This window comes from Pinus tabuliformis, chromosome 3_2, assembly GCF_031772625.1.
Source record: "Pinus tabuliformis cultivar Carrire ecotype Pingquan chromosome 3_2, CPIR1, whole genome shotgun sequence".
NCBI classification, from domain to species: Eukaryota; Viridiplantae; Streptophyta; class Pinopsida; order Pinales; family Pinaceae; genus Pinus; species Pinus tabuliformis.
The window spans coordinates 602,920,787-602,992,875 of NC_142302.1; the positions used below are offsets into that span (position 1 = coordinate 602,920,787).

At 33.4% G+C, this 72,089-nt stretch overlaps 2 protein-coding genes across 2 annotated transcripts; both read right to left on the reverse strand.

Moving 5' to 3' along the window:
• Positions 1-27,486: 27,486 nt before the first annotated feature.
• On the reverse strand, positions 27,487-34,165 carry LOC149182044 (uncharacterized). Its single transcript, XM_089414438.1, has 2 exons — positions 33,885-34,165; positions 27,487-27,856 (listed from the first exon to the last, which is right to left on the reverse strand). The coding sequence occupies exons 1-2, from the start codon at positions 34,163-34,165 to the stop codon at positions 27,487-27,489; spliced, it is 651 nt and encodes a 216-aa protein (XP_089270564.1).
• A 5,625-nt stretch (positions 34,166-39,790) lies between these two features.
• On the reverse strand, positions 39,791-40,829 carry LOC149182045 (uncharacterized). Its single transcript, XM_089416725.1, has one exon. The coding sequence runs from the start codon at positions 40,762-40,764 to the stop codon at positions 40,090-40,092; it is 675 nt and encodes a 224-aa protein (XP_089272851.1). The 5' UTR covers positions 40,765-40,829; the 3' UTR covers positions 39,791-40,089.
• Positions 40,830-72,089: the final 31,260 nt, after the last annotated feature.

Below are 72,089 nucleotides of genomic sequence, written 5' to 3' on the forward strand. Positions count from 1 at the left end.
GACGACGACCGAACCCCAACTACTAGATCTGATCTAGAAAAGAAGATAATGGGCAACCTTTAGAGAGACAAAGGAAATATGGTCTCAAGGAGTGTCAGGTGCTACAGATCGCAATATACATAAGGGTCTATCAGTAGTACTTGGCCCAATCTTTCAGGGCACTAACTAAGGAGGATCAATCGTACCCTTAGCCGTACTACCCGACCACCCTATCGTGCGTGCGATTAATCTACCTAAGTGTTGTTCTCAGTGTACTGAAGCAGCAAGAAGACCGACGTTTTATCTACGATGAGGTTTTAGGTGAACCTATGGGGCTTCCTATATACCCAGAGGGTACGTGGAAGACAGTCCGTGTGTGATTCTGTCTAATGCGCTACTACTCGAAGGGGTACCCACAAGGGTTACAAGGGAGTCCAAAAAGCATGACCACCTCTTGTATTTCCTATGTACATGTCTCCCCAAATCCGCAAGTTTATGTGCTCAGTGACAGATCCCGTGGTTTAAAGACGATGGAACAAGTCTCTAGCCAAAAAGAAAATCTGCTAAAAATGGAGATACCAACGGCCCTGGAAAGTGCTCTGATACCACTTGTTATGCTCTTGACCTGCGAGAATATGCTAGAATACCAAATATATGAAGAAATACAACCCAGAACACAGAACAAAATGAGAAATAACAACATGTATTTTATTATTCAGAGATGAAAGCAATGTTTACTTGCCTCTTTGAGGGGTAAACCTCCAATAGAGCAGGGCTCGATTATAAAATAAGACACAACGCTCCTCAATGGGGAGTCTCTATCCTTTATATAGGATTCATACATGCAATACCATGGGTCATTACCGTGGTTCTCTTAATACCATCTATCTGATACCATGGCCCGTTTGTAACTAACTGTGGTCCCTTTCTTTAAATGCGGGTCAACCACTTACAATTATTAATACGGGTTGTATTGACTCTTTAACTAAATATAACTATGACTCGACCCTATTACATAAATAAGAGGGTTAGGGTTGGGCTCTAACATCGAAGCTATATTGGGCTTCAATGTGAATACAAGAGAAGGATAAGTAAGGTACTAACGATTTGGATTTTTCTTATGATCCTTCCATAGAGTCGAGAAACTCAAATTCAGCGAAATTAATCAAAATCTTTGATCTTAATTGCACATATTATTTGTAAGTAAAAAACCACAGATCACCTCAAATTCATGATTTCATTGAGATGAGAGGCTCATTCTACAACCCAGTATAAGGGGATGTGTAAGTTTGTCCGTAAAGTTGACACTTTCTCTAAATAGAAAAATAATGTCGGCTATAATTTAAAAAAATCAATATGTTGTAAAGTAATTAGAAGCTAAAATAAATGTGTGAGTAAGATGTTTAAAACTTATACTTTTAAAAAATATTTCAGTAGAAGATTTAAATAAACTATTTAAAATCTATGTTTACTAATTTGATAAAATGTCTCTTGGTACATGTTATGTAGAATATTTTAATGTCAATTATGTATATATTGTATATAATTTTAAAAACGATTATGTAGATATTATGAAAAAATAAGTTTTATGGTTAAAATGTTTATTTGGTTACATATATACTCTATATAGCATTTAAAAATATAATTTAAACAATGAAAAATTACACATTCTATTTTTCACTATCAAGAAGTTTGCACGTGAAGAAATTTGGTCTCTCTCTACTCATATTAGATGTGTATTTAAGATGGATCTATGTTGGTTATAACATAATCAAATTGTCGGCATGAAAAGTGTTTGTATTGTTGTCCTGAAGATGGATCATAGTTTATTACGCACACAATAGAAGCATGTCACAGTTGATATTTTATCAATCGAAGCAAATATTTGTTACTGACTTCTCTATTGTAACCCAAGTTCATATTTTATCAATTGAAGCATAGATTTTTTATTGACTTCTCTATTGTAACCCAACTTATATTTCAATAGTGCGGGTTCTCGCAAAAATTGAGGGATGAGGAGAGAGAGATTGTGCACACAATAAATCACATACTATGTTTTATTTATCACATAAAGAAGTTACATATATAAGAATTAGGTCACCAACTTCTAGATGACAAGATACGAAGAAGGTAGATCTATGACTCATAAAAAACTCACACACATAGGGAAATAACAACTTCTAGATTGAATCCTTGGGACTCACAATTACAACTCATGATAACACAAGGAAGCATTACTTCCAACACCCTCCCTTAATGCTTACATGGAAAACATTGAAAACACATATTAAACCAACAAGGATAATTTAAGTCTAACTAGTCTTCATCAACACTCACATCCATTTTGGAATCTTGCAAACATCACTCTTTCACCACCACATCTTCGAGCTATCACTTGACCTCCAATTAAAACGTACCCACCTCTGAACATCGTTAATGAACTTTGCAAGATCAATAATATTGACAAGTTGGCTCGTTTGGGCTTATGTGATAAGAGTTGTCAAGTAATGAACAATCCTATGGACCAACCACCATATGTCGAATATTTCTCTCTCTGTTATCTGTTAGTTTATAGGATGGAGGTCTAGATACTTAATGTGTTCAAAAGTTGATCAAACAACATGACCTTACAAGAATTGATGTTTCAGGCACCGAAGCTTCTAGTTTAAGAACCACCAATCCTTTTTTATAATGAATAAAAACACACATGAATTGGTGTTTTGGTCACCGGGGCTTCCAGTTTAAGAACCACCAACACTATTTTATAACTAGATTTGAAAAAATAGAAAACTACTACAACTCACACCACAAACATACAAACTAGATAAAAAAATATTTTATGACTTTAGATCTAGAATGTGAACAAAAGCCTTCCAATTTCCTATAGTAGCTCACATCCTTATTCATGGGTAGCATTTATGTGTGATATGAAACTCTTTTGGAATAAATTTAATAGTAATTGGCTCCCCCACAGAATTTTGAAAAAGAACTACCATTGCAGAAAAACAGTCCTCTCACTTTCCAGCTCTCAGCCTTCCAGTCTACGTCACCAAACTCTTCAACTTTGAGCATTTTCAGCTGGTTTCATTACTGTGGACACCTCATTCCACAAATAACGATGCACTGTGTTGTAGCATCCATTTTTATTCAAGTTTTATTTTTAGTTTTATCACAAAATGAAAGAAAAATAAAAAAATGAAAAAAATCAAACCATTGTCTAAATCTCATGCAGGTTCAATAGGCACGATCAAGCGACAGCTTGATTAGTATGTTGAGGTGTGCTGCAAGGAAGCAATGAGAACGGAGATTAATTAAAGCTCAACCCCCGCAGTTGACCTTGACATTAGCATGGTTGACCACAATGTGTGCCCTGAAATTACTGCGGGGTTTCAACCTTGTTGAAGCTCTCGTACATTCTTTACCCCCGCAAAGTTTAAAATAAATAACTTATTTTATTTGATTGACAACTTTTGAATGTGAGAAACTCGCGGGGAGATTTGTGTCTTCCGATCAACAGGCCACATATCTGACGGTAATCGCACGGTTAACTAGAAGAAGGTTTATTTCAAAGATCGGACGTGATGTTGTATGAAATACAGTTTAATTTGCTGAAGTCCGAGCCAATTGCAGCTGTCCTTCGAAAGAGACAGGATCCGACGGATATTGGGTGGAAAAGTAATCAGGTTTTATCTTTAAAATGGGACCCGATAAATAATTAATGAGCAGTTTTTATTTTCTATCGGGTTCGTATGGGAATCAAATGTGAGTTGAAAAAGCGGACACGATAAGGTTTAGTTCAAACAGGTTTAAAATTTCATGAGTTCCGAAGGATCGGACTGTTTATTGAATGTGTGATCAGATAGTGATCGCGCACATCTCAGGCAGACGCTACAGGTTTATGATCTAGAATCTAAATCCTTTTCAGTTCCGTGGTAAACTATGTTCCGTGTAAATTAGCCAATTCCACTGTTTAAGCAAAATAACCAAAGTTAGAGGGAGATGATGAAAACTTCAAAGGGATGGTGATTGGTCAGGTTTCCTTGTGTTTTAGCTAATCACAACACTTCCGATATGCACATGGGCCCATAACCCCCAAGTCCACGCACAGGGTTTTGTCAAATACATTTTTTTGTGTTAAAACAATTTAACCATTATCAAAGCATATATAGAGAAACTTTATTAGCAGCCAAGCAACAGATCTAAAAAGTGAACAACCATCATCATTTTTCTAAATTCTGTCACTTCTTCTTATTTTATTTTCTTGAGAACAAGGTGTCTTTTACCCTCTATGTAATATTTTGTAATAACATTTACTTTAGATAGTTAGGAGAATAGTTAAGTAATTTGACAGTTTTGGTGATTACCAACTATCTCGTAATGTATAAAAAGAGGAAAATTTACAGAGAAGAGGTTCGAACTTTGGAGAACCTGAAGACTAGGCCATTGTATTCCTGATACAACTGTTGATTAATGAAAGAATCAGAAGTTTTCCGTACATTGTTGGGTATGATTTTGTGACTTCTCCATTATGTGTCATCAAATTTTTTCTTCCTTTAAGTGTGGTAGTGAAGCTGCGGATATTTATTTTGTTATGTAAATGAAGTTAAAATCCCTTAAAAGAGTGCTCCTATACTTGAAGTTCCCACCTCTGCAATTCTTCTAACTTATAGATAGTAGTTTCTATGTAAGACAACATATTATCTTTAACTTCTCCAAGTGTCACAGATAGTAGATTCTGTGTAAAACAGTATATTGTCTATGAATTTTTCAAGCTTTCTTCATTCATCATTTATATTCGGCAATCAAATGACATTCTAAGATTTTCATGTCACCTAAATATTGAGGGTTTAAAACCAAGTCTTTCGGGTCCTTCATTTAAGAATACAACATCAATTAAGTGACAAGCAAGTGACAGTAATTATAAACATTAATGTCTTAATCACAATTTCTACACAGCCAGGAAATTGGTTTCTTAAGGTACAACACTCTAGATGCTCTTCAACTTTCCACAACTGCGAGATCTCAGATACAACAACCAATTATCAAATCTAAATCAATGTTTTCACACTGCGCAAGTCAATTTCACCTCAAGTTTGATCTATCGACCTTTCACTCAAAAGAAAAAAGTGATGGGCTCAATCCCTTGACAAGAAGCATCCCTATCAGCGATGGCCAGAAATTGAAGTCCGAACTGTGTGGACACCTGACTTCTCAGTGATCTCTTTTCATGGAGATCCCATTCACAAGGGAGATTTGGAGATTTGCACTGCCACTTACCCTCAAGGATAGAATATGACACGAGACGAAGATTCAACCATTCTGCGAAAGAAAATATCTTGTTCTCCCATCAACCGTCGTCCAGAATGATGTTGGATTTTGCACTTGCACTCCATGGCTTTCCCTTGATGCAAAGTTCGGGCACAATGACCCGAGGAATAAAATGAAATAGAGAACGATATTGTGATATAAATTTTTAAGCTGCTAGAACTAAAAGACCTCTTCTTTGGGTTCTGATGATTTTCTTCCATAACATGGTCCTTGTACACATTCGTTACAGGTGAATTAATTCATCGATGAGAACTTCATGTTGCAACGCTTGTATAGATAACGTCTGTCTCCTTCATATCTCACAATCAAAACCAACAATTTTTCTTGGATTCCAGATCTACACAACAAACTCATAGAGATTCCAGATCCTACACAAATCTACATGCATAAACGCAAACAAAAATACTAAACTAATCTATGTACAAAACATTAGCTCTCACGGTTCTTACATCTTCCTGTCCTTCCCATGAGTGTGTTAGCCCAACACAGGGTCTGATACCACTTGTTAGAATCAAGATTATCATTACAGCAAAACTCGTAGGTAGTAGTAAATAAATGCATCACCATAGTTAATGGATCCATGAGAGGAGGTTAAGCACATGTCACAAAACACACAGGGAGCGCTGGTTTATCTAATTTCCAACAATCTTACCCCCAACATGAGTTGGGTGTGATTCAAACTCAAGACCTTTGGCTCTCATACCATGACAGAAATTGAGAGATGAGGAGAGAGAGTTTGTGCATACAACAAATCACACACTCTGTTTTATTGATCAGATAACGCAGTTACATATATAAGAATTAGATCACCGACTTCTAGATTATAAGATCCGAAGATGGTAGATCTATGACTCATAGACAACTCACATACATGGGGAAATAACAACTTCTAGATTGACACCTTTGGATTCACAATTACAACTCATGATAACATATAGAGGCATTACTTCCAATATGTTCTAGGTTCCAATAGTTATAGAAGTTGCAAATAAAATTAGATGTTGAGATTAGTAGAAAAAAATCTTAAAATGAAAGAAATGGAATGAGGAAAACAAATCAAATATTTAAAGTTCTTAATTGGTCAACCAATAGATAGTAATAAAATTGTTTTTAAGATTGAAATTGTTTGTTTTTAGTTAGTAAACCAATAAATAGTAATGAAATAATTTTTAAAATTAAAATTGTTTTGAGATTATTTTTTAATAATACTATGAGTAATTTCCTAATAACAAATTAAATAAAAAATAAATTAAAAACCATATAATCTATTTCCCAACCTCTAAAAACTATACAATTTATTTTTCCAACAAAATTCTAAAAAACATAAAAAAAAATTCCAACCAATCTTATTACAAATAAATTTAAGCAAATCTTATTCAAAATAAACAATTAAATATCATTTATGGTGCTCCCACTTAATAATGTCGTCTAAAAGAAGAATATTAAAGATATATAAAAGAAGGATATCAATACTTAAAAAGTGGGCAAAAACTACGTCAATTCATAAAATTATATCAATACAATTGGCCAAGATATGAGAATGACTTTTTAAATATTTCACTGCTACTTTGTTTAATTTTTAGATTTTTTTTTTTCAATTTGTTTTAATAAAATACTTCTTAAACCTTTTTTATTTCATTTCACTTCCTTATCCCCTTTTCTTCATTTTTACGTTCTCTTTTTTCCCAATATGTTTTTAATAAAATACTCCTTGAACCCATTTTATTTCATTTCACTTCACTTCATTGTCTTTTTTTTCATAATTTTTATATTATGTTTTTTAATAATTTTTACATATCATTTTTTAGTAAAAAATAACTTGATTTTCAATTAGTTTTGAAATTTTTATATAAATTTTATAAAGTTAATTAAAGTTCTAAAAAAATTAAATATTTTAAAAATCAAAAATAAATTTTGAAATTTGAAATTCTATTTTCTGATTGGCTCATTTACATGAAATGACTAATTTCATGGTATTTAAAATCGAATTTTCAGAAGAAAAATAATTTATTTAAAAATAAAAATAAGAAATATCTTATATCCAACTAAGTGTCATACCATTTAATTAAAAGTACACCTACCAAATCTAAATATTTATGAAAATGAATTGTCATTTTATGAAGTACGAAACCAAGTGTCATAACAATTAATAAAGAATACACCAATCAAATCCATTTTAATATTTATTTTTACTATATAGTTTTATTAATAAAAATACGAAAGACAATAAATGTAATCATTAATATATATTATATATTATATTTTTTAATCTTTTAACTAATAATTGGATGATGAATTTAATATAAAATAAAATAAAAACTACATATTTTTTAATTGCAATAGTTATTTAAATTAATTTATTTGGATAGTATTTGCATAAATTATTTAGATTTATTTTTAAATATAATTTATTTATAATTAATATATTTTGACAAATCTTTAATTTATTTAGTTTTTATGTTTTTAATATGAATGATGTTGTATTTCAAAATTTATATATTTATAATTGTTAATACATTTTTTACATAAGAATAAGGATAACAATAATTTATTTTCAAGAGATATAAATATAATATTGTTATTATAATTTAATTTTAAGAGATATAGATATAATATTATATATACATGTAAGGTTATTTTAAATTGAGGTTTATGATTACTATATAACATAATTTCTATATACATGATTTTGGAGGTTTTTAACTCTATAGATATTTAAATTAATTTAAAGTGGCTATCAATTTATTTTTGCATAATAAGAAGGTATTAGGCAACAACGTTGTATATTACACTTATTTAATTTCACTTCCTTGTCTCTTTTTCTTCAATATTGAGCAGTAGTATAAAATTATGTTTCGATTATTAAATGTTCTTAAACACCTACTTAAAAAAATAAATCAAAGGCCACACTGACACTATCTTTCTATTATATTTTTCTCTCTTAACACGCCTCGAGGCAAAGTCTGACAGATCATCAGGACTTGCAGTTTTTAAATAGTCAGACATTGGACAAAATTGACTCTGAGAAAATGGAGGATGACGTACCCTGTAAATAACAACCTACAAAAAAATTTAACCAATTGATTCTGAGATCATAGTGCGTAACAAATCGAATTTTAATGTATTATGGATTGAATTGAACAATTTTTTTTTGAATCTACAGCTCGATTTGGCCAAATTTGGTAACTATGGTTAGAAGTAGCACAATCACATTTACCAATGTGGTTGATGTATGCCGATAGGCGCATATCAACAACATTAATAGTTATTATATGTACTTTTTTAAAGACCAACTATTTATAGTTATTATATTAATATTATATTATATATTAAAATAATATTAAATTACTGTATAATATTTTACTTAATATTATTTAATTTTAAATTATCTAATATAATTTAAATATTTAATAATAATATTAACTGGCAATAATAGCAATAATATTAATCAACAATAATAATCTTAATAAATATAATTATTTAGTAATAACAATAATTATTTTAGTAAATGTGGTTGATATACGCATAAGGCTCCATTTGTATCTATGACACAAACCATTGAATAATAATAATAATAATAGCTAATTAATTAATTATTATTAAACAATAATAATATTTTTTAATAAAAATTGTTAAATAATAACAATTATTATTAATTAAATAATAATAATTAATTCTTTGTCACAATGTAACGTTGGACCATGGATGATCATGGTTGATTTTCATATTGAGACAATATTTGTCACAAAGTGACATTTGAGCATGGTTGACCATTATTGGCTATGATTCACTATGTTTGACCCAAATGAATAACAAATCATTGGGATTAATACTAAAAACCCAAGAACTATAAACCTAAGGGAATAATATTAAACCCTAGGAATGTGAACCCTTAGATAAAAAACCCTAAGGCACTGTATTATTAATGAAAGAGAATAATAAACAGAGGGGATAAAAATCACAAACTCAATGCATATAAACCCTAACATAAGTATTATAAACCCTAAAATAAACATGGTTGACCATGGTTGATTTCCATATAGAGACAATCCTTGTCACAATGCAACGTTGGACTATGGTTAACCATGGTTGATTGTAATTGATTTTCATATCGAGACAATCTTTGTCAAAACGCGACGTTGGACCATAATTGACCATGGTTGATTTCCATATCCATATGGTTTGACCATGGTTGATTTCCATATCCATATGGTTTGACCATGGGTGAACATGGTTGGCTATGATCGACCATAGGTGACCATGATTAATATTATAAACCCAAGGGAATTATCAACCGAATGGACTAATATTATAAACCCAACATATATAAACCTTAAGATAAATATTATAAACACTAAAATAAGCATGGTTGACCATGGCTCATTTTCATATTGAGACAATCCTTATCACAATTCCATGTTTAACCATGGTTGATTTTCATATTGAGAAAATATTTATCACAATCCGACATTGGACCATGGCTAATTTTCATATCGAGACAATATTTATCACATTGCGACGCTTGACCATGGTTGACAATGATTGACCATGGTTGACCATGTTTGATTCTATAAAACATGGTTGACCATTATCAACCATGGCTAACCATGGTTGACCATGATTGTCCATGATTTTTATATTGAGACAATTTTTGTCACAATGTGACATTTGACCACAATTGACCATGGTTGACCATGGTTGGTTATGGTTTACCATGATTGATATTATAAACCCAAGGGATTGATATTATGAACCTAAGGGGAAAATAAACCCAAGGGATTAATACTAAAGCCCCATTATTTACCATGGTTGACAATGGGTGACCATGATTGATATTATAAACCTAAGGGAATAATAAACCCAAGGGATTGATATTATAAACTGATCTGAAATGGGGGTTTGACATCTTGTCATAATTACAAGAACCTCCCACTCCAAAGCTTAACAAATAATGATCTAGCTTAGGTTGACAAATGTAGAATTAAGTACTTGAAATAGGTGTATGTCTTTGTTTTAACTATTTAAGTGCTTATTTTCTCATGCTGATATTAAACACATATAACAGTTAATGCAACAAATAGGCAATCACACAACAATATAATCTAGTAGTTCACCCTGATATCATGGGCTACGTCCCGTTGAGATCTTGTCAACTTGACTTGGCTCTTTGGGATTATGGTAAAAATTCTTTTACAAGTTCTATACTCAACTCCAAAGGTTTCTGAACTGAACCAATGGGTTTAGAATACCATCTTATCCCTGGCTGTCCTTACTCTGCAAACAGATTTGAGCTTCCTTGGACTTGATTCCTTCAATTAGTACACTGAGCTGACTTGAGCTTCTGGATGGCACTAACTCCCTTAGAATTCTTCAACTATCTATGGAACTCCTTCTTCTGTCTTCAGCACACATCAGACACCAACAACAGACTTGATCATCTGATCATTTTCTTCCTAAAACTTCATTCATGGCTTATTGGCCCTTAAAGGTCTTCATATGCTTTTGAAAATCCCTGCAATGGATTCAGAAGGTCCTTCACAGTTAGAATTGATTGTTGGTTCACTGAAAATGAGCTTTGGCAGCTCCTGCAACTGCCTCCAACCTCTGGTGGCTTCTGAACTCCAGAATCAATCTTCTTGGATGGAATTATCGATGAAGATGACTTCTTCAGCTTCTATGGACTATTCCATCAACTTCAGAATTCTCTAATTAGTCTAGCAAGCCTCTTGGCTCATTCTCGGGCTCTACCTCTGTTTCTCTGGAAAACTCTGTCTCCTCTGGACTCTACCTTTAAAACTACTCTGTTAGTGCTTTTATATGATGTCTCCACCAAAATTAGCAACTGCACCTGACTTCCACTCAACTTAGCACTTCCACTAAACATTAGCCACTCCGCCAGGCTAACCGTCAGAGGTAGCCATTTAACATTACTGCAACTATTGGGTGCACATATGTCTGATATAACCCTGGCGGTTAGGGACATTCAACCATAAAGCTTTTGTGATCGGGTTAATCCCGAACCGTCAATCTATCTTGACAATCCAAGGGCTATCGTTTCGTCCGCTGGTCAACTTGCCCAAATGATCTCTATCGTAGATGTGACCCCGCTCAATCCAATAGACATCGCTCAATCTCGTGCAGATTTCCTGCACGAATGATATCTGACCAAGGGCACGCAAGAAAAGCAGTTTTTCTCTGCTACGTGTCGCCTGCTGAATGGAATCATGTGCTTTGGGTTCATTACCACTTCCAGCCTTTCACCCGCGCGATATACCATTTACTACTTGGTCGATACTACCCACGTGCTTTATTCGGAATTAATGAAAAAGGCACTTTATAAAGGTTTAGCGCTTTAACAAAGGTTTCTGCACTTAACAAAGGTTTTTGCGCTTTAGGCCAAATTTAACCTTTTAACCTCTTAACCTTTATTCTTTACCTTTGGTTCTTGACTGCGGTTAAAGTCCTGGATCATTTTCTGGTCACTCCTCCCCATTGAGAATCTTTTGGACCCCAAAAGACTGATATACTAATCTGAACAGTAGATGAGAGTACGACACCCTCTTCTTTCAGTCTCCATACACTTGTCTTACATGGCAAGTGCCTCTGAACCAAAACTCTGAAGGTAGTCAACACTTTCCTTCCTAAATGCGCTTGTCCTCCTGTTAAAATGTCTTCCTTGAATTCATGCAGAACTTCTGCTTAGAAGGTTACAGAAGGTAGTTGAACCTATTTTCCTTGATCTTTAATCCAAGGTGGCTCAACAAATGTGAAATTACATCTTCTTCAGAAAAATTTACATTTGTTCCAATTACAGTATGTTTTTCTGACATATTGTCAAAAACAACATAATACAAGAAGACAACTGGATGGCCTAAACTCTTGCTTCATCAAAAGAAACAGATTTCACATCCTGTGAATCATCATCATGTCTTTACATCTTGTGTACAAATGATTGACTAGATACCAAGCCAACAAAAACATGCCTTTACAAACAATTGACCCTTCAAGTCAAGCATGTACAAAAAGAACTTTAAGGATTCTTTTTCAAAGATGAAACACTTCATCATTATCTCCCTTTTACAATCTTGGAGACCAAATCAACTTTTCCCAAGTCAAGAAGACAATACATGCATGTTTAAAACAAGCAATCAACCATCAAGTTAATTACACATACATGTTTAATTACAAAGACAACATCAACATCCGTGTGTTCATGCATATCATGCTCATGCATGTATTCCATCCTTCAACTTTCTCTTAAGCACACCGTGCTTACAAAGATGAAATGAATATAATTTGGCTGCAATAAAGTGAGTCTGTCACTGAACTTTTCCATTCACGTTATTGGTAAAACCCTGCAACTTGCATCTAATTAGAAAAGAAATGCATCAAATCAAAAGACACATGCAACCTTAATTGGATAAGAACTCTAACCATTTCTTACCAATCCATTTCAAAGGTGCTTCCTTTGTCTACACATTGATATCAACCTGTGAATCATCCTGCAGCACATCAATTATGGAAACTTCCTTTCCATTCTTGCCATTCTCTCTTTCCACCTTCTTCAAATTTCATGGAAGCATTGTTGGATTCAGAGTCCAACACTTTTCAGCAATATGTCCTTGCTTATGGCAATAAGTGCAATGCATGTGCATCTTCTTAACAACATGATTTTCCTTGTCCAATGGACCTTTGGCTTCCTGTCTCCTTTCCTTCAATAGTTTCCTATATGTGGCCATTCTCTTCCAACATCTAGAAACACTATGGTTATCCAAACCACAAAAGGAACATGCAATTCTTTTCCCATGCTTATGTGGAAATTTATCATGCTTTACATAATCAAAAGGAATATGATTGAAATCAGATCTATACCTTTCTCTGTCACCTTTGTTACCTTCATGAGGAGGTGAATCGAATGAAGAAGTGGCTCCCTTTGGAACACCATCAATCTCTTCAATGCTTTCAGAGCTTTTACAACTCTCTGGTTCAAGTACCTGCTTATGAACACCTTCTTCCTGCAAAGTATGTTTCAAACTATTGCATTTCCCAAGAATACAATCTTTACACTCTTGAGGTAGAAGACTTGACATGAAACTCCTTTTAGGAACTGTTTCATTTGTCTTCATGGTTGTTTTGGAACTTTCTCCTTCAGCTTGTCCATAGCCAAGACCCAAATACTTAGGCCTTTCCTCAATCATTATTGGCTCAACAATTCCCTGTGCATGTTTTCCCAATCCTTTTCCTTCACAGCCCATCCTTGACATCAACTTGGACCCTATGCCTCTTGTATGCTTTTCAAAAGAACCAAAATAATCATTTGTAGACGAAATTGAAGAAAAACTAGAATTGTTTACCTCTTCTTCAAGCTGATATTTGACTAAGACTTCTTTGGAAATAAAGAGATGTGTCTCCAACTCACGCATCCTTTCCAGGTTCATATTTGCAATATGAAGTTGGCTTTCCATTTCCTGCAATTTTTCAGAAAGCAATTGCTTCTCTTCCTTCATTGAATTCAATTGCTCTAGAAATTTGTTGCTCTTCCTTTCATCCTCATACATTTCTCTCACCATATCCATCATGATGAACATGTATTGCTTGAAGTCTTCATCAAAGGATCTTGTGAAGGAGGAGGATTTTGAGAACTCACTTGTAGAAGTTGTCATTATAACAATGAACAAAAATAACTTCAAAAAAATTCACAAAGAGCTTATTCAAGCAGCTTTTTACACACAAACCTCTTGTGCTTCAAGGATTGCCTTGAGGTCCTTGGGGTAAGGAGAATGCCTTCAGCCCTTCTTTCTTCTTGTCCTCTCCTAGACTTAGCTATCAGTAGCTTTCCCTTCACCTTTGCAAACTCAAACAATAGTCAGTTTACAACAATCAAACAGCCAAATCCCTTGTATTGTTTAAACACCTTTCAAGTCAAACAAGCAATCTATTTCTCTGTCAATCAAGCAACTATGCTTTGTCAATTAAGCAGCTAGCTCTGATACCACCTGATCTGAAATGGGGGTTTGACATCTTGTCATACTTACAAGAACCTCCCACTCCAAAGCTTAACAAATAATGATCTAGCTTAGGTTGACAAATGCAAAATTAAGTACTTGAAATAGGTGTATGTCTTTGTTTTAACTGTTTAAGTGCTTATTTGTTCATGCTGATATTAAACACATATAACAGTAAATGCAACAAATAGACAATCACATATAACAATAATATAATCTAGGAGTTCACCTTGATATCATGGGCTACGTCTCCTTGAGCTCTTGTCAACTTGACTTGGCTCTTTGGGATTATGGTAAAACTTCTTTTACAAGTTCTATAATCAACTGAAAAGGTTTCTGAACTGAACCAATGGGTTTAGAATACCGTCTTATCCCTCATTGTCCTTACTCTGTAGACAGACCTGAGCTTCCTTGTAATTTATTCCTTCAATTAGTACACTGAGTTGACTTGAGCTTCTGGATGGCACTAACTCCCTCAGAATTCTTCAACTGTCTCTGGAACTCCTTCTTCTGTCTTCAACACACATCAGACACCAACAACAGACTTGATCATTTGATCATTTGCTGCCTAAAACTTCCTTCATGGCTTCTTGGCCCTTATAAGTCTTCAGATGCTTATGAAAATCCCTGCAATGGATTTAGAAGGTCCTTTATAGTCAGAATTGACTGTTGGTTCACTAAAAATGAGCTCTGGTAGCTCCTGCAATTGCCTCCAACCTCTGGTGGCTTCTGAACTCCAGAATCAATCTTCTTGGATGGAATTATCCATGAAGATGACTTCTTCAGCTTCTATGGACTATTCCATCAGCTTCAGAATTCTCTAATTAGTCTAGCGAGCCTCTTGGCTCACTCTCGGGCTCTGCCTCTGTTTCTCTGGAAAACTCTCCTTTGGAATCTGCGTTTAAAACTACTTTGTTAGTTCTTTTATATGATGTCTCCACCAAAATTAGCAACTTCACCTGACTTCCACTAAACTTATCACTTCCACTAAACTTTAGCCAGTTTGCTAGGCTGACTGTTGGAGGTAGCCATTTAGCATTACCGCAACTGTTGGGCGCACATATGTACGATATAACCACGAAAGTTAGTGACATTCAGACATAGGTCTTTTGTGAGCAGGTTAATCCTAAACCATCGATCTATCCCGACCATCCAATGACTGTCATGTCATCCACTAGCCAAATTGCTTGGACAATCTCCATCGTAGATGTGACCCTGCTCAATCCAATGGACATCGCTCAATCTCACACAGATTTCCTCCACGAATGATATATGAATGAAGACACGTGAGAAGAGAAATTTTGCTCTGCTACGTGTCGCCTGCTAAATGGAATCACGTGCTTTGCGTTCATTACTGCTTCCAGCCTTTCACCTGTGCGATATACCATTTACTACTTGGCCAATACTTCCCATGTGCTTTATTCGGATTTAATAAAAAAGGCACTTTAGCGCTTTAACAAATGTTTCTGTGCTTTAACAAATGTTTCCGCGTTTAACAAAGGTTTTGCGCTTAACGAAGGTTTTTGTGCTTTAGGCCAAATTTAACCTTTTAACCTCTTAATCTTTATTTTTACCTTTGGTTCTTGACTGCAGTTAAAGTCCTGGATCATTTTCTGATCATAAACCCAAAGGAATAATAAACCCTAGGGATTAGTACTAAAACCCCAAGGGATTATGAACCCAAGTGAATAATATTATACCAAAGGGACTAATACTATCAACCCAAGGTATAAAAACCCTAAGATAAATATTAAAAATACTAAAATAAATATGGTTTGGTGTGGTTGATTTTCATATTGAGGCAATCCTTTTCACAATGCAACATTGGACCATGGTTGACCATGGTTGAACATGGATGATTATGGTTGACCATTGTTGAATAATATTAAACCCTAGGAATATGAACCCTTAGATCAATAAACCCAAGGGACTGATATTATAAACCCAAGGAAATAATAAACCTAAGGGATAAAAGTTATAAAGCCAAGGTATATAAACCCTAACATGAATATTATAAACCCTAAAATAAACATGGTTGACCATGTTTGACCATGATTGATTTCCATATATAGACAATCTTTGTCAGAACGTGACATTGGACCATTGTTGACCATGGTTGATTTCCATATCCATATGGTTTGACCATGGTTGAACTTGGTTGACTATGATTAACCATGGTTGACCATGATTAATATTATAAAGCCAATGGATTGACATTATAAACCTAAGGGATTAATACTAAAACCCCAAGGGATTATGGATCCAAGGGAATAATGTTAAAACCAAGGGACTAATATTATAAACCCAACGTATATAAACCCTAAGATAAATATTATAAACAATAAAATAAACATGGTTGACCATGGTTGATTTTCATATTGAGACAATCCTTATCACAATGCCATGTTAGACCATGGTTGATTTTCATATCGAGACAATCTTTGTCACAATGCGACGTTGGACCATGGTTTTTGACCATGGTTAATTTTCCTATCGATACAATCTTTGTCACAATGTGTCGTTTGACCATGTTTGACCATGTTTGATTCTATAAAACATGGTTGACCATGAGTGTTCATGATTTTCCATGATTTTTATATAGAGACAATTTTTGTCTTAATGCGACATCTGACCATGATTGACCATGGTTGACCATGGTTGGTTATATTTGACCATGCTTAATATTATAAACCCAAGGGATTAATATTAAAACCCCAAGGGATTATCAACCCAATGGAATAATATTAAACATAACAAACTAATATTATAAACCCAAGGTATAAAAACTCTAGATAAATATTAAAAATACTAAAATAAACATGGTTGAGCACGGTTTATTTTCATATTGAGACAATTCTTGTCACAATGTGATGTTGGACCATGGTTCCATTGTTGAATAATATTAAACCCTAGGAATATGAACCCTTAGATCAATAAACCCAAGGGATTGATATTATAAACCCGAGGGAATAATAAACCTAAGGGATAAAAATTATAAACCGAAGGTATATAAACCATAGCATGACTATTATAAACCCTAAAATAAACATGGGTTACCATGGTTAATTTCCATATTAGATTAATCTATTGTGATATTGATATAGTCATAAATAATTGGACTAATATTTAACCTTTAATATTGGGGTTTTATAAAACCAAGGGATTAGTAATATTATAAATACAAGAGATCATTAAACCCAAGGCATTATTAATATTACAAACCCAAGGTATTAATATTATAAAAACAAATTATTAATAAACCCAAGGAATTAATAAACCCAACAAATTAATATTAAAAACACAAACGATTAATAAACCTTAGGAATTAACATTTTAAACTCAAGGGATTAATAAACCCAACGAATTAAATAATAAACCAAAGGAATTATTGACATTATAGACTTAAAGAACGAAAAAACTCAAGCATGTAATGTTATAAACCCAAGCAATCAAAAAACGCAAGGGATCAATATTAAAAACAAAAGGGATTGATAAAGCTTAGAAATTAATATTTTAAACCCAAAGGATTGATAAACCCAGATGACTATGAATATTATAAACCCAAGGGATCAATAAACCCTAGGCATTTTTAATATTATAAACCCAACATGTTAATAAACCAAAGGGATAAACATTGTAAACCTAAGGGATTAATATTAAACCTTAGAACTATTATTTAACCCTTAATATTGAGGATTAATGAACCCAAGGGATTAAATGATAAACCCAAGGAATTATTAATATTATAAACTTAAAGAAAAAAATAAACGCAAGCGTTTAATATTATAAACCAAAGGAAATAGTAAACCCAAGTGATTAATATTATAAATACAAAGGATTAATAAATCCAAGCGATTAATAAACCCGATGAATCAATAAACCCAAAAAACTAATATAAAAGCCCCAAGAGATTAATAAACCACGAGAATTAATATTTTAAACTCAAGGGATTAATAAACCCAAGGAATTTTTAATATTATAAACCCAAGGAACTAATAAACTCAGTGATTTAATATTATAAACCCAAGGAATTAGTGAACCCAAGGGATAAATAATAAAAACCTAAATGATCAATATTAAAAACACAAGAGATTAATAAATCCTGTGAATTAATATTCTAAACATAAAGGATTGATAAACTCGCATGATTATTAATATTATAAACCCAAGCGATCAATAAACCTTAGAGATTATTAGTATTATAAACCCAATGAATAAATAAACTAAAGGGATAAACATTATAAACCTAACAGATTAATATTAAACCCTAGAACTAATATTTAGCCCTTAATATTAGAGTCTAATATACCCAACCAATTATTAATATTAAAAATCTAAGGGATTAATATTACCAACCCAAATAATTAAAAAACAAAGGATTAATATTAAACCATAGGACTAATATTTAACCCTTAATATTGGGGTTTAATATTTAACCATTAATATGGAGGTTCTATAAAACCAAGGGGTTCTTAATATTATAAATACAAGAGATCAATAAACCCAAGGAATTATTAATATTATAAACCCAAGGCATTAGTATTATTAAAACAAATGATTAATAAACCCAAGGAATCAACAAACCCAACAAACTAATATTAAAAATCCAAACGATTAATAAACCTTATGAATTAATATTTTAAACTCAAGGGATTAATAAACCCAAGTGATTAAATGATAAAGCGCAAGGGATTAATATTAAAAACAAAAGGGATTAATAAAGCCTAGGAATTAATATTTTAAACTTAAAAGATTCATAAACCCACATGACTATAAATATTATAAACCAAAGGGATCAATAAACCCTAGGGATTGGTAATATTATAAACTCAACAGGTTAATAATTCGAAGGGATAGACATTATAACTTAATGGATTAATATTAAACCTTAGGACTAATATTTAACCCTTAAGATTAGGGTTTAATAATTCCTAAGGGTTAATATTACCAACTCAAAGAATTAGAAAACTCAAGTGATTAATGTTATAAACTCAACATATTAATATTATAAATACAAAGGATTAAACAACCCAAGTGATTAATAAACCCAAGGAATCAATAAACCCAAGAAACTAATATGAAAAACCCTAGAGATTAAAAAACCCTAAGAAATAATATTTTAAACTCAAGGGATTGATAAACCTAATGGATTATTAATATGATAAAGCCAAGTAACTAATAAACCCAAGGGTTTAATATTATAAACGCAAGGGATAAATGTTAAAAACACAAGACATTAATAAAGCCTAGGAATTAATATTATAAACACAAAGGATTGATAAACTCACATGATTATTAATATTATAAACCCAAGCGATCAATAAACCTTAGGGATTGTTAATATTATAAACCCAACGAATTAATAAACTAAAGGGATAAACATTATAAATCTAACAAATTAATATTAAACCCTAGGACTAATATTTAACCCTTAATATTAGGGTCTAATAAACCCAACCAATTATTAATATTAAAAACTCAAGGGATTAATATTACCAACCCAAAGAATTAGAAAACAAGGGATTAATATTAAACCCTAGGACAAATATTTAACCCTTAATATTGGGGTTTAATAAACCCAAGGGATTATTATTATTATAAATTCAAGGGATTATTAATATTATAAATACAAGGGATGAATAAACCCAATGCATGATAAATACTATAAACCTAAGGCATTAATATTATAAAAACAAATGATTAATAAACCCAAGCAATCAATAAACCCAACAAACTAATATTAAAAACCCAAACGATTAATAAACCCTAGCAAATAATATTTTAAAGTCAAGGGGTTAATAAACCCAAGGGATAAAATGATAAAGCAAAGGAATTATTAATATTATAAACTTAAGGAACAAATAAACCCAAGCGTTTAACATTATAAAACCAAGGAATTATTAAAACCCAAGAGAAAATATTATAAACCTAAGGGATCAAACAATGCAAGGGATCAATATTAAAAACAGAAGGGATTAATAAAGGCTAGGAATTCATATTTTAAACCCAACAGATTGATATTTTAAGCCCAATTGATTAATACTATAAACCCAAGTTGTTTAAACCCCAAGATAAATATTATAAATTGAAAAATAAACATCAATGGCCATGCTTAACCATCGTTGATTTTAGTCAATCCTTATTACACTACGACATTGGACCATGGTTGACCATGATTTGCCATGGTTAATTATGGATTTCATCTGAAGACAATCTGCGTTATAACACAACGTTCGACAAGGCTCATGATGATTGGTTTTGAAAATGGGAGGATCTAGGTGATATTAAATAATTTAAACCCCCTAAGCCCTAAATCTGTGGCATCAATATTATAAACATAAATAATACAATAATACAAAACAATAATAATAAGCATAAACCACAAGCAGTATAATAACCACATTGTAAAACATTAATACATCGATACAGAAATTTAATATGAATACATTAAAATAATACACATAAACCATTAAAACATGATAAATCATCAACACATTTATATCACTACATTATAAACAATTAATAAATTTTAAAGCGTAAATACATTAATATCAATACATGAATATATTAGTAATACATATATCAAGAATATTGATATAAATAACAAAAACATGATGACCCAACAATAATATTATAAACCTCAATAATATTTTCATTTATGAAAGACATGAACAAAGCAAAGGGACCCATAAAAAAAATCAAAACAATTACAAATGCAAGAGAAAAAAATGAAATAGTAACACCCCCATTGGAGCAAAGGAACATAAATGCAAAACATTGAACAATATGTATTTTGAGAGAACATAAAGTCAAAACAAGAAATGAAAAAACACATCTAAATTGCACACGATATGACATTTTAAGACCATCGATATACAATTTTCTACATAACAACAAGGAGGAAAAAATCAATTTCACCAACATTGCAACAAGAGAAAGAACATTGAACTTAGCATATATTTTTTGTTTTGTTTACATCAAATAATTCGCCTATAAAATTGAATTTGAAACACTCCATGAAAATTCATCTATGGAATAACCTCTTTCAAAACACAACAAGATCGATGACAAAAGCTACACCAATTCAAATCAACTGGATAATGATCACGATACTTAACGCTTTCCAACCAATCCATTCTTATTCTCCTCCCAGACTCCCTCTGGTGTACATGTAATAAGCATTTTACATTTTTTTCCGTTTCATCTAGCACACAAATACACTCGTCAATAAAAGCAGGATGGAACCCATGTTTTTTTATCAAACTTGTTCTGAAAATACGAAATAAAACTTATTGCTCCAACAATATTGCGCATTGTTTTGGCATAATAGATGACATCATTATTGTCCATATCTACATTTAAAAAAAAAACAACAAAAGAAAAATTAATACACACAAACACCAACAAATAAGCATACACACACACACACACAGATACATAAAACATAGCACCCCATTTTTATTTATGTTAAAAATCTTAATCTTATAAACCTTGTGCTACAAAATAATATAATGTTACATGAACCGAATGATATAAAAAATTCTACAAATATAAACCTCATTAGAAAAACATATTGTACACAGGAAATGAGTGATACGACTGTTATTACAATAGTCAACAAAAATTTCCAATTTTGTAAAATTAATGTTTAAAACCCAACATTATTATGTTAGTAAGACTATATTTATATGTAAATTAATGTTAATGTTTATATTAATATTTTTGTTTAATACTAATATCAATGTTTTTCTTCGATATAAATATTAACATTAAACTCATTTTTATTATTATTAAAAAACATAATCTTATAAACCTCATGTTATCAAATAACCTAATGTTACGTGAACCAAGTGACATAAAACTCTCTAAAAATATAAAGCTCATTCCATTGAAGATAAACAAACCTAAAGTTATTAAATATAATATTCAATCAAAACACTTACACCGATGTCTAATGCTAATGTTCATATTAATGTATAGACACATCATTTGTTTAATATTAATATTAAACATCATTAATATTAATATTAATATTCATTAATAGACATATTAATAGACATACTTGTTACCAATATTAATATTGATAATTTTCGGTATGGTGGCCAAATAGTTCATTAATATTTGATATCATTGGTAATATTAATATTAATATCATATAACTGGTTGTTTATGTGTGAATGGTTTGTTGTAAACAAAAGAACAATAGCCACTTAAAAAAATAAAAAAATTGGAAAATATGAAAAATGATGTTAACAATTTTCTCAAAATATCTGAGTTTATCCATAGATCAGATTGCTGAGGCCAATCATTGAACCATAGTTGTCTTTGCCCCCAAGCCTGGGTAAACCTCCTCGCTACCTCACACACAGAATTTGTTGGTCCCCAGTTCATAATTGATAGGATATTTCCATCATTTAATCGTTTAGTCGGTTGGGCACCCCCGCATGACCCAGATCACCAAATTCTTGTACGACACAACTACTCAAATTGAGGCTGGCATAGTCGGTGGGCTTATTTCTAGTTAGGCCAAGCGACTGGATGTATCGAGCTAATCTGTGGATGAATCAGACAGACATTACCAAGTTATTTCGTTTCAAGAAGAGAATGAATGGAAAGGAGGGAAAGAGCTGATATATATAAATAGCGGGAGAAATGCAAGAAGGCGCAGCTCCTTCGGGTGAAGAATGGAACCCTCTTATATAACCATAGTGCCCTTACTTATCTATTTATAAGATTTTGTAGGGCATATGTATCTGCCCTGATCTCTCTCTAATTAAGGCTCTCGAACTTCTTTCTAATAAGGATGGACCAAATGAATCAATAGTATGGCTATCAGATCAACAAGGTGGGGTGGATTTACTTTGGTGGTTAGTGCTTGCTACAGTATGGTCAACCAATTCCCAAAACCCATACCTAGCTATCGGAACTATTGGGTGAGCCCTGCCTATTATTCATTAGCAACTACCACCTATGGTAAGGAAGGGTTGGGTGAGGGATATGTCATCTATACCAATATACCTGGTCAACCGGTGCTATTACAATCTACCCACTTCTCTTTCCCACCTAGCTACTTCAAGTTCTAGCGTAACAACATTTCTAGCCCAACTTGAAAGATAATGAACACTCATATTCTTCCTTCTTTAGTCCAGAATGAAAGTGATTCATTCGAGTGACATGTGATTGACCCAAGTCATCCTCAATATTTGATCTGTGAGTAACACTTACATGTGGGTTACGAGCAATGCGACATAGAGAACCTTTGGTACATGCGGTGTATGGTCGCTATTAGGATGCGAAATTTGCAAGGAACTACTAGATGAGGGTTGAGTTTCATCACGCTTCACTAGATTTTGCTCGGTGTAACTATATGTCTGGTTACATGTTTGAAGGTGTACATCTAACGAGTTCATGCAGATATTATGATAGGATGGATCTCCTAGTTGGGAAGGATTAAAAGGATGGCAATATTTTGAATGGTGGGAGGAAATAACGGTCTCTTGTTGGTTAACTACTACCCTAGTTTGAGGACAGGGGTTTTGTATCACTGCAGGCTAGGGAATCTTTTGAGGATGGAAATTTATCTTGAAGTTTAGAAATGTTGGTGAATCTTGTAGTCTATCATATGCAATCTATAAAATGTTTAACAATATTTTGTAAAAATATTCAAATTTCTAATAATTTTATATAGTATTTATATAAAATTTTGCCAATTTTTAAGGTGAAATAATTCTATACTATAGAACTTGGGTGAATTATTTTTATAAAAAATGGAAATTAGTGAACCTTGTTTTTGGAAAAAGCATGGAAAACTAGCCCACCTGCGAATATTAGCCCCTGAAATTTTCCTTGATGCAGGCTGTAAAGCATTAGGGTGTTGTTGTTGACGGTTACGATTTCCTTGTGGGGGATTAGTACCAAAGCTACTTGCTAGTTTCTTAAACCTCTAAAATTCACTTATTTTAGGGTAGTAATGAATGTCATGGCCACATTCATAGCAAAGTACGTAAGGGAAGTTGGTCCTGAGCTGATTGTTCTTTCCTTGCTTGGGTTGATTGATAGGGCCAAAAATATGGTTTTGGTTTGTGATATTATGGTTGCCTCCATTGTTATTGGTTGGATTGGGTACATTCCCCCTAGCCCTTAAGGATGGTTTTGGATTTTCTTCTTCCCTTTATTCTTCCCCTTGTTTTGTGGATTCTAGGGATTTGTCGTGTTTAGCTGTTCAAATGCTTGTGTTTGTTAGGCTGACAAAGGTTGGACAAAGTTGACACTTACTTGAGGCAAGGAGGGTTAGAGGGCTGAGAGCCTAGGTGGAGGCCTAGGGAAAGGGTAATAAGGATTCTAGGGAAAGGGTAATAAGGATTCTCATGTGGAGTTGCACCATAATAACCGCTTAACCCATATGATGAAGATGTGATGCCATTGCAATTTTGACTTGTGAATGAAGGGTTGTGTACATGTTGTGAGTTATGGGTTCCAGAGTTGGATGTACTGGCACCACTATATGAGGGTCATGACCTGCCATAATGATTATTGGGGATGGGGTGAGGAATATTGTTTTTCCTGTATGTGGGTTGACCATCTGAAGTTTGGCTCAATGATAGGAAGAGCTAGAGAGATAAGCCAACGAAAAGAAAAGTTGTAATGAAGCAAAGCGAGGTTCGTTAGCTTTATAAGTGTAGTGGAAAGAGAAGGGCCTCGTTTCTATCCTTATTCTCTCTCTAGTTACCGCATTACTTACCATCGTAGATTCAGAGTAATATAAGGATAAAGACAACACAACACCATATAAACGACAATACATGGAGCATTATAAACAATAGGACCACTCAAACAATGTATTGTTCTCGTAACGATGAAGGAAACAATTTTCCCTTTTAGCAGTGCTATGGAAAAGAATTTAGCGGGTAGGTAGATGAACGTACTTACAGTAGTTGTTGACTTGGGAAAATTTTTCATAGCTTACAAATTCATTCAATCATCCAAGGGATTGCTTACCCCAAACGTAGACCAAGACAAAATCTCTGGGATTTCCTACAGGCGTCTTGCACAAATCTCATCCATTCTGAAAGATGGTTGATTTTGCTTTGTGCCTATGCATAGGGTTTGATCTGGTCAAGCATGTCTCCTTTTGCTTTGGGGCACGAGAGCAGTTTTACCGAGATTTGAGGAAATAATTGGCAGAGAAGACAGGTTCCAGGGCAGCATACGACAAATCTATGTGGGGAAAAACTCGAAATACTACTTACCTTGACAAGAAAGAAATGTAGCCTTGTAGGGCACAAAGCGTTAACATTATTATTTTCTATCCGTTTCTCCTCTCATTAGGGAGTCGGTTGTTCTTAGAATGCACAAAATGACTAATGGATACTAGTCTGCTATAGTTAAATGCTAAACACTTGATGCATTATTGGCTATTATAGAATAAGAAGCTCTTATTAGATACCATGCTATTATGGGTAAATAGGCTATAGCTACAAAGTAACTAATTCTTATGGTAGAGTAGCCTAGATAGTCTCAGTGGCGCTAACATATCTTTGGTTGGGGTATTAAGGTATAACAAAACTAGCTTAAATGATAAGAGGTTGGATCAATATATTTACAAGCTAAATTGGCATGCAAGGATATAGAGTCATTTGGGGTTCAAATATAATAACTTTAGATTATATAACCAAAATGTAACTAAGTGTATAAATATTGCCTCATGGGCATAGTATTCAATGGAGATTGTTGAGGAACCTATTGAAGGATCATAATATGATGGGGAGCCATTTCTTAATGAGAGACTAATTAAGTGCCTATATTTCATTGAGCATGAGTAACTAGTGTGAGTGGAAAAATGATAATGGAGATTCTGTGAATCGTAAGTGTTGCACTCATCGTAGCACCATCATAGATCCATATTAAGTACCGCTCTAACAGAAAGGGAAAAAATTCTTCACATGCAAACTTTTTTACAGTGCAAAGTACAATGTGTGATTTTTCATTGTTTAAATTCTATTTTTTAATGCTACATAGAGTATATATAGAACCAAATAAAATTTTAACGCTAAAAACTTATTTCCTTTTCTATATAAATATATATGAAGTTGATATCAACATAAATTAGTTAACATAGATCTTCAAATAGTTTATTTAAATCTTTGGTTGAATTTTTTTGAAAATTATAATATTTAAATTCACACATTTTTATTACTTCTAATTACTTTAAAGTATATTCATTTTTTTACTTCTAATTACTTTAAAGTATATTCTTTTTTTTTTATTATAGCTGATATTATTTTTCTATGAGTGATTGGAGACTTCCACAGTTATTCGTATTGTTATATATTTTCAGAAGGGCACTGTGCAATATATGTGATCTGTCCAACTTTTTGGATGGGAACCCCATCCATCATCTTGGATGGGAATTCCATTCATCATCAAGGACCAAAAAGGCTCTCTTTGGTCCCTGATGATGAATGGAATTCTAGTCCGAAACATTGGATAGATCACATATATTACACAGTGCCCTTCGGGAAATTTATAACAACTATTTTTCTATTTAAAACATCATTTTTATTTTTTATTTTTATTTTAAAACGACACTGACATACGGATGAACAAACTTATGGATCCCCTCATACTAGGCTGTAGGCTGAGCCTTTCAACTCAATAAAGGGACACGAACTGACAGAAAAACTTACAGATCCCCTAATACTGCGATGTAAAATGCGCCTCTCCACTCAATAAATATAGAGTAAAAGATTATAATTTGGGTGTGGTTGGTAATCTATATATATATATATATATATATATATATATATATATATATAGTGCGTTATAGCGTGCTAAAGGAATTGTAATCGAAATGATTACAATTTGAACATGCCACTGCAACAAGCTTTGTTATACAAATAAATCGACTTTAAATCTAATTTATGTTGTGATTAGCTCCAAACTAATCCATTTAAAACAAACTAAATTAAGTGGATTTTCCATAGACATCATAAAATGTTATGAGATTACACTTGATAGCATTGGAATCTAAATACCAAATTTTGAAAGTAGATACATCGAAACCTTGCTATGTTATCAATACAATTGAAATGAAACCCAAATAGTCATATACATTAATAGATAACTTTAAGAGGCCTTATTACCAAAGTCCTGAATATGTGTTTAAGGAGTCTACTTATAATAACCACTTTTCGGAAACATATTTTGTGTTGCCAATGCCAGAGTTTGCTTCATAGCCATTACGATTACAGGAATCGGTAACATAGCCACCACCATAACCTGAACAATAGGCGCCATTACTTTTTGAATGTCCACCGTAGCCCGAATCGTATTGATCACCACCTTGCTCGTAGCCTGTATAACGGCCATGCCAATCGGAGCCAACTCCTAAACCATAAGCTTCACTGTGATATCTAGAGTGCTCCTTATATCTGACACCTATGTCATTCCCAACCCCCAAATTTTCTGAATAATACTCACTAGCTCTAGCTGACCCGGGACGATACCCACTCCCGGCTTCTCCATAGCAGGCTTTACTCCCAGAAACCAACACGAGAAGTTAAAATAAGATAATTACTCCTGCATGAGTAGTTGGCTAAACATAGAGAGTCAGTTAATGGAGTGATTGAGTGGTTGAGTGTTTGAGTGTTGAATCAAGTCGAGTTAAGTGATAGACGACTTTGAGTGTGTGGTTGCACATCACGATTTTTTAGGCAAGTAGCTAGTTGGAAAAGGATAAATACCCTTCACCAGGTTCATTGTAAGAATAATGTTTTGTGTGATCAATAAAAGAGAAACAACTCGTGTCTTATGTGTAAATTCATGTTTTGTCTTCTATGTCTCTCCAACAAGTGGTATCAGCGCAAGGTTAAGCCAAAGCTTTGAAACATCCTGAGTATCAGAGTAGTGGAGCCGCAGTTTATAGAGAAAGTTAATTGTTTATTATTAGAGTTAGAGGAGCCATGTTGTGTGAGCATATCTCGCAGGAGATATTCGTGCGTGTGTGAAGTCGCAGCCTCAGCCTGCATAGCCACGCTGTGTGAGCATCAATCACAACCAATAGTCGCAATTTTTTCGGCAGCTGCAGCTGTCGTTAACAACCATCCTCGAGTACGAGGTAGTGAGTCCCCATTGCTAATTAAAGAGAGTCGCACCTGTTGTAGCCGGTACAAGAAGGAACGAGAGAAAAGTTGCATCAAAACAAAAATTAAGAGCACACAGAAAGTCTTTTTTAAAGACCAAGCCAACCTTGGTGGAATGCAATTCGAAGGAGTCAAAACTATTGCCAGTCACGTGGGGCAAGTGGGGCAAGTATAAGTAAAAATTTTCTTTTGGTATTCAAAAGTCTATAAAAACCATAAATAAAAGGTTATATGTTACGTGGAGTTTAAGTGGGCCTTTTAATTTTATGGTGAGAAAGGTTTTTTTTATTAAAGTTTTCAAAAAGGTTTTTTTTGAAAAAGTTTTTTCTAAAGTTTATATATATATATATATATATATATATATATATATATATAAAAAAACTTAAGAGAAATTTTTTCTTGAAAATAAATTTTTGGAGAAAGATGGCTTTCTCAAATTCCCAGCCCTAGTTCCCACCGTTTATAGGGAAATATTATGATTTGTGGTCCATTAAGATGGTGACCACATTGTAGGATCATGATGTTTTGGATTATGTCAAGTTTGGCTTTTCACAACCTAATGATGAAGCAACAGAACGAGCTCTCAACAATAAAGAGAGGGAATAATGGAAGAAAAACAAGAAGAATAATGCACAAGCGTTGCAACTTTTTTAGCAGGGAGTGGATCGAGCAGTGTTCCAGAAGATTATGATCACGTCTTCAGAAAAAGTAGCATGGGATACTTTGGCGAAAAACTATACATGTATGGCAAAAGTCAGTATTGTTAAGTTGCAGAATACTATGAGAGATTTTGAAAGTCTGCAGATGAAGGAGACATAGGACATCGATTCCATGAATCGGGTCATAATTGTCATAAATCAGTTAAATATTTATGGTGAAGATATTAAAGATCAAATAGTGGTTGAGAAGGTCCTCATATCTTTGTCTACCAAATTTGATGTTGTGGTAGCATCTATAGAAGAAGCCAAGGATTTGGCATCATTGACATTTGATGAGTTGACTGGATCACTTCTATCACATGAGGCAAGGATAGACATAAATAAGGATTCCACTTTAGAGTCCGCTTTCAAAAATCAGGTTTCTATTTCAAGAGACAGAGGTTGAGGCAGAAGTAGATCGAGAGGTAGAGGACAAAGCGGAAGATATGGTGGTCAAAGAGATGACCCATTAGGGGATTTTTGAGGTCTAAAATGGGCCTCCTAAGAAAAATGTACAACCAAAATAAACTTTATAAGAACCAATAGGATTAAAGATGATGATGTCAATCATGGGGCATGAGTCGCCATTTTTGGAATAAAAAAGTAAAAAGGTTAAAAAATAATAAAATAATAAAACTACTTTTTAATCTCGTATTTTCAACTTATCTCCCTAAGGTTTTACTCAAATTTCAAGCAGGAGCATTTGTTGGACGCAAAATTTAATTCCTCATCCAAAGAGTACCCATAATTTCATTACTCATCCAAGGAGTACCTATGTCGCATACTTTCGATGGACCTTGCTACACAAAAAAATTAGAATACATGAAAAACGTGATTGCAATCATGTTTTTCATGTATTTCTCATTTGCGTGTAGCAGGGTCGATCAAAAGTATGCAACATGGGTACTCCTTGAATGAGTAATGAAATTATGCATCCAACAAGTGTTTCCGCTCAAAATTTGAGTAAATCCGTAGGGAGATAAGTTGAAAATACGAGTTGAAAAAATAGTTTTTTCTTTTTTCCCTCTAAAATTTGATGATGTCACCTAATCTTATTTTATTATTTCCACTATTATTTTATAATTTCCTTAGGAGGCCCATTTTAGACCTCAAAACTTCCCTAATGGAGAAGAGCATGAACATGAAAATTAAAACAACTATAAAAGCTTCAACAATAATCAAAGAGTTGACAAATCAAAGGTGAGATGTTATTATTGCAATAAATTTAGTCACTATGCTTGTGATTGCATGAAGAAGATAGCTGATCAAGGGAACCAAAGATCTAATGTCACAACATAGAGTACTAACTCCATGTTCCTAGCTTCCCACACTATGCATGAACCTTCTGCTAGTGTGTGGATATTAGACAGTGGTTGCAATAACACATGACATACATCAATAATTTAGTTGCAAATTTCGATAAATCTATGAAAACAGAGGTAAAGTTGGGCACTGACAAGACTGTGGAAGTAGATGACAAAGCAGTGGTCAAAATTTTGACCAAGCAGGGGGAGACGAAGACAATATCGGAGGTATATTATGTTCCTAGTCTCAAATATAATTTGTTAAGTGTTGGTCAATTGACACAGAAAGGATACAAAGTTATCTTTCAAGGTCAAGAATAATTTATATATGACAAGCCCCCAAGCAAGTAGCTTATAGAAAAGGTGCAGATGATGAGAAACATACTCTTTCTTCTAATTAGGAATTAGAATGGTCAAGTGAGTTATTTTATAGTTGCATGTTCTGATGATTATTGGTTATGACACTTTCGATTTGGACACTTGCACTTTTTTGGTTTAAGATTGTTGTAGCAGAAACATACGGTCAGAGGATTACCTCCCATCAAAGAACCTACAAGTACTTGTGAGTGTTGCATCTTGGGAAAGTAACACCGTGAAAGTTTTCCAAAGGGAGTTCCATACAGAGCAAAGCAACCTCTTGAGCTAGTGCATACAGACTTGTGTGGACCTATGAGGACACAGTCGATTGGTGGAAGTTGTTATTTCTTCACTTTCATTAATGACTACAACAGAAAGACTTGGGTTTACTTCTTGAATCAAAAGTCTAAAAATTTTGCAAAGTTCAAGGAATTCAAACCTTTAGGAGAGAAACAAAGTGATCAACAAATCAAGGTATTGAGGTCAGACCATGGTGGAGAATATGATTCAAACGCATTCCATGATTATTGCGAATAACATGGAATTAGAAGAAAATTTACAACCAGCCACACACCACAACAGAATGGTGTAGCATAGAGAAAGAACAAGACAATTATGAACATGGTAAGAAGCATGTTGAAAGGAAGAAACTTGTCTAATGAGTATTGGCGAAAGCAGTTGCATGATTTATGTGATCAATAGATCTCCTACAAAGAGTGTGATGAACAAAGTACAATAAAAATCATGGTCATGTATGTTTTGTGGTGTATCTCATCTCAGAGTATTTGGATGTGTAGTTTGAAGTTTATGCACATATGCCTAAGAAGCAAAGAGGCAAGTTGGATGATAAAAGTGAAAAATGCATATTCACTGGTTATAGTGAGTAATCAAAAGCTTACAAATTGTATAACCCTGTCACATAGAAGACCATAATTAGTAGAGATATTGTGTTCAAAGAACAAGAGTCATGAAATGGAACTGTAGACAAAAATGTGGATGCATAAGTGCCACCGATGGAAGAAGATGATGTAGCAGAAAATGAGCAACAAGAATCACACGTGAAGACACCAAACAGAGAGACACCATCAAGGACTCCAATATTTTCTAAGGAGCATGGATCTGCTTGAAGATCAACAGATCGAGATTCTCCCAGCCATCAATTAGGTGACGAATCAAGCAATGGTAAAAGAAATATGAGAAGTCTGAAATATATTTATGATGATTTGGATGTTAGTTCAAATTTTGCATTGTTGTCATTCCAACCTTCTTCGTTTGAAGAAATTGAAGCTATTGAAAAGAATTATACATGGGATTTGGTTGATTTACCAAAGGACAAAAATTCCATTGGTGTAAAGTGGGTGTACAAGACAAAGTTGAATGAGAAAGATGAAATTAACAGATTTAAAGCTAGACTTGTAGCAAAAGGATTCTCGCAACAACCGGGAATATATTTTGGATAAATGTTTGCTCCGGTAGCCAGATTCGATACTGTAAGAGAAGTTCAAGCCACAATAGCTCAAAACAAGTGGAAAATATATCAGATGGATCTGAAATCAGCCTTCTTGAATGAAATTCTAGAAGAATAAATTTATGTGTAGCAGCCTCTAGGATATGAAGTTGAGAGTAATGAAGAGAAAAATTATAGGTTGAAGAAAACGCTCTACGGATTGAAGAAGTGCCAAGAGCTTGGTATAGCAAAATCAACATCTACATGATTAGGAATGGATTTTGTAGAAGCAACATTGAGAATACCTTATACACAAAGGGAAATGAGCATGGACAATTTTTGATTGTTTGGTTATATGTTGATGACATGATTTTTATAGGTGCTTTTGAGATAGATGAATTTAAAGCAGCATGATGAAATAATTTGAGATGACAGATCTTGGCCTTATGAAATATTTTCTTGGTATAGAAGTTGAGAAATCTGAAAAAAGAAATTTTTATTTCTCAAATAAAGATGCCAAAGATTTGTTGAAAAGATTCAGGGTGGAAAATTGCAAACTTTTCCCTACACCAGTTGCAACAGGTACAAAGTTAAGCAAGGATGATGAAGGATCAGATGTCAATCCAACCCTATTCAAAAGATTGGTTGGCAGCCTCATGTATCTCACAGCTACAAGACCGGATATCAGTGCGGGGAAAAGAATCCTGAGATACATAGCTGGAACTAGAGATTGTGACATAATGTATGCAAGCACAAAAAATAAAGATTTGATTGGATACAAAGATAATGATTTTGTAGGCAGTTTGGATGACAGGAACATCACTTTTGGTTATGTGTTCCATCTTGGTTCAAGTGTGATTTCATGGGCATCTAAGAAGAAGAATTGTGACACTTTCGTCAGCAAAAGCAGAATATGTAGCAACAACATCAGTAGCATGTCAATCAATGTGGTTAAGAAGAGTATTTGATGGAGTCAAGTAGAAACAACAAAGATCAACAATAATATATTGTGACATCATCTTAGGATTGCACTATCCAAGAATAGTTTGTTTGATCAGAAGAGCAAACATATTGATACTAGATATCAGTTTATTAAAAAACTTGTGAGCAATGGAGAAGTTCACTTGAAACTTTGTAAATCTAGTGATCAATTGACTCATATATCTACTAAGTCATTAGCAAAAGATGTGTTTGAGTTTCATAGAAGAAACTTGGGTGTTGTAAGCCTAGCTGAGACATAGACCAGCAGGCATGTTTGAGTTGTCATGAGTAATGTTTTAGTTTAGTGGTCGTAATTAAAGGGGAGTGTTAAAATAAGTTGTCATGATTAATGTTTTAGTTTAATGGTCCAGGAATGTTAAAATAAGATAATTACTCATGAATGAGGAGTTGGCTAAACATAGAGAGTCAGTGAATGATTGAGTGTTTGAATTTTGAGTCAAGTTGCATTAATTGATAGATGACTTTGAATGTGTGGTTGTGTGTCAAAATATTTTAGGCAAGTAGCTAGTTGGAAAAGTATAAATACCCTTCACTGGATTTATTGTAAGCATTATGTTTTATGTGATCAATAAAAAACAATTCATATCTTATGTGTGAATTCATGTCTTTTCTTCTCTATCTCTCCCACACGAAAAGCCTCGCTTTTGTCATATACATAACCATCACCGTTTACTTGGCCTCGGTGGAAACCATAGCCATAGCCATTACCGGAACCGGTTCCCAAAGCATTATCTACACGGCTCCTGGTGTAACCTTCTCCGTACCCGACAGTGTTTGATCCCCCAGCGGGGTTGTAGTAAGCGGGCTTTTTGTCAAAGAATCTGCTCTCCCTCGCTTCCATGTTGCACGCAAACAGACTCAATGCAAGCACATGGAGGGACAGAACTTTAGTGCTAGGCTCCATTGTCGATTCTATCTTCGATATTAAGCTCAGTCAGAAGTAAATTAGCTCAGCACACGAGAACACGAGCTACAAAGATGTAAATGATTCATATTTATAGATCGAAATTTCTTCCGTCATTTATTGTTAAAGCCATGAACTGTCCGTTAGGTTAGGTTTTGCATGGCACGCTCCCATGAATTGTCTATTAGTCTTTCCATGGTGCGGTCCCATGAATTGTCTATTAGTCTTTCCATGGAGCGCTCCCATGAATTGTCGGTTAGTCTTTGCAGGGTGCGCTCCCACTTATATAAATTTGACATTCCCCACCAGCTGGAATTGCTCTGCATTTATTTTCTCTTAACGTACACATGGCCTCCAATTTATCTTTTCAACTTCAACCGACACAAGATGTGAATATTGCGATGTTCACGACTGAAAGTGTCCACGTAGAACCGTGGTGTCCCATCCGTTAGGCCCACACGGATGAAGCGTACTTGTGTCTCATCCTTACACTGTATTGAAGCTTGTGGGCATACGCCTACCGAATTATTTTTCAGCCCATTTAAATTTCATGATTTTTTTAATATTTTGACAATCAGTATTGGAAACAATCTGCTGCGCTTAGATTTAGCTTTGTATTGCTGTGATGCATTTAGATTCTAGCTAACTTCGGATCCATCGTGGAATTTTTCGCCATTATCGACCTACGGATTGAAAATGTTTGAATGATTGGCATGATATTTTATATTGTCATATGCGGCATTCCGTCATGCGTTTGTACTTGCATGACGAGCAGCGAAAGTTATAATTTTTTTTTATGCTGAAAAGATTATTTGTCAAATTACTGATTTCAATTAATCTTTTTAAGATTTTACACCAATTAAATTTAAAAATTTAATAGAAATTTTTTCAAAAAAATCACACTTAAAACTATTTGTGAAAGTATATTAAAAATCATCTAAAATCCAATAATAATTGGCTAATTGATCATTTATAAAGTTGTTACATAAACTACTTATTTGAAAGACAAATTGCCTCTACAGTTTTGGACAGAATTCTAGCCCAAATTTCATACAAAATTTTATGGCCAAAATTGATTTGTGTTGTTTAAATTAATTTTTTGACTATATGAATTGAATACTCAAAAACCCTAGTGACATTTATATCAAACTTTCTGATTTGAATAAATACTTACAGAATCCAAAAAAATTAGATAAATCTAGAAAAATTAGATAAAAAAATAAACCAAAAAACACACATAAAAACTGTTCATTAATATATATAAAAAACCATCTAAAATGTAATGTGACAGCTGGCTAATTGAAAATTTATAAACGTTATTAATGGATTTAATCTCCATGCATAAACTGCAGAACTCTAATTATTTGAAACGCAATTGCCTCTACTGGTTCATAACGTCTCTGATATAATAGAAATGCACAACATTATCTTGCTGTTGTGTAATCAGGAGCAGAATCCATTAGAATTTAAAAGGTAAATATGCTGTAGTCAATTTAATTAATTGGGTTCGCAAATATAATTTGATCTGTACAATAGAAATAATTGGTTTGGTAACGTTGAAATTTGTAATTCCAATCTACCAACCGACCGATGAATATGACGAGGGCCGGGCTTTGAATTACAACGATGCATCTATCGTGTACAGTCATCGGGCATCAATGGTCGTCCAAAAGCATTTAACAAGCCACTACTTTTTACTAAAACAGACCACACTTTTCTCAATGGATAATTCATCATTAAGTGATGAATAGTTCTCGTAAATTCGGGAATGGAATTTGCTCACCAAGTGTCCATAAAGATACGTGTTTTGATATTAGAGTTATTAACTACTCTAATGTTTTTGTTGCAATCATTCAATTATAAATTTAATAGTTTGTTGTGATCACTAAATTTGATTTGGTGGGTTGTTTGAATTTCAAATCCAAATTTGATGGGTAGTATGAAACTATATTGGGCTTCAATGCGAATACGGGAGCAGCATAAGTAGGGCACTAACGATTTGGCCTTTTCTTATGATCCTTCGACAGAGTCAGGCGACTCAAATTCAGCCAAATCGGTAAAAATCTTTGATCTTAATTGCGCAGATAATTCGTAAGTAACAAACAACGGATCAACTCAAATTCATGATTTCATTATAACAGAATCAAATTGTCGGCATGGAGAAACGTTTGTATTGAGTTGTGTAAAAATCGGAGGCAGGAAAATGGAAAATCATCCGCTGTTTATCACGCGCGCACCATAAAAGCATGGCACAGTTCATATTTTATCAATCAAGCACAGATTTGTTACTGACGTAGTTGTTGTAACCAAGTTCATATTACAAGAAGTTAATATTATATTTTATCAATTGAGTCTGGACTAAAGTTTATAATGCGTTGGACTAAAGTTTGTAATGCAGTGTAGAATAAGTCTCTCAACTAAATGAAGAGGGAGATAAAGCTATAGATGAGAGGTGAAGAGGGAAGGAGGGAGAGGGAAGGAGAAAAGAAGAAAAGAGAGATAGGGAGAGGGAGGGAGAAAGGGAGAGAGAAATAGATATGGAGAGTGAAAGCATGTGCGTTCCGGGGTGAAATAGAGAGACAATGAATGAGAAATAGAGGGAGATATCGATATAGATTGAGAGGGAAAAGAGGGAATAATATTTATTACACTAGATGCAATGATTTTAGTGTAGATGATGATTTCTAATCCTATTTTATTGCTTACACTAGATGCATTGCTTTCAGTGTCCATATTGATTTCTAATTATACTTTATTTTTTGCACTAGATGAATTGATTTCAATGTAGATGTTGATTTCTAATCTTATTTGATTATTTACTCTAAATGCATTGATTTCAATGTAGATGGTGATTTCTAATCATATTTGATTGCTTACACTAGATGCATTGATTTCAGTGTAAATATGCATTTCCAATCATATTTGATTGTTTGCACTAAATGTATTGATTTCCATGTAGATATTACAAATTAAAATTAATTAATGAACTATTAAAAAATAATAAAATTACTATCTATTGTTTTTGAAATTAAAATTATTTTTTAGTAATAAAATATCAATAATTTCTTAATAACCAATTGTTAAAATTTCCTAATAACCAATTAAATAAATAATAAATCAAAAACCATATAACATATTTCCCGTCATCTAAAAACCATATAATTTATTTTCCCAACAAAATTAAAAAAAAAAAATTAAGTTCAAATCAATCTTATTACGAACTTATTACGAATAAATCTTATTCAAAATAAACAATTAAATATCATTTATGGTGCTCCCTAGTAAGTAATGTCTATTAATGATATATAAAAGAAGCATATGAATTGCACATGAGCGCATGATGTAATAGTCGGGGCTGTCTGTTTACAAGTTCCCAGCCAGTATCGAGTCTTGCGGCGCTGGGCTGCAGCGTATTTGGGCCATGGCCAATGATGTATGTACTATGTACAGAATGTATTTGACAATATATAGCTTCTTCTGCGTGACCCCGCTCCCTTGAAAACAACGAAACATATGAATATTTAAAAAATAAATAAAAACTATGTCAATTCATAAAATAATATCCAAATAATTCTCAGGGTAGGTATGAGGATGACTTTTTAAATATTTCACTGCTACATTGTTTCATTTTTACGTTGTCTTTTTTCACTTTTTTTAATAAAATAGCCCTGCAACCCTCTTTATTTCATTTGACTTCCTTGTCCCCCTTTTATTTCATTTGACTTCTGTGTCCCCTCTTCATTTTTACATTCTGTATTTTTTTTCAATAATTTTTTAATAAAATACACCTTGGACCCTCTTTATTTAGTTTCACTTCCTGTCCCCTTTTCTTCAATATTGGCCATAGTATAAAATTATGTTTTGATCATAGAATGCCGACTTTAAAAAAATTCAAACGCCACACCGACAGTCGCTTTTATTATGTTTTCTCCTCCCTGAACACGCCTTGAGGCAAAGTATCACAGATCATCTGGACTTGCAGATTTTAAATAGTTCTGGCAGTTTTTAAATAGTCAGACAGTGGAGGAAATTGACGCCAGGAAAATGGAGGATGACTTGCCCCGTGGGCCGTAAATAACAACCTGCAAAAAAAATTAACGAATTTGTTCAGAGACCATAGTGCGCAACGAATCGAATATTAACGTATTACGGACGAATCGGAAGGACCAGCTGAATTTTCGAATCTTGAGATCGATTAGGCCGAATTGGTATCTATGGTTACAGAACAAGCTGAATCAAGCAATTCCAATATTAAAACTGATATTGGAGATTCCGTGAATCATTTACACCTGAATCAAGTAATTTTACTCTTAATATTGGTAATGGAGATTTTGTGAATGGTAAGTGTTGTATTTATCATTAAGAACAGTGACTATCCTTATATACTGCCTCAACAATTCGCTCCTATGATCTGAAGCTATCTTTCTGCTGTTCTCTCACAGCTATCCTATGATCTGAACCTATCTTTCTGCTGTTCTCACACAGCTATGTACATGTATTTTGACTCTATATTTTCTTAATATACTATCCCAATTTTCTTTCTGAAAAAAGTGTTGTATTTATCATAGCATTATATAGATCTATATTAAGTATCAGTTTAATAGAGAGGGATTAATTTTTTTACCATGTAAATTTTTGTTAGAGTACAAAATATAATGTGTGAGTTTTTATTTTTTAAATTATATAATTAATAATGGAAATTTTGTGAATGGTAAGTGTTGCATAGTACTAGTATCAGTCTAACAGTGAGAGATCAAATTTTTTGATGTGTAAATTTTTGTTAGAGTACAAAGTACAATTTGTTATTTTCATTTTTTAAATTATATTTTTGAATGTTAAATAGAGAATATATAAGATCAAATAAAATTTTAACCCTAAAAACTTAATTTTTTTCTATATAAATATATATGAAGTTGATATCAAAATAAATTAGTTAACATAAATCTTCAAATAGTTTATTTAAATTTCTGGTTGAAATATTTTTGAAAAGTATAAAATTTAAACATATGATTCACACATTTTTTTTAATTTTTAGTTACTTTAAATATATTCATTTTTTTACTTCTAATTATTTTTTATATATTCATTTTTTTTACTTTTAATTAGTTTAAAGTATATTCATTTTTTTTTTATTATAGCTAACATTATTTTTCTATGAATGATTGGAGAGTTCCATAGTTATTCATATTGTTATAGATTTCAGGAAGTGCAATATGTAATATATGTGATCTGCCCAATTTTTTGGATGGGAACTCCATCCATCATCACTGACTAAAAAAGAGCTCTCTCTTTGATCTCTGATGATTGATGATTAATGAAATTCTCATCAAAAATATTGGACAGATCACATATATTACACAGTGTCCTTCACTAAATTTATAACAATTATTTTTCTATTTAAAATATTATTTTTATTTTAAAAAAGCACATAGACGACAAACTTACAAATCTACCTTTCATCTCAATGAAAAGGAAGCATGGACTGATGGACAAATTTTTAGATCCCTAATACTAAAATGTAAAATGGTCTTCTCCGCTCTTAGAATAAAAACTTATAATTCGTATGTGGTTAGTAATCTATTTATATATAATGCGTTATTAAAGGAATTGCAATCGGAATTGATAGGAATTTGAACATGCTACTGCAACGGGGCTTTGTTATACAAATAACTCGAATTTAAATCTAATTTATGTCGTGATTGGCTCCAAACTAATCCATTTAAAACAAACTAAATTAAATGGATTTTACATAGACCTCATAAACTGTTACCAGATTACACTTGATAGCATTGGAATCTAGATACCAAATTCCGAAAGTAGATACATCGAAAAGCTTGCTATGTTATCAGTACAACTGAAATGAAACCCAAATAGTCATATACACAACTTTAAGAGGCCTTATTACGAAAGTCCTGAATATCTGTTTAAGGAGTCTGCTTATAATAACCATGGTCGGCAACATATTCTGCGTTGCCAATGCCAGAGCCCGCTTCGTAGCCATTACGGTTACCGGAACCGGTAACATAGCCACCACCATAACCTGAACGATACGCGCCATTGCTTTCCGAACGTCCAGCGTAGCCCGAGTCGTACTGATCACCACCTTGCCCATAGCCGGTATAAGGGCCATGCCAATCGGAGCCAGCGCCGGAACCATAAGCTTCACTGCGGTACCCTGAGCCAGCACCCTTACCGGAGTTCTTTTTGTATCTGGCACCCACGTCGTTCCCGACCCCCGTATTTTCTGAATAGTACTCACCAGCTCTACCTGACCCGGGACGATACCCGCTCCCGGCTTCTCCATAGCGGGCTTCGCTCGCAGAACCAGCGCGGGAAGCCTCGCTGTCGCCATACACATAACCATCAGCGTTTTCCTGGCCTCGGTAGGAACCGTAGCCATTACCGGAACCGGTTCCGAAAGCATTATCTACACCGGTCCTGGTGTAACCTTCTCCGTACCCAACAGTATTTGATCCACCAGCAGAGTTGTAGTAAGCAGGCTCTTTGTCAAAGAATCTGCTCTCCCTCGCCTCCGTGTTGAAGAGAAACAGACTCAATACAAGCACATGGAGGCACAGAACTTTAGTGCTAGGCTCCATTATCGATTCTATCTTCGATATTAAGCTCAGTCACAGCTAGATTAGCTACTGAGCAGACGAGAGCACGAACTAGAAAGATCTAAAGGGTTCTTACTTATAGATCGAAATTTCTTCCCTCAATTATGGTTAAAGCCTTGAATTGTCTGTCAGTCTTTCCATGGTGCGCTCCCATGAATTATCTGTTAGTCTTTGCATGGTGCGCTCCCACTTTTATGTAGATTTGACATGCCCCACTAGCTGAAATTGTTTTGCATTTATTTTTTCTTTACGTACACATGGCCTCACATTTATCCTTTCACCTTCAACAAACACAAGATGTGGATATGGCGAGGTAAAGTGTCAACGTAGAACCTTGGTGTCAACAAGTGTATTTGCATGAATGGGGCCAAAATTACTTGAAAGTATACGGAAAGCCATCTAAGTCCAGTGACAGCTAGCTAATTGATTGTTTATGTTTTATGATGAAGGAAATTACTTGAAAGTATACGAAAAGCCATCTAAGTCCAGTGACAGCTAGCTAATTGATTGTGTATACAGCTGCTAAATGAAATTGGCGTCGTACCCACGTGGAGGATTTGCTAGTTAGGTAAAATAAATTTAAGAAATTTTATGGTGGTAGTAGTGTTTCAATCATGTTTTTGATGGTGGAAATGGATTCAACACCATCAAAATCTTGTCAGGCACCCAAAATCTTGAAGTTTGACAGCGATAACTTTGATTTACAAAAATCGGTCCCGGATTTTATCAAAATATTGCTGGAATTTCCATGCTTTTCAGGGCAAAAAAACACTCTAGCTAGACCATTGCATTGAGATTGGTGTGGTCTACCCAGGCCAAGGACAGTGCGGATTTTATCAAAATATTACTAGAATTTCCATGATTTTCAGGGAAAAAAACAGTGATGTTAGACCATTGCATTGAGATTGGCTTGGTAAAGCGTGGTCTACGGTCTACCCACTAGGCAGAGGATTTCTACAAGGCCAAAGTGGCAATACGGGGCAAAAAAATTTCAAAAAGTCTTACACTCGCAGTGTTTGAATCATGTTTTTGATAATTTCTAAAAATCTTACACTGTGTTTGAATCATGTTTTTGATGGTGGAAATGGATTCAGCACCATCAAAACCTTCAGAGGCACTCAAAATCTTGAAATTTGACAGCAATAACCCAGATTTTATCAAAATATTGCCAAAATTTCCATAATTTTCAAAACAAAAAGACAATCCAATTACACTACTACATTGAGATTGGCGTCGTCTACCAAAGTTGAGGATTTTCCCAAATAATCGTTTAGTCTCTGTACATAAACGCAAATTGCCTCTACTTATTCACAGCGTAGTGTTGTTGATATAATAGAAAGGCACAACATTATCTTATTGTTGTGTAATGAGGAGCAGAATCCATTAGAATTGAGAAAGTAAATAAAATGGGTTCACAAATATAATTGAAATTGTTTTTAGTGTGATTTTTTGGATTTTCAATTGAGGTGAACTTTTGATTTGTGTTATTCAAAATGATTTTTTGACTACATATATAAATTCAGCGCTCTCAAAAACCCCTAAGGCACTTAGATTGTGAAGGGATTACCCATCAAACTTGTGATTTCAATAAATTCTTGCCAGATTTTAAAAATATTAGCAAAAAAAACCTAAAAAAATCCGTGTAAAACAACTCGAATATAATTTGCTCCGTAACATAGAAATAATTGGTTTGGTAACGTTGAAATTTGTAATTCCAATGTACCAACCGGCCGGTGAATATGACGAGGGCCCGGCGTCTGAATTACAACAATGTACCTTTCGTGTACATTCATGGCGCATCAATGGTCGTCCAAAAGCATTTACCAAGCCACTACTTTTTACTAAAACAGGCAACACTTTTGTCAATGGATAATTCATAATTAAGTGATGAATAGTTCTCGTAAATTCGGGAATGGAATTTGCTCGCCACGTGTCCGTAAAAATACGTTTGAACATTAAAGTTATTAATTACTTTAATGTGTTTGTTGCGAGCATTCAATTATTACTTTAATAGTTTGTTGCGATCAGTAAATTTGATTTGATCGGTAGTTTGAATTTCAATTCCAAATTTGATTTCATCAGCGATCTGTGTTTCAAAATCAAAGAAAAGTTTTTTTTTAATATTTTAGTTGTGATAATTAAAGTTGATTTGTAAATTGATTTTAAAAGTCAAATTTAATTTTATTGGTAAAAAGGTTTTTGTATTAATATGTTATCTTGACCGATAAAGTTGATTTGATTAATAATTTCAATTTTAAAATATAAATTATATAGCATGGATATTAATAATTTCAATTTTAAAATATAAATTATATAGCATGGATATTTTAGTTAGGTTGGAGTTATGAGATAATAATTTATGACATAGTAATTACCAAAAATAAAATAAATATTTATTTCATTATAATTTATACCACAATAATTTACAAAGATAAAATAAATATCAAATTTAAATAATTGCCGTTTCTTTATTTAATTATGATTTTTCTTAATAAACCAAAAAAGTTTATAACACCCTCATTATCATCATCATCTAACTAAAAATTTGAATTGCAATAGCCCTTCCATCCGTTAAAGTAGGTATTTTATGATTATTATTATTACTTTTATATTGTAGCACTATTTTATATTTATTTTGTCCATCGGTTAAGGTAATATTTTATGAGGATTATTATTACTTTTATATGGTAAGACTATTTTATATCTATTTTGGCCATCACTTAAATATAATGTATTACATTTGGTTATAAATATTAATATAATGTTTATTATAAATATAAAAATAGTTCATATATAATACATAATTATTGTAAAATTGTATTTTACACAATTTTATATTACACTCTACCTAAGTTTATATTTTTTTAAAAGTATTTCAATTTTGTATTGAGTTTTTTTAAGCTTTGCAATATTTTTCTATTTTATTTTAAAAAATCAATTTAAGTTTTAGTTTTACATCTATATCCAATAAGGTTAGATGGCCTTAACTTGCCCATTAGAAAACGAGGTTTGTTGGCCATCTAACTGCATTGTGAGCCATCCAAAATTTGAAAAGTCTAAGACCATCTATCAACACTATATAAGTTTGATTTCCTTTAATTTTCCTATTGGCTATGTAGCTATAACAAAACCTCAAAGTATGTAAAGAAGTCATGTATACATCTCAAAATTTATAAAACATAACCATCTTGATCATCAAATTACTCATCAGAGGAGTCTATGGGCGTAAGATCTTTAGCACTAGACCTTAACAATTCGAATTGTGGGAGGCAATGACTGTATTTCTTGATGCGACCAAGGCGGGCATTTTGTTGTTGGATATGACGTTGAATGATTTGAATTTCCCTGTGAGTTTCCTACATATCTGTGTCTGGCTTAGTTGAGCTAGCAAATGAGGTCACATAGCTTTAGCCACGATGTTCTTCATTATCCAATATAGATATACAATTTGCTGCAATTGAGTATACTGAACTCTAAAATGGCTTAGGTCCTAGACTATGGTCTGCTAATCCGCCAAGTCTAGGTCAATATTCCAAACCTGTTGTTTTAAATCCGACTCCTACCCTAAAATCACATGGCATACCTATGGAGGTGTGCTGACTTGATATGTTTGGGTGGCCTCCCATGTCATCCTTGTGATCTTTTGTAATCCCCTACCCCTAGACTGAATTGGCTGAAATTGTCGACCACCTCGACCCCGACCACTACGTTGACTCTAGTCTTTGCCCCCCGACCTGTGCTTCTTTGCGTGAGGATGGTCATTCCATGAGGTTGTATTATAGACCACATAGGAACACACTAAACTATAATCTGAGTACCACAAACACTCCTGCACATAAACCCACCCGACTTAAAACTAACTTGTAGACAGACGACCTAGCGTAGTAGCCTTAAGAAACCAGAAGAAATGCATCCTTGTAAAGTAAAATGACATAATACAGTAGGATAATATGCAAGAGATCCATGAAACAGAGCATTCATCACAGAGTAGACCCAACCCCCGATGCAACAGGGCACCATCTTTTGCCCTTGATACACAAAACCCCTTTGAGGTTGGGATTATTAACCATTCATGGGATTTCCTCTTCTGATTTCCCCATGTCATCCCAAGCATATGTTTTATCTCAAAGATAACTAATTGAGAGAAAACCCATAAATAAGAAACGTAGACTAAAGCCCCATAATCATTCGGAGAATGCAAAGACATCAAATAACGCATAATGCCATAATAAACAGAGAGACTATAGAAGTGTGCAAACCATTTATCAAAATCAAAATTTCTTGCCTCCCATGCATCCTAGGAATCATTGCAACTTTCCCGTTTCACCATCTTAGAAACGCCCATCCAAAGAATTAGAGGTAAAAGTTAATGGGTGTCCTTAGAGCAACCGAAGAGGACATACCCGCAACAATCACTTGTAGACTGAGAGGCAGAGCCGGGTTGGAGTGTTCATTTCGCAGTCACCGTTGAGGTTTCAGAGAAGCAATTTATAGTGACACGAGAACAAACTATATATTTTGAGCCAGACCTTAGAGGTGTTCTTTATGTTTGAAGCCCGCGCCCATAATTACTCTATTAACGTTCTTTTCCACCTTATGCATGTAGAGAAATAATGAAGTGCCTCTATCCGGCCACCCACCATTATGTTTCATAATTTCTTTGCTCATGGCTCGGATTCTACCCATGCCAATTTACCTACCCTCGCCCTGATTAGAAATTATTACAAAATTATTTTGATAAAATAACTAATATACAATTTAACTTTTAAAAAATAGCTTTTTATTAATTTAAAACTTTATTATTTCTATATGAAAAGCAATAATACAATGCATACAATGATACCAAAGGAACTACAATTTATAAAGGAAAAAAATTTGCTTCGAAATTTAGTTTAGTATTAACTTGTAGTTATATTTCAAAGACTATTAAACATGAAAAAATAAATGAACAAAAAAATGTTAAACATTCAATGGAGTAAAATCACAATTTGTAAACAAATTAATTACTAAAAAGTGTTAAACATTTAATAGAGTAAAATCACAACTGGTAAATAAATTGATTACTAATTGGGTGAGATTTTATAGTTTTCATGAAAATAACGTGACATAAAATAATTTAAAATGGTTCATTTTAGCTAATTCTATATAAAAATGGTTATAATGAATTTTCATTTATTATGAATGAAAATAATGTTCATACTTAAAAAATATATATATATATATTATTTTTTCAAAATAAAATAAAATAATTTTATTATAAAAAATAAATTAAAATTTATAAAATAAAAAAGTTATACAGTTATATACATATCATAGTATATATATCATAACCTTTCAAATGCTTTACATATCATAACCTTTCAAATGCTTTACTAAATTAACATTAATGCTAAATTTTCAATAAATGAAAATATACAATAATGGAAATTACACAATAAATGTTATTTATATGTGAATATTTATAAATTTCCAATTTATAAGTAAATTTAAACGCTTTATAAAAATTAAGCAACCTTCAACCATGGGTGTGTGACAAGCTAAAAAAAAAGATAAATACCCAGCCTTTAGCCCGTTGGGAACTACCTGCAATAGCTCCCTTAGAAGTGTATAGTGATTTGTCTGCTTTTCATTTAATAGCCGCCACTAGAATAAGCATTAAAGAGTCTGTAAGCCAGATCCAGAAGAATTCAGATAATATACAGACTATATCTTTGTTAAACCCCAAAGAACTACAGGCAGAGGCAAAGAAACTAAAGACAAATTATTTGCACCTAGGATGCATTTGAGTAGGGATCAATGCCTTAACCCACAAAGGCCTAAAGATGCACAACAAGTATACAGATTCCCTAATAGGCGAGATTGTTGCTCCTCTATCTGATGGCCCAGTCTACTTCGACTGTTACCATAATTTCTCTGTGTACACCTTTGATGAAACCATAGATCAAATTCTACAATTACAGATTCAAACAACTGGTTTCGACATGAAGAAAAAGAGACATAATATTGCCATCCAGACCAAGGGTTGTTTTCGTCATACCAATACCCTTTGGTCAGCCATCCACCATACACCCAGCAGAGACTCAAAGTCAAGTATAGTCGTCCTCACTGATGCTAAAAATAAAAAAATTGAGCATCAGACTATCCGATGGGAAGACTTAACATTTCCAGAACACTGGGTTGTAAATAATCCTAAGCCTCTTATTCCTAAAGCTATAACCTCTGCTGCTATCACAGAACATCCATCTTCTGCAGTTATCTCTTTCCCTAGAAGATCTACCATTGATCGAAGACGAATAGAGTCAGCCTGTAAACAATCCAAATATTACAGAGATCCTTGTACAGTTGATACTGCTTGTTCTACTTCATCTTTTTGTAAGCATAATCCTTTGTATGAATTAGCCCAGCTTGTAAATTATTGTTCTTTAGAAGTTAAATGTCCAGATTGTCAAGAATCAGTAAATCTGCTTACTCTGGTAGAGTCTGACATCCATACAAACCATAATCCCAGAACTGGTATAGCTCCTCCTTCCACTTCTGTGAATTCATGCCCAAATCCAAAATGCTCAGACATCCCCTTCCCTCATGAACCGGATGCTGATCATGTACTCATGATGCATGAAATTGTTACCATAGAAGGAGAAGATCCTAGAATGACTGAAATGATGTGTTCAATGAGACTAGCTAAGCCCAGATATGGTTTGGGATACCTTGAGCAGGCAAATGGCCTGATTCCAGATTGCAGATTTCGCCCTGTTCCTTCTGACTGCAAAAAGCCTGCAGTAATGGAAATGCATAAATTCTTCTCTCTCATGAATGGATGCTTGAAGTCTGAAATTAGTGCCCAGTGGATAAAAGCCATGTTAAATTGGGATCTGTACACTAATCCTCAAGTAGATGAATTTGACCAGAACTATACTTTAGTAGAGAAGAAACAATTTGCTGTGCTCTGCATCTGCAGACATTCTGTCTGATCTGCTTGCAACACGAGAAGAACTCAAGTCCTTAGGTGATTTGGGAGCCTGCGCATCAGTGTGCTCGGCACTGGTGAGAACCTAAAGTGGTCGAATCAATTAGAGAGTCTTCCAGTCTGCAAATGAGGTGTGTCATAATCTGAGGCAAAGCCTATCTTTTGCCAGGTAGCCTTCGGTATTGCTTGTTCCTTGAGAATGACATAAAGTCTGATAAATGCGAAGATAGTCAACCTCTGTAAGGATCTCTCTGTAAAAAGCATTATCCATTCTGAAATAAAATGAGTATACCATTCTGTATCTGAATACTTTGCGCTTACATAAAGTCTGTTGTGTAGTAGTTGTCCCTGAAGCTTACATTCGAAGTTCGCAGGAAGTTCGCCAAAGGAACGAAGGGACGCCAAGGCCTTTGTTAGGCGAAAAAGCCGTTGTTATGGCCATGAGAGTGTGAAAGTTCTGAGTAGGTTCACCACTGGTTCACCAGAAGTAAACAATCAGAGATAATCGAAGAGACACAGCAAGGTCAGCAGAAAAGTGACAGCATCATAGCACGTGGAGTGCGCGGTACTGTAGCAACAACAAGCTTGTAACCAGAAGCCCCTGCTGGAAAATTGGTATCAAAGCCAGTAACGTCTGGTTCAGAGGTCGGTATTCTAAAAATCCTATACTCATTAAAAAGAATGGATCCTGCCCGGAAATCAATTTCTTTCCGAGATTTAGAAGAAAGAGATTCTCAGGCTGAAGAGAACCCTTTACAGGATATGTTTGCTGCTAGTTCTAGTAGAGTATTAAATTCTGTTGAACTTTCATATGAAGAATCCCAGCCTTTAGCCCGTTGGGAACTACCTGCAATAGCTCCCTCAGAAGTGTATAGTGATCTGTCTGCTTTTCATTTAATAGCTGCCACTAGAATAAGCATTAAAGAGTCTGTAAGCCAGATCCAGGAGAATTCAGATAATATACAGACTATATCTCTGTTAAACCCCAAAGAATTACAGGCAGAGGCAAAGAAACTAAAGACAAATTATTTGCACCTAGGATGCATTCGAGTAGGGATCAATGCCTTAACCCACAAAGGCCTAAATACTTTTGTGCTTGCTACTGTCAGAGATATGACGCACAACAAGTATACAGATTCCCTAATAGGCGGGATTGTTGCTCCTCTATCTGATGGCCCAGTCTACTTTGACTGTTACCCTAATTTCTCTGTGTACACCTTTGACGAAACCATAGATCAGATTCTGCAATTGCAGATTCAAACAACTGGTTTCGACATGAAGAAAAAGAGACATAATATTGCCATCCAGACCAAGGGTTGTTTCCGACATACCAATACCCTTTGGCCAGCCATCCGCCATACACCCAGCAGAGACTCAAAGTCAAGTATAGTCGTCCTCACTGATGCTAAAAATAAAAAAATTGAGCATCAGACTATCCGATGGGAAGACTTAACATTTCCAGAACACTGGGTTGTAAATAATCCTAAGCCTCTTATTCCTAAAGCTATAACCTCTGCTGCTATCATAGAACATCCGTCTTCTGCAATTATCTCTTTCCCTAGAAGATCTACTATTGATCGAAGACGAATAGAGTCAGTTTGTAAACAATCCAAATATTACAGAGATCCTTGTATAGTTGATATTGCTTGTTCTACTTCATCTTTTTGTAAACATAATCCTTTGTATGATTTAGCCCAGCTTGTAAATTATTGTTCTTTAGAAGTTAAATGTCCAGATTTTCAAGAATCAGTAAATCTGCTTACTCTGGTAGAGTCTGACATCCATACAAACCATAATCCCAGAACTGGTATAGCTCCTCCTTCCACTTTTGTGAATTCATGCCCAAATCCAAAATGCTCAGACATCCCCTTCCCTCATGAACCGGATGCTGATCATGTACTCATGATGCATGAAATTGTTACCATAGAAGGAGAAGATCCTAGAATGACTGAAATGATGTGTTCAATGAGACCAGTTAAGCCCAGATATGGTTTGGGATACCTTGAGCAGGCAAATGGCTTGATTCCAGATTGCAGATTTCGCCCTGTTCCTTCTGACTGCAAAAAGCCCGCAGTAATGGAAATGCATAAATTCTTCTCTCTCATGAATGGATGCTTGAAGTCTGAAATTAGTGCCCAGTGGATAAAAGCCATGTTAAATTGGGATCTGTACACTAATCCTCAAGCAGATGAATTTGACCAGAACTATACTTCAGTAGAGAAGAAACAATTTGCTGAAGATTGGAAGCACTATATGGAAATGAATAACACTTGGATATCTTTCTATTCATGGAAAGATAATATTGCTCCATTAAATGTCTTCACTGGTTCAACCAGTACCTTAGCAAGTAAGCATGCTTGGACTGCACTAGATGGATCAAAAGTTGAAACCCCTACAACTTTTCCTCCTTATAAAGGAATTGTCATAGGAGAAAATCAAAATGCAGCCAAAGCCATCCCACTTGTCCAGAAAGATGACACTGCTTTAGGCATTGATGGTCGAATACAGAAAGCCAGTGAACAAATAAACTGGACAAATACTGCAGTAAAAGGCTTGGAAATGAATGTTGCAAAATCAGTACAAGTTAAGGAAGAAATTGATACTGTCCAAGTATCAATTAATGGTGTAAATAAATGTTTGAACAATGTACAGTTTGAATCTAGTATGCTTCGTTCTTATGCTAGAGATTCTTTGACAAAGATAGAAGGAGTTGAAGAAAAATTAGTTGATCATTTAGATGCAACTAAACATATTATAACTGGTTTAACAGACAAACTTGAAAAGATGAATATGTAAAAAATTGACAAACCAGTCCCAAACTCTTTTCTTGTAAAAAGAAGAATAAGAATTCAAGATCTTGTGAAATCTGTAGATAGATTTCCAGCATTATTTCCTAAAGAGGTAGCCATATCATCAGACTCTGAGGCTACAAATAAAATCACCATTCACTCATATTTTTATCAATGTAGGATATAATTGGATTAAATGAATATGGATTAAATCAATATCGAAATATTGCAAATTAATGTGTTTTGTTTTTTTCTTTTATGTATTTTTATGGTGTATATTGTAATTTTTTATTTATGAAAAAATAAAAATAAATTTAGAAATGTAAATAGTTAATATTTGAAATTGAATCTATTGATGTAGAATGAGAATAAGAGAATATGTCAATATTTTTCATTTATGATTATAAGATAAAGATTTAGATTAAAAGAGATATTTATCTATTAGTAGAGAAAATGTTTGGCGTAATTAAGTTTCATGTAGTCACTTAATGATTGACTGATTACATTTTTCTTCTTGTCTACCACATTATTCTTATTTAACATACAAGATCAAATAACAATAAAGTAATGATCGAACTATTATATAGTGCTTAATATGTACAAATTTTATGATCATCGCTATCAACAACGTCTTCCTCACCTTAACTCGTCAATGATATCATATAGTGCCAAAATCATGGCCATTTGCCTTATGTCAATGATCTTCTCATCTAGCATATGTTTCTCGGTTTTTGCAGTTTATCATAACATACAACCTTCTTTTAAGAAATCGATATTGCCATGTTTATTATGGGAATTTTGAGGTAAAAAATGGGCTTTGAAACAAAGAAATGTACTAATTAAATTAGCTTTTAAAAAACTATCAACATTCAAGATAATATTGTCATCTTTAGGGTTAAATATTTTCAAGGAAAATAAGAAAACTGTTTTTTTAATTGTATATTTTGTTTATCTATCTGTAATATTACTCAAATGTCAAGTGTAGACATTTGTTGGGTACTGAATTAAATTTCACATTCAACGAGTACCCCAAGTAGACCCACATATTAAAAAAAATGAAAATGCATGATTAACACGTTCAACATGCGTTTTTCATGTATTTTCATTTTTTTTATGTGCATCTACTTATAAGAACAAGTGAGTGCGTTTTTCATGTATTTTCATTTTTTTTATGTGCATCTACTTATAAGAGCAAGTAAGTACTCATTAAACATCTATCTACACTTACAATTTTATAATTATGAAAAACAAATAAATATTTATTAAACTTTTGTGTACACTTGATAATCAAATAATTATATATAAATATAAGAAAAAAAATACAATAAATTTTGTTTTTTGTTTTCAATTTCCTTAAAAATTCATCACTCTTATTTTACTATTTTAATTATAATTTCATTAATAATCCAATTTTAGACATCGAAATTCTCTTAATAGTGGAGGATAAATAAATACAAATGTATTATAATTATAATTTCATTAATAATCCAATTTTAGACATCGAAATTCTCTTAATAGTGGAGGATAAATAAATACAAATGTATTAGTTGATGTGTTTGCATTTGTATGTTACTTTCTTAATATCAGTGTTTACTTACATTTATTGTGTGTTTAAATAGGTTTTTCCTTCAAACGTTTATGCATCTTTATTAATGATATTAAAGATTTTGACGTCCCTTTTTCATAAGGGAGAGGTGTAGAATCTATTTTAGACAAATGTTACTTTAGTGGGCCATTTATGCTTATTAATCATATTAAAGGTTTCTATGTTCCTTCTCATAAGGTAGAGGCGTGGGAAGCTTTTCTAAACAAATGAGTTATGGAAATAAATATTATTTGATATAATTGTGTTTGAAGGTAAAAATTTTAATAATGTAGAAGGATAAACATGTTATTATGTATGCAATTATGTTGTTACTTACATTGATAATAACTGTGTTTATTTAAGATTTTTATAATTGAAATTTAATTATAAATAATTATTAGATGGAGGGTATAGAGCTAATTTTCATAAAATATTTTAGAATATTTTTAGGTTTTTTTTGGCATGTGGTATTAGTAATCTATGGTATTGTAATAAATTTTATTTAGAGCTTAAGAATTTCCGGGTAAAATGAGGGTGAAATATTCATGATTAAAAATATTGTTATATACCTTTTCTAAATTGTACATATGTTTGATTTTTATATTCATTTTGTATATAATTAACAATAATAAATTAAAATAAAATTATATTTTAGTTATTTTTTATGACTTTTTAATCTTAGCAATGTGAGATGTATTATTACATTAGTTAATATTATAGGAGTGAAAATATTTTTGTGTTAGAGAGATTTGATATGTACACCTAGTATAAAAACAATTATATAAGGAAATTAAAATAGATAACATAAGTAAAAGTACAATAGGTATGATAGCTACATAGAAATATTGATATAATGCAAGTATAAATACCGTGACAATAACGGAAAATATATTTTTTCATATCCATATTTCTAAAAGTTTTGAGTACTAAGTTCTATTGAGTTGAGTGAGTCTATAAGTAGCCTAGATAAATCTAGGGCTAACATAACATGTACTATTATAAAAACAATAGAGTAAAATATCCCATTGAGTTGTTACTCCAAGAATCCCTTTAGAGGAGATTATAAAAGGATGATTGAATTGTTCATATCATATAAGGAATTCCCATTACCATGAGTCTATCTTCATCAAATATTTTCCTCAAAATGACATACACCAATAAATTTATTAGTAGCTTTAGAATTAAACTTATTTGAAGGAAAGATAGATGCATATGCATTACAAAAGTGACTTTGCATCTCACCTTGGACACTATCACTTTAAATCTCAACCCAATAGCCTCTTGTACACAATTACCCACTCAACCAAATAGTAATTTGAATCGCCAAATCTATTTTCCCCTCATCCAAACCAACCGAAGAGGAGAGTCTGCTTCTCTACAACTAGAGTCCTTTAGGCTAACTCCCTCTGCTAGTGTTCTAATGCATGTTGGTCAGGAAAATTCTATGTTGGAACATTAGGGATGTTTCTATCAAAATTTTACAGTTTTTTCCATGTAATTAAGTTATGTATCATGTCCCCCTTCCTATCTTAGTTAGTAATACAAAAATTGGTATACTTGAATCAAATACTTCCCTTTCCCAACGAATGAATAAATGAATTCTTCAGTCTACTTTCCTAAAGATGCGACCTTTGCAAGTATGTAACATTCCATTTGGCACAAAGAGAAATATTTTCCAAATTACTTGGAATAACTCCCCAAAATTATTCTTCTTTAAGGTTAAGGTATTATAAGTGTAACATCCCTTGGTATACCTCATACAAAATACAAATGATTAAATTTTTTTAAATATTTTCCAGCATGTAGCATCCCATAAATGATTTGTCACATACTCTGAAATTGATCATCAAATGATATAATCACAATCATTAAGTGAAGCAACAAGAGAAATGGAATAGCTATTTATGTAACAGGATAATTATTAGCACAACCTGTTAACATAATGCATTCTCTTGCAACTTTTAATCATTAACACCATTTAATTAATCAGGGTTCATTAAAAACATGATGAATGATATAATTACTTGTCTTTCTTTGATTTGATTGGGAAAGATATCTTAGAGGTGCTTGAATATTCTAAAAGAAGGGTTTTTTTATAAATCTTAATGGCACTTTCCTTGATTTAATTCCTAAGATGGTGGTGCATAAGTCTTTTAATGATTTTATGTTGACAGACCTATGCAAATCTCTATACAAGATAATATCAAAGTTGATTGCTAGTGGATTGAAGGTTGGTATATAAAATCACATGTCCTCATCTCAGTTCGGTTTGCTCTACAATAGGAAGATTCATGATGCAATCGAGACATCAAAAGAGGTCATTCATACAATCAAGACTCAAAATTTTCTAGCTTTGGTGATGAATATTGCTTTAAAAGAAACACATGAGAGAGGAGACTGGTATTTCTTAAGATTTTTTTTAATACAAATTGGTTTAAAGTTTTGCCTTGGATCTTGTGTTGTATTTGATCTACTAATTATGTTGTTCTTATCAATGGTCAGTCTTCTCAATTCCTCAGGACATCAAGGGGAATAAGTCAGGGATGGCCCCTATCTCATTTCCTGTTTTTTCTCACTATTGAAGGCTTAAGTAGGTTAATAATGGAAACAAAGGAGAATGACATAATTAAAGGAGTGGATGTTGTCCCTCATGTGGCAATAAAAATGTATTATTTATTGATGTTATGTTATTAGTTGGTGAGGGGAATGTGGATGAATGGAATATATTTAAAGAAAATGTATTGTTTTTGTAATGCCTTAGGCATGGAGTAAGCCTTGATAAATTGATTGGTCTTAGCAGTAACCACTAAGAGGAGAATATGGATTCCATTAAGGGTATTTCTCCCATCAGTTTTGGAATGTTATATAATTATTATTTTTTTCAATATCTTGGATATTTACTTAAACCAAATAATTATAGAGTATCTTATTGGTTCTGGATTCTCAGGAGAGTGGAAAAACACAAATTTAATCTTTGAGATAATCGATGGCTCTCTTTAGGAGGTTGATTGATTCTAGTGAAATCTATTATATAGAGCAATTGCCAAAGGCAATTTAATGTTTATAAGGAAATTAAGTGATCAATTTTTATAGAATGGAAAGAATAACAAAAGAGGACTCTCTCTCGTGAAGTGGGAAAGATTCGCAATTCCAAAAAAGATTGGAGGCTAGGGCTTGCTAAATACAGAGTTGTTCTCTTTAGCCCTCGCTGAAAAATGTGGATGGTGGATGCTTTTTGAAACCAACTTGTTGAGGTCGATGAAAAGGTTAAAATACTTAAAATATAATTCGGTGGAAATATGGTTAATACAACAGTAAAAATCAACTCAAGGTGGGTCAATGATTTGGAGAAATGTGGTTTGAGGGGTACATTTAATGGAAAAATGGATCACATCAAAAATTGATAATAGAAGGAATGTATTAAATGGATGAGATCCATGGTTTGGGTGTGAAGGTAAGCATAGACTGCCTGTGGATCTAGTAGAGTTTTTAAGTTAGATGACTCAATGGTGTTGATAATCAAGTTTGGGCTTCTATTCAAGATTTACAAATCCCACTAGCTTTTATATGAAAATGGAATCTTTTTTTTGATGGCTTTAGGGAAAGTCTGCACTTTTAAAATAAGGATGAAGATGATAATCATTCTTGGTCTAAAAAATAAATGTGGGGTTATTCAAACATAGGAGGGTTACAATACTTTGATACAACCAAATTTTACCATGAATCAAAATGTTTGTTTAATTTAGTTTGGAACAGTCAAGGGCCCTTGAAATTTCTTGTAAGACCCATCCTCCCACATTTACCCAATTTCATTGGCCTGTGTGTAACCACCCATCCCACATTTACCCAATTTCACCTCCCTGTCAAGGCAAACATGAGGCGAAGAATTAATCTAACATGACCCAACCTCCTAGATCTAGTTAAGGAGGTGGGGCCTAGTATTGGCCATAAATTGACAACTCACAACATCCCTCAGGGCTGCAAGAACACTCAAGGGCCCAAGAACTAGCCCAAGTGACCAAACCTTGAGCTAGGGTTCCTTTTCACTGGCCTAGGCTCCTAATCCCATGCATGAAAAGGCCCGAGTACATTTGAAGGCCTACAACCGCATGCACAACACTGTCTGACTGTGATTATGATGGAACTTGCCCAGTTCAGAGTGTGCGGTCTCAAGATTTGAACCATAATTATAGGTCGGCCTCCAGATCACTACCCATAGTTGTTTGATACTTTCCATAATCATAGTAGACATGAAATAAAATATAATCATTCAAACTTGAATAAAAACTTGACATAGACTGCCTAGAACACACTAGAATTTTTGTCAAACACATGGAAAACATGTAAGCTACAAGTCAAGAATTCATAGATGATCATAATATTTTGAGATTCATTTGAGACTAACCAGGAAGGATCTATTCCCTCTCCACATAGTTGCAATAACACTAGTTATTCCATGCATTCATCAACCATTCATATATTCATCAAAACATGTCAAGAGCCATAGCTAAAATACATCATATAACTACCATATAACTAGCAAGTAACCAAGATAGAAACCATGGAAACTTAGCCATAATATCACCAAAATAATCACTACAAGTATACATGAATCAAAGTAGAGAAATAGCTCCTGTTAACATATGAAAATACCAAACAAGTCAAGTATTTACACATCCCACCCGACCATAGATTGGGCTTAGCCAAATCTCTCTTTCAGTCAATCACCCTCATGCCATATTCCAAGCGTGAATGTGGGACCTCATGGAATAAACCAAGAAAAACAAAAAAAAAGGTTTTCAAATAATACTAAACCACCTCAACCCTCAATCATAGTCATTCCACCTCTGCGGTTGGACATCACCAACACCAACTAGATCATTCTATACCCAAGTTTTACCAGGCTCTAGGAACTAATAATTCAACCCATAATGTTCCATGACTCCATAGAGTTTGTCCAAATCGACTCTAGGAACTATTCACTCAACCCACCAAGGGCTCCAGAGCATTTGTCCCAACCTAGGCTCCGGGACTAGTAAATCAACCCAAGTTGTTCCAAGGCTTCCAAAGTGTTTGCTCCAACCTATATCCATAAGGAATTATGAGCACCAATTGGAAAATAATCAAGTGGAAAAACCCATAACACCATGGCTATCAAGAAATGGCAAAGAAAGGCTAAAACCATGGTCACTCCAAGCAATCCTTTATTCCAATGACAACATATAACCAGAAAATCACATGCATATACCATGCATCCATAAATCAGCAAGGAAATCACACATGCAACCTATTACCTACAAAGATACTTGGTTGTAGCTAATGATCCACATGTTACCTTGTTCTTTCCTTCTTTCCTTTGCCTTATTTCTCCAATCCAAGTGAAAATTAGAGTGCTCCAAGCATGCTCCAATAATGCTTTAAGTGTGCAAGAGTATGAGAGAATTAGTGAATAGAAGAGAGCTCCAAAATTGAACTGTAAAAAGGATGTGAACAGATCCTCATAAGCCTTTTTATCATTGAGGCCTCTATTTTCTTCATTTTCCTTCATTTTTCCTTCAATTTCCTTAGCATGCAAATATGTGTCCCTTCACCTTCCTTTTCTCCTATTTTCCTTTATTTTCATAAATAAATTCCAATTAATGCCCCTTTTCCTTCACCAATTCCTTTTCGAATTTCTATAGCCATTTATTAAGCACCAGTGATACCAATAAATATGTAGGATGAGAATAAGAGAATATGTCAATATTTTTCATTTATGGCTATAAGGTAAAGATTTAGATTACAAGAGAGATTAATCTACTAGTACAAAAAATGTTTAGTGTAATTAAGTTTCATGTAGTCAGTTAATGATTGACTTATTACATTTTTCTTCTTGTCTACCACATTATTCTTATTTAACATACAAGATCAAATAACAATAAAGTAATGATCGAGTTATTATATAGTGCTTAATATTTACAAAATTTTATGGTCATCGCTATCAACAATGTCTTCCTCACCTTAACTCGTCAATGATATCATATAGTGCCAAACTCATGGCCATTTGCCTTATGTCAATGATCTTCTCATCTAGCATATGTTTCTCGATTTTTGTAGTTTATCGTAACATACAACCTTCTTTTAAGAAATCCATATTGCCATGTTTATTATGGGAATTTTGAGGTAAAAAATGGGCATTGAAACAAAAAAATGCACTAATTAAATTAGCTTTTAAAAAACTATTAACATTCAAGATGATGTTGTCATCCTTAGGGTTAAATATTTTTCAAGGAAAATAAGAAAACTTTTTTTTTAATTGTATATTTTGTTTATCTATCTGTAATATTACTCAAATGTCAAGTGTAGACATTTATTGGGTGTTGAATTAAATTTCACATCCAACAAGTACCCCAAGTAGACCCACATATTAAAAAATGAAAAGGCATAAAAAACATGTTCAACATGCATTTTTGATGTATTTTCATTTTTTTTTATGTGCATCTACTTATAAGAATAAGTGAGTACTCGTTGAACATCTATCTACACTTAAAATTGAATAATTATGAAAAAACAAATAAATATTTATTAAACATTTGTCTACACTTGATAATCAAATAATTATATATAAAGATAAGAAAAGAAATACAATAAAAATATATATATATTTTTCATTTTCTTTAAAAATTCATCACTCTTATTTTACTATTTTAATTATAATTTCATTAATAATCCAATTTTAAACATCGAAATTCTCTTAATACTCGAGGATAAATAAATACAAATGTATTAGTTGATGTGTTTGCATTTGTATGTTACTTTCTTAATATCATTGTTTACTTCCATTTATTGTGTGTTTAATTAGTTTTTTCTTCAAACGTTTATGCATCTTTATTAATGATATTAAAGATTTTGGCGTCCCTTTTTTTATAAGGGAGACTTGTAGAATCTATTTTAGACAAATGTTACTTTAGTGGTCCGTTTAGACTTATTAATCATATTAAAGGGTTCTATGTTCCTTCTCATAAGGTAGAGGCGTGGGAAGCTTTTCTAAACGAATGATCTATGTTAATATTTTTTTCAGAAGGATAAACATGTTGTTATGTATGCAATTATGTTGATATTTACATTGATAATATGTGTTTATTTAAGATTTTTATAATTGTAATTTAATTATAGATAATTATTAGATGGAGAGTATAAATATTTTAGAATATTTTTAGGTTTTTTTGGCATGTGGTATTAGTAATCCATGGTATTGTAATAAATTTTATTTAGAGCTTAAGAATTTTTGGGTAAAATGAGGGTCAAATATTCATGATTAAAATATTGATATATGCTTTTTCTAAATTGTACATATGTTTGATTTTCATATTCATTTTGTATATAATTAACAATAATAATAGTAATAATAAATCAAAATAAAATTATAATTTAGTTATTTTTATGATTTTTTAATCTTAGCAATATGAGATGTACTATTACATTAGTTAATATTATAGGAGTGAAAATATTTTTGTGTTAGAGAGATTTGATAGGTACACCTAGTATAAAAACCATTATATAAGGAAATTAAAATAGATAACATAAGTAAAAGTACAATAGGTATGATAACTACATAGAAATATTGATATAATGCAAGTATAAATACCGTGACAACATTCCAAAATATATTTTTTCATATCCATATTTCTAAAAGTTTTGAGTACTAAGTTCTATTGAGTTGAGTGAGTCCATAAGTAGCCTAGATAAATGTAAGGCTAACATAACATATACTATTATAAAACAATAGAGTAAAATATCCCATTGCGTTGTTACTCCAAGAATCCCTTTAGAGGAGATTACAAAAGGATGATTGATTTGTTCATATTATATAATGAAATCCCATTACCATGAGTATATCTTCAACAAATATTTTCCTCAAAATAACATACACCATTAAATTTATTAGTAGCTTTAGAATTAAACTTATTTGAAAGAAAGATAGATGCATATGCATTACAAAATTGACTTTGCATCTCACCTTGGAAACTATCACTTTAACTCTCAACCCAATAGCCTCTAGTATACAATTACCCACTCAACCAAATAGTCATTTGAATCACCAAATCTATTTTCCCCCTCAGCCAAACCAACCGAAGAGGAGAGTCTGCTTCTCTACAACTAGAGTCCTTTAGGCTAACTCCCTCTACTAGTGTTCTAATGCATGTTGGTTAGGAAAATTTCTATGATGGAACATTAGGGAGGCTTCTATGGAAATTTTACAATGTTTTCCATGTAATTAAGTTATGTATCATGTCCCCCTTTCTATCTTAGTTAGTAATACAAAAATTGGTATACTTGAATCAAATACATCCATTTCCAAACGAATGAATAAATGAATTCTTCAGTCTACTTTACTAAAGATGCAACCTTTGCAAGTATGTAACTTTCCATTTGGCACAAAGAGAAATATTTTCCAAATTACTTGGAATAACTCCCCAAAGTTATTCTTCTTTAAGGTTAAGGTATTATAAATGTAACATCCCTTGGTATACCTCATAAAAAATACAAATTATTAAATTTTTTAAAATATTTTCCAGTATATAGCATCCCACGAATGAATTGTCACATGCTCTTAAATTGATCATCAAATGATATAATCACAATCATTAAGCAACCATAGAAATGGAATATCTATTTAGGTAACAGGATAATTATTAGCATAACTTGTTAACATAATGCATTCTCTTGCAACTTTTCATCATTAACATCATTCAATTAATCAGGGTTTATTAAAAACATGATGAATGATACAATTACTTGTATTTCTTTTATTTGATTGGGAAAGATATCTTAGAGGTGCTTGAATATTCTAAAAGAAGGGTTTTTTTTTCCTATAAATCTTAATGCCACTTTCCTTGATTTAATTCCTAAGATGGTGGTGCATAAGTCTTTTAATGATTTTAAGTTGACAAACCTATTCAAATCTCTATACAAGATAATATCAAAGTTGATTGCTAATGGATTGAAGGTTGGTATATCAAATCATATGTCCTCATCTCATTTCAGTTTGCTCTACAATAGGCAGATTCATGATGAAATTGAGACATCAAAAGAGGTCATTCATACAATCAAGGATCAAAATTTTCTAGATTTGGTGATGAATATTGCTTTGAAAGAAACATATGAGAGAGGGGACTGGTATTTCTTAAGATTTGTTTTAATAAAAACTGGTTTAAAATTTAAATTTTTGTCTTGGATCTTGCGCTGTATTCGATCTGCTAATTATGTTGTTCTTATCAATGTTGAGTCTTCTCAATTCTTCAGGACATCAAGGGGAATAAGTCAGGGATGGCCCCTATCTCATTCCCTGTTTTTTCTCACTATTAGCGGCTTAAGCAAGTTAATAATGGAAGCAAAGGAGAATGACATAATTAAAGGAGTGGATGTTGGCCCTCATGTGGCGATAAAAAATATATTATTTATTGATGTTATGTTATTAGTTGGTGAGGGGAATGTGGATGAATGGAATATATTTAAAAAAAAAATGTATTGTTTTTGTAATGCCTTAGGCATGGAAGTAAGCCTTGATAAATTGATTGGTCTTAGCAGTAACCAACAGGAGGAGAATATGGATTCCATTAAGGGTATTTTTCCCATCAATTCTGGAATGTTATATTATTGTTTTCAATATCTTGGATATTTACTTAAACCAAATAATTATAGAGTATCTTATTGGTTCTGGATTCTCAGGAGAGTCGAAAACACAAATTTATTCTTTGAGATAATCGATGGCTCTCTTTAGGAGGTTGATTGATTCTAGTGAATCTATTATATAGAGAAATTCCCAAAGGTAATTTAATGTTTATAAGGAAATTAAGTGATCAATTTTTATAGAATAGAAATAATAGAAAAAGAGGACTCTCTCATGTGAAGTGGGAAAGATTCACAATTCCAAAAAATATTGGTGGCTAGGGCTTGCTAAATACAAAGTTGTTCTCTTTAGCCCTCACTGAAAAAAGTGGATGGTGGATGCTTTTTGAAAACAGCTTGTTGAGGTCAATGAAAAGGTTAAAATAATTAAAAGATAATTCAGTGGAAATATGGTTAATACAAAAATAAAAATAATCTCAAGGTGGGTCAATGATTTGGAGAAATGTGGTTTGAGGGGTACATGTAATTGAAAAATGGATCACATCAAAAATTGGCAATAGAAGGAATGTATTAATTGGATGAGATCTATGGTTTGGTTGTGAAGGTAAGCATAGACTACCTGTGGATATAGTAGAGTTTTTAAGTTAGATGACTTAATGGATGTTGATAATCAAGTTTGGGCTTTTATTCAAGATTTACAAATCCCACTAGCTTTTATAAGAAAATGGAATCTTTTTTTGATGACTTTAGGGAAAGTGTGCACTTTTTAAATAAGGACAAAGACGACAATCATTCTTGGTCTAAAAAAATAAATGTGGGGTTATTTCAACATAGGAGGGTTACAATGCTTTGATACAACCAAATTTGACCTATGAACCAAAATTTTTGTTTAATTTAGTTTGGAATGGTCAATGGCCCTTGAAATGTCTTGTAACACCCTTCCTCCCACATTTACCCAATTTCATTGGCTTGCGTGTAACCACCCATCCCACATTTACCCAATTTCACCTCCTTGTCAGGGTAACCATGAGACGAAGAGTTAATATGACATGACCCAACCTCCTAGATCTAGTTAAGGAAGTGGGGTCTAGTATTGACCATAAATTGACAACTCACAACATCCCTCAGGGCTATAGGAATACTCAAGGGCCCAATAACTAGCCCAAGTGACCAAACCTTGAGCTAGGGATCCTTTTCAGTAGCCTAGGCTCCCAATCACATGCACGACAAGGCCCGAGTACATTTGAAGGCCTCCAACCACATGCACAACATTGTCTGACTGTGATTATGATGGAACTTGCCAAGTTCAAAGGGTGTTGTCTCAAGATTTGAACCATAATTATAGGTCGGCCTCTAGATCACTACCCATAATTGTTTGATACTTTCCATAATCATAATAGACATGAAAACAAAGACAATCATTCAAACTTGAATTAGAAACTTGACATAGACTACTTAGAACACACTAGAATTTTTTTCAAACACATGGAACACATGTAAGCTACAAGTCATGAATTCATATATGATCATTATATTTTGAGATTCATTTGATAATATCCAATAAGGATCTATTACCTCTCCACATGGTTGCAACAACACTAGTTATTCCATGCATTCATCAACCATTCATATATTCATCAAAACATTTCAAGAGCCATAGCTAAAATACATCATAGAACTAGCAAGTAACCAAGACAGAAACCATGGAAACTTAGCCATAATATCACCAAAATAATCACTACAAGTATACATGAATCAAAGTAGAGAAATATATCCTATTAACATATGAAAATACCAAACAAGTCAAGTATTTACACGTCCCACCCGACCATAGATTGGGCTTAAGCGTGAATGTGGGACCTCATGGAATAAACCAAGAAAAACCCAAACCAAGGCTTTTAAAATACTAAACCACCTAAACCCTCAACCACAGTGATTCCACCTCTACAGTCAGACATCACCAACACCAAGTAGATCCTTCTATACCCAAGTTTTCCAGGGCTCCAAGAACTAATAATTCAACCCATAATATTCCAGGACTCCATAGATTTTGTCCAAATCGACTCTAGGAACTATTCACTCAACCCACCAAGGGCTCCAGAGCATTTATCCCAACCTAGGCTCCATGAATAGTAAATCAACCCAAGTTGTTCCAAGGCTTCCAAAGTGTTTGCTCCAACCTATATCCATAAGGAATTATGAGAACCAATTAGAAAATAATCAAGTGGAAAAACCCATAACACCATGGCTATCAGGAAATGGCAAGGAAAGGCTAAAACCACAGTCACTCCAGGAAATCTTTTATTCCAATGATAACACATAACCAGAAAATCACATGCATATACCATGCATCCATAAATCAGCAAGGAAATCACACATGAAACCTATTACCTGCAAAGATACTTGGTTGTAGCTATTGATCCACATGTTCCCTTGTTCTTTCCTTCTTTCCTTTGCCTTATTTCTCTAATCCAAGTGAAAATTAGAGTGCTCCAAGCATGATCAAATAATGCTTTAAGTGTGAAAGAGTATGAGAGAATTAGTTAATAGAAGAGAGCTCCAAAACTTAACTGAAAAAAGGTTGTGAATTGATGCTTATAAGCCTTTTTATCATTGAGGCCTCTATTTTCTTCATTTTTCCTTCAATTTCCTTAACATGCAAATATGTGTCCCTTTACCTTCCTTTTCTCCTATTTTCCTTTATTTTCATAAATAAATTCCAATTAATGCCCCTTTTTCTTCGCCAATTCCTTTTAGAAATTCTATAGCCATTTATTAAGTACCAGTGATACACATCACTATGTTTTACCCAACATTCAACTTGGAATATGTGTCCCATGACATTGGTCTTATTTTATTTACATAGGAAATCAACAACACGTTGTTACACTGTGAGAGTAAACGTGTGATAAAGAGTTACTGTGACATGACCTGACCTCCAAGCTCTAGTTAAGGAAGTGGGGCATACAAACTAACTACAAACTGAACACTCACACCCCTAAGGGATATAAAACACTCATGGGCCAAAGGACCACCCCAGGTTACGAAACCTTGAGTTGGGGCTCTTTTCACTCACTTAGACTCCAAACTACATGTATGACAAGGCTTGGTTGTGGTTATATGCCTCCAATAGTATGCACAATACTGCCTCCATGTGGTTATTACCTAAATTTCCTAATTCAGAGGGTATGGTCGTGAGATCTGAGCCACAATTCCAAGCTAATCTCTAGACCACTACCCATAAATGTCTGAGACTTTCCAAAACCACTATTAACATGAGGAAAGAGCTAAACATTCAAACTTGAATCAAGAACTTGTCCTATACTGCCTAGAACACACTAGACGTTTCGTCAAACACATGGAAAGCATGTAAGCTACAGGTCATAAATGCATACCTGATCATAATAGTCTAAGATTCATATGAGAATCGCCAAAACGTCCCTATTCCCTCTCCACATAGCTAAAAGAAACTTATTAGTCAATAAATTCATCTACTAATCAATATCTAAACAATTTATAACAAGATCCATAGATGGTTTACGTCATATAACCAACATAAAACTAGAAAATAACCAACATAGAAACCATGGAAAATTAACCATAATATCACCAATGTAATCACTACAAATGATTATAGATCAAAATAAGGAAATGTCTCATATTAACATATGAAAATACCAACCAAGTCAGGGACTTCTACGTGTCACATGACCATACATTGGGTTGAACCAAATCTCTTTTTCAACCAATCACGCTCGTGTCATATTCCAACCATGAAAGTGGGATCTCATGGAATAAATTATGACAAAACCAAAACATGGATTCTTGAGGCCAACCATCTCAACCCTCAACCAACGTTTCCACCTCTAAGATCGAATATCACTAACACAAACCATATCGGTCTCTACCCAAGCTATCCAAAGCTCTAGGAACTAGTAACTCAACCCACAACCTTCTAGTGCTCCAGAGCATTTGTCCAACCCTGTTGTAAGGACTAGTAACTCAATCCACCAATGGATCTAAAGTATTTGTCCAAACTTAGGCTCTAGGACTAGTAGCTCGCTTCTAGAGCATTTGTTTCAACCCACAACCATAAGGAATTATGAGCACCAATCAAGAAATAATCAAGTGGAAAAAATGACAACACCATAGCTTTCTAGTACATGGCAAGGAAAATCTAAAACCATTATCAATCTAGGCAAATATCAATGCTAATGACATCATAGAAAATCACACACATTTACCATGCATCCATAAATTAATAAAGAAGTCACACATGCAACCTGTTACATGCCAAGCAATCCAACTTTAGCTACTGATCCACATGTTCCCTTGTGCTTTCCTGTTTTTTGTTGCCTTCTTTCTCCAAACCCAATGTATGTCAAAGTGCTCCAAGAATTCTCCAAGAATAATCTAAGTGTGCAAGAGAATTAGAGAGTAGAAGAGAGCTCCATCCAAAACTGTCAAAAGGCTAAAACCAGAAAAATTTCAGCTGACAAAAACTTAACAACGAAAAGTCGTGAAATAATCCTCAGAAGCCTTTTTATCATTGAGGCCTCTATTTTCTTCAATTTCCATCATTTCTCCTTCAATTTCCCTTTCATGCAAATTTGTATATCTTCACCTTCCTTTTCTCCTATTTTCTTTTATTTCATAAATAAAATGCCAATTATTGCCTCTTTTCCTTTGTCAATTTTTATAGTCACTAATTAATCACCAATGATACCCATCACTAAGTTTTTCCCAACATTCAACATGGAATACATGTCCCATGACCTTGGTCTTATGTTTTTTCTTTTATGTATAAAATCAACCAGGGGCTGTTATAAACCCCTGCCCCTTACGGGAACATTTTTGCATAATTTTCTATGACACCTATGACCAACAACTGCTGAAAACAAAACATACTCGCTATGGAGCTTTATAACATAACTTGATGTAGTATTTACAATAACATCCTAAAAACCATGACCATCATAAAAAACATGACAATCATACTACTTATTGGAGCTTTATAACACAACTCGTTGTGGTATCTACCAATGTTGCATTAATCGTTATTGGGATATTATCGGCGAGGGGAAAAAATCAGAAAAAAATCGTAAAAATCGGGAAAAAATCGTAATATACAAAAATATTCATCTTTTTTCAATTTTTTTAATATCTAAAGCATCTACAACATAAAATAAATACATTGACACATAAATATGATAAAAGAACTAGTATATAAGATGTGTAATATTATTTCTAGTGTTACATCACACATAATAGTGAATCATGTCCTGAATAGTAGGTCCTGACTCCTGAGTTGCAAGTTAGCCTCAAAATATCAACAAAAAATATAATAATGTATCTCATATCATGAGTCATAATGTCATATACAATGAAATGAACCAAATAACTAAAGTCTAATACCACTGATTTCGTCTGCCCCTCTAGATGTAGATGTCGGTGGAGTTGGCAATGGACTCTGTTGTGCTCTAGAAGCTAAAGAACTAGGAGCTACAGGAGGTAGACCACGTCCTCTACTGGTGATAGGGGTAGCTTGGGTAGGTTGTGTCACCTCCTCCTCCTCATCTATATATATATATATATATATATATATATATATATATATATATATATATAATGTTTTATTTTTTATTTTTATTTATTTATTTTTTCCGCGACTTTTTCCCAAAAATCATGATTTTTATGAAAAAATCGTGATTTTTTCCAAAAAATTGCCGAAAAAAATTTGTTTTATTTATCGAGTGATAATATCGTCGGTTTTAAAAAACCGCTATAAAACCGTGAGTAGTGCAACACTAGTATCTACAACAACATCCATAGACATATACATATACCAAAAAATCATTTGATTGTTCTAGAAAATAATGAAGGATACATAGCTCACTTCTGATCAATCATCTCTCATGTAGATTCATCGGGCTTGTAACAACCCTGGTGAAAATTCCATGTAAAAATATATAAATACCATGATCGATGGGACACTTATTCTAAGATGAATGTTGGGAAAGACATCCTAGGGGGTGTTTATTTGGTTTATTATGGCAAAGGGAATTGACAAAGGCAATGGCTAAGGCTTTGGAAAGGAAAAATGGCATTTTTGGCATATTTATTTATGAAAATAATGGAAATGAGGAGAAAAGGAAGGTGAAAGGTCACAGGTTGCATGTGAGGAGGAAATTGAAGGAAAATGATGGAAAATGAAGAAAATAGAGGCCTCATTGATAAAAAGGCTTATGAGGATCATTTGGCAGCCTTGATCAGTTCAATTTTGGATCTCTCTCATTATTTACTCTCTCTCTGTGTGTTCTCTCTCACTCTTGTACACTTGAAGATTTCTTGAAGCATTTTGGCATTAGAGCAAGAAAGGCAAAGAAAGGAAGAGGAAGCAAAGATCAAGTAGGGAAAGGTAGGATCAAGCAGGTACAGTAGGCTTCATTGCAAATATCAAATTGCATGTGTATTTCCCTTGCTAGATTTGACATGCATGGGATTGCATGTCTTTCTTTTCTACCATGGGAAGGGTTTTTCTAGGTGCGACAGTATTTTCAACCTAGCCTTGCCATTTTCTAATAGCTTTGATAAGATGGGTTCTCTCATTCGGTTTATGTGGGATGGCCAGATTGGATTTGAAGTTGAATGGGGTGGATCTTCAAATTGTCAAACACATGGTCTGAGTGGTCCCTTAACTGGACTGAGGATCACGAAGCCACTAGCCTAGTAACCCCTGAACTGGACTGTGGGTTGTGGTAAAGCCAAATTATGTACCTCGGTGGGCCTAGGAATCCTTGTCGGTGAATGGAGGGATATACGGTAGAGCCAAGAGGTGGATTTCTATTCATTGGGCCTAGTGATCCCACGATGGTATGCATGGTAAAGCTTGGAGAGTATGTCTTTGTGTAGGACCTAGTGATGCTTGGATTGGACTCTGGCTGCATAGGTAAAACTTGAGAGACTAGGAGGCACTCAAATTCCCCACGGTGTATGCAAAGAACTCCAGTGGCATCCATGATGATTAGTGTTTTTGATGTGTTTTATGAGTCCCACATTCATGCTTGGAATATGGCATGAGGGTGATTGGCTAAAAAGAGACTTGGCTCAACCAATCTATTGTCGGGTGGAACATGGCAGTCCCATCTCTTGTTGGTTCATTGCTTTCATTTATGAAAAATTCATTCCCTTGATTTTCATGTGTAAATGTATTGATGTATATGTGGATTTTGATGGCTGATACGTTTATGGTATTTATGTTCCTAGTATGTTGGTTATATGTACATTTTATGACAACATCTATGTAAGGCTCTCAACATGTTTTTACTTGTATATGAATGGATAATGTGTATATGAACTAATAGAGGATAATTAAGCAATTGACATGAGGGAACAATGGTTCATAGCGATTCTCATATAAGTATGAGATCCATACAATTAATTATGTTGTTTACACCTATAGGTTACATGTTGGTGATGTGTTTAACGAAATGCCTATCATGGCTAGTAGGGGTCTAGTTATGGTCTTGTTCAGTTTATTGCTTTTGCATCATTGTTTCCTTGTATTTTTATTGAGTATAATCTATCACTCCATTTGGGGCAGCCGTCTGGGCTCTGGGCATGAAAAAGTGGCTTAAATCCCAGGGTCGCTAGCACAAAACTGGCAATTTTGATCTCTAGTCGCTGGCAGGCAAGCCTATGAGAGCCACTTTGGGTTTTTGGTCTCTCTCTTTCCCATGGAATGAGAGAAATTGTGGCCTAAGAGATCCAGAAAAAAAGTGGGACCTAGGGATAAGCTGTCTGAGTGGATGACATGTCTTCTAAGGATTCTAAAGATGATGTTAGATGACTGTGTGTCATGTTTCCATCGATTCCACTTCCTTAGGTTACATAGGAGGCCAAATCTGATCATAGTAGCCTCTCGTCTCATGTTTACCCAAGTTGGCATGGTTACTTAGGTAGATGTGGGAGGAGGGTGTTACAAAATGGTATCAAAGCATGGTTCACCCCTCAGACTAGATGGGCAGCGTGTGTTGGTCATGCATGCATGTCAGTTGCATGTGTGTCTCTTACACTTGCATTCCATGTGCTTGTTACATTTTCTTGTTGATTGATTATGGTTGTAGTAAGGTTGTCATGAGGAATTTGATGATTGATTTTGTGGAATGCATTTTTCGTGAGTATATGACTACCTTGGAAATTTTTAGGGGCTAATGTTCGCCCAATGGGCTAATTTTCTATGATTTTTCCACAAAAAAGATTCACTAATATTCAATTTTTGTAAAAGACAATTTGCCCAAATTTTAGAATATAAAATTATTTTACATTAAAAATAGCCAACATTATATAAGGACTATATATAAAATCATTATAAATTTGAATAATTTTACAAATATATCAATAATTTTTTTTATAGTTTGCATATTATGGATTAGTGAGATTCATCAATGTTTTTAAACTTTAAGAAAATTTTCCATCCTTAAAATTTTCCTTGATGACTGGTTACATATTGTTACATGTCACTTACATGTTGATTATATGTCTCCTACTTACATCCTTGTATGTTAGGCTACATTCTTGTAGGTATGATTACATGTATCAGTCTTGTAGGTTGGTTATAAGTATTGTTTGCTTATGCTCGACTACATGCGTTTATGCATATGTGTAGTTGATTAGGCATTGCTTATGCATGTTGTTGGTTGCATGTGGCAATGTGTACAATGGAGTAATGGTTTTTTTCGTGCATGAGTTGATAGAATGCATTGTTGATATGGTCATGCATTGATGACTGGACTCTAGCTAAAATGATGTGTACATGGTTTGGTACTCATTTGTTATATGTCTATATGCAGTCATTATGCATGTATGGTCTTGGTTATATTTATGCATGAATATTAGGTAAAACATGCCTTATGAAGTCATGGTATGAAATTTAGGTCATCATGGTGCTATTGGTATGTTATGATGCTAATGTGTCGAACGAGGTAAAGCAGGAGATGCACATCATCAAAGTGAAGTTGCAGCATTCGACCTCGAGGTAAGAACATGTTGTCATATAGGTTTATATGTTGGGCATGCAGGTATGTAGGTTAAGGATTTTTATATGCATTAGGGTTATATACATTAGGTTTATGTACATGTATTTTGATGTTACAGTTACGTACATGATAGATGATAGTTGTTTAGCATAGTCATATGCACGTGTGTCAGATAGTCAAGAATGATGGTAACATGTGGTTGAATTAATTTCTATTGTTGTTCTATGTTAGATAACTTTATGATTATGTTATATGTTGTTGATGAGCATGATATATAGCTTATTGTTGTTATATGCTATTAACTTGATGATTAGGTCTATTTCATTGAGATCTTGATGCTGTAATTGGATTATTCATATGCATGATGGTTATGTTCATTGTGTTGAAGATGTTGATGATATATGTATTGTGTTAATCTGGTTTGACCTATGCAGATGGTTATGGTTGCGATATTCAGGTATGAGCCGACATATTTTTGATATGGTGCTGTCCTAATATAAACTAATTGTACATATGTGATTGCTATGCATGAACAAAAAATCTTATGAGCTTATGATGTAAACATGTTAGTTAGTTACTGTTATGGATATCATGATTTATGTTGGAGTTGATATGTTGTGAAGTTGTATCATGCTAACCTAGGCTGATTATGCAGACAAGATAGCCTCCCATGAAATACACTAAGGTATGAGTTTTCTTATGCAGTATATTGGGTGCTTCATTGTTGATTATGTCGTCTATTTGGTGTTTGAGTGTTTGGTGTCTATTGTGTCATCTAGTTGATTTATTTGACATGGTGCATTGATAGATTGCCTAAATGTTTGATTAATTTCATGATATGGGTATGAGTCTATAGGGATGCATGAAGAAATGATATTGTTTTAATATGATTATACTAATACATATGTGTCGAGACAGTTGATATGTACTTGCATGTAAGTAGGTGATAGTTGTAGCATTATGTCTAATGACTATGAATTGACTATGGATTATGACATGATTGTTTGTAAATGTTGATTTCATATTGATAGATATGATTTTCTTGATATTTGGAACATGTGGTTGACATGGGTGAGTAGTTGTAGGAAGCATGTTTGTATTAGCCTGACAAGGGAAAAGTTGATGTGTTTACATAACTAATAGTTGGGTGATGTGACAATGCATAGTAACACTCAATTGCAGCAAGGAAAAGGTCAAATAAATGAATTAGGCAAGAATTCCTCTGGCTATGTTTGGAAACCCTAATCACAAACAAATGAGTGTTTTGCCTACAATAAGTCTTCTTAACCTTAATCTTATCCAAAATTATGTCGATA

Coding starts and splice junctions, on each gene's coding strand:
- LOC149182044 (XM_089414438.1), bottom strand. CDS start 34,165: ATGGAGCCTAGCACTAAAGTTCTGTCCCTCCATGTGCTTGCATTGAGT. Junction 27,857..33,884: donor AGCGAGGCTTTTCGTGTGGG/AGAGATAGAGAA, acceptor TCTCGTGTTGGT/TTCTGGGAGTAAAGCCTGCT.
- LOC149182045 (XM_089416725.1), bottom strand. CDS start 40,764: ATGGAGCCTAGCACTAAAGTTCTGTGCCTCCATGTGCTTGTATTGAGT.